This window comes from Macrotis lagotis, chromosome 6, assembly GCF_037893015.1.
Source record: "Macrotis lagotis isolate mMagLag1 chromosome 6, bilby.v1.9.chrom.fasta, whole genome shotgun sequence".
NCBI lineage: Eukaryota > Metazoa > Chordata > Mammalia > Peramelemorphia > Peramelidae > Macrotis > Macrotis lagotis.
In genome coordinates, this window is record NC_133663.1 from 67,096,690 (window position 1) to 67,168,778 (window position 72,089).

The following is a 72,089-nucleotide window of genomic DNA, read 5'->3' on the forward strand; positions in this document are numbered from 1 at the left end:
TGAATATCTAATCTTTATCCATGTTCTATGGGCCTTAGAATGTGTCATTGATGAGTTTCCAATTTCATTCTTTCGCATGGGAAGGACTATGTAGAAATAAATAAATCCTTAGCTTTACAATATATAGGAAGCATTCCCCACATCACTTATCCAATTCCCTTTTCTCACCTTTAAATGGAGTTAGTCTAGCTGTTCTATGAAATTCCCCCCAGAGCTAGAGTTATGATTCTATGAATAAATTAGATGTCAAGAGTTTTACAGAATCACTAAATCTGAGAATTGTAAAGACTCTCAGCAGCTATCTAGTCCAACTATACCCTAAAGAAATTTCCAACATAATGAATATAAATAATTCAGAGAATCATGGGAAGACTTATGTGAACTGATGCAGAGTTAAGTAAGGAGAACCGAGAAAAAATTAAAAACAAGATTCACAATGCCTAAGACAATGATAATGGAAAAAAGTCAAAACTAAACTGAAAACTACATAATTATAACATCCAACAAGCTCAGCCCTAAAGAAAAAATGAAGGAATTCACTTGTTGCCTTTTTTTCCTAGAGGTAGGGTACTATGAGAGTAGAATATTGAACATTATATATTCTTGGATGCATTGGTTGGTTTTGCAAGTTTACTTTTTTTCTTTTGTTACAAAAGATAACTCAACAGGAAAGGGAAAAGAGATACAATTGGAATCAAAGGTGATATAAAAAGATATAAATAAAAATTATTTTTAAAAAGAAGAGAAACTTGTTTTCCCAGTTTTATAGGTTATTGGCTATTTCATTGGTCTCCAACTTCCTCACATAACTGTAGCACATCTCTCTTGGGGAAGAATAAATGAGAGAATTTTGATATTTTTGCTCTCATTGTGGCCAGGGCCATAAACTGGGAGGTTTCAAAATAACACAGGCCCTTTCTTTGGGCCGCAAACCTACATTCTTAAAAGTTAAGTCTCTCATTGGCTTTAATGTGAGTTCCATGCATGTAGAGGCTGTAGGAGTGGACCCTTTGGGAGTGTAAAGTGACAATATAATAGAGAAAAATCACTTTAGCAGGCAGCTGGGACAGCTGGCCAGGCATTCACAGGAAAGGAAAGGCCTTGATTTAGACAAATCACTGGATGAATGATCACATGAAAAGCCACCCTTCCCCACCCCTCCTATTTTACAGCTAGAACTAAGAAAGCCAGAAAATATAAAACATGTGAAAAAAGTAAATAAAGATATGTTTAAAACCTTTTTTTTCCAGGAAAGGTGCTATAAAAGGTCTTAAATGCTTTTTTTTTAAAGATACTAGGAAATCTGAAGTCATGGGCATCAATGGAAAATGCATCCAATTGGTTTTTCCAAGTTCTTCATCAAGAACTAATAAAATGTAAACAATGACACACACCCAAAATCCCCCAAAAGTCACAAGTCTTTTTCCAAATTCTGACTGAAATTTGTGTCTTGGTCAAATCAGATGATTCTATTGTTACCTTTAGACATACAAAATGTTGGATTCGTTTTCTGTTGGAAATAAAGTGGTCTCATTTATCTGCAAACATATTATGATTATCTTAGCTGATGAATTTCTATTAATCATTTAAAAATTAAAGAAGGTTCCTGAATAATCTTTCCTATATTTACACAGTGGGGTCATTTGGAAATAGCAATAAACAGAAGGTCAAGAGACCTGAATTCTTGTCTCCAATCTGTTTTGTGTGACCTTGAGTTGAATAGTCATTCAAAGAAGTCACTTTGCTTCTTTAATCTCAATTTTTCCACCTGTAAAATGAGAAGGATCCCTACAGTCCCTTAGACTTATAAGGGATATGATATAATAATATTAATAATAATAATAATAATAACAATAACAATAATAATAATAATGGCAACCACTAGGATTTGCCTTTAAGATTTGCAGAGTACTTAGATTTTCTTGTTCCCACAACAACCCTGAGACATCCAAAGGTGTTTAATAGTTGAACAAACCTGACTTGGGTATCTGAGACATGAGAAGCACAGAATTTCAGAACTCTAAGTTGGAAAAGACTTCAGGCTTCCTTCCGCAGCCTAAAATAAGCCCTCTTAAAGACTATTTCATCCCATATGTTCTGTACCCCAGGAAAATCGGACTCTGCTCTATAACCTAGGTCAGCATACCAGCCCCTAACTCATTCTCTTGTCCAGGTAGTCCCCAGTCCCCAGGATATATTCCCCTCTCACCTCTGCCATTTAGAATCTTGGGTTTCTTCAGAATTCAACTCAGGTGCCACTTTCTCTTAAAAGCCTTCCTTGACTCCAAGAGCATTTTTCCTCCTGTAAAAGCATTAATTTCATTTGAATCTTTAAATGAACCCTCAACAATGCCCCTGACAAGTAAATATTCTTCCTGTTTCCACTTGAAAAATCCCCAATGAAATAGGTTAATAGAATCGTTAACCTATCAGTTAACCCATTCCATGTCTGACTTGTTCTGATCATCAGAAATTTTTTCCCCTTTTAGTATTAGGTAGATAGATAACTAGTAAACGTGGGGGTATTTTCTGTCTCTAATTCTATAGCTACATTCCATAAAACAATTATGTCAGTACAAGGCCTGAGCCTCTTCAAGATCCTTTCAGTTAGCCTGCTCCAAGAACCAGAAGAGACAAAATGGAAATGAGCAGAGGAAGGGTCAATTGTGGCCACTTTTGCCTCATTAACTTTCCCTTTCCCTTGGGTCTAGTTACTCTGATCTGTGAGGCTGGGCTCAGAGTGATGGGAGCACTTCTCACCTCATTCATCTTCACCTTCTTACTTGTGGCCTTCTCACACAACCATTCAACTAGGGCAGCTGAAGGCTGGTTACTGTTGGCTCCCTGTTGGGATACAGGACACAGGTAGGTCAAGGGCTGACTGGAGATTCTTCTGGGCTGTGGAGCAGTTATAACTCACTTTACTAAAACAGTAAAAAGAAACCACCTCAACAGTGATTATAGGATTCCTTGGATCCTTGATGAAACTCAAAGAAATAGTTTCTGGGTCACGCAAAATAAGTTACTACTTTAAGTAGTGGCGTGATGGAAGGGTTGTCAAAAAAAAAATACCCAAAATAGAATGTAAGCTCTTTGAGAACAGAAAAAAAATTCTCTCTTTGTTTATCTATTCCCATTATCTTGTTCAGTGTCTTGCACACTGATTTTAACAAACAGATGATTGTTATTGTTGTTCATCCTTCATTCTTGAAGAGGACCAATGACAGCAGAAGGGAGATGTCTTGACTTTTAAGTTAATCAGATTTAGTGAAGTAGCCTCACTTTATCCTCCAAAATCATCAGAGTACAGTGGTAAGACACAGGTTAAGATGACTGAACATGGCCCTGGAAAAGTAGTGGGAAACTGGCTTTTTTAAGTTAAGATCTTTTCCAAGTTTCAATTTATACAAGGTAACCCCCCCCCCTCATTCAAACAAAACTTTTTTGCATGAAATCAGAGTATTTTCTCAAACTGCTTGCCTGGTTCCTAGAATTCCATCATAAAAGATTCTAAGGTTGAATGACTTGAGCTCCTGGGTAATAGCAAGTGTGATGATCTCCATTCGTTTTTAGAAGATATAAGTGATATCTCAAAGCAAGGAAAGAAATAGATAACATTTTCATCTTCTTTAATTTTGATTTTCTTCCCAAAATGAAGTCAAAATTAAGACAATGGGGGGGGGGAAGAATTGGGGAAGAAAGAAAATTATATTAGAAGGAAGTAGATGAATATTCAGAGCATATGTCTTCATGTATATATATATGTATATACATATTATATATATATATATATATATATATATATATATATATATATATATATATATATATAATACCAGATGAAGGTGTGTGAGTACAGGTAGTTCCTTCACTGGCATTATCATTGACCTTACCAGATATATTTATGGAGAGATTTGGAGACAGACACAGACAGACAGAGACAGAAAAAGAAACATATTATATATGTCTGTATATGCACATATGGAGAGAGAGAGAAACATATAAATGTCTCCAATCACTTTCCAGATCTTATCATTTCTATTTCCATAGCATCTTTTCCATCTGATTCTTTATCTCTGATCACACAGCTATTATCAAATCCTCATTACATTTCACCAAGATTATTGCAATGGCCTCCTAATGAGTTTCTCAGACTCAAGTCTTTTCCCAGCCTAGTCTATGATCCACAAAACTGCCAAAGTGATTTTCCAAAAATGCAGATATAACCATGTCACCCCCTTACTCGGCAACCTCCTGTGAATATGCAATCCTATTACCTTTAGTATTAAATAAGAAAAATTCATCCTTCTCAGGAAGTCCTCTGAATTACTGGGCAAAAATAACTAAAAGAAAGTTTAAATTACTGTTTCTCTGACATCAAAACTAAATGTTTCTCTTTGCAACCTTCCAGAGACAGCTCTCTAGGCCTAAAAAAAACAGTTGAAATCTCTTCTCCACAAGTCAGACCTTCAAACACCTGAAGAGTCATCATGGCCTCCCTGAGTCTTGTCTTCCTTCAACCCAGGTGTGCATTTGGTACAAAGTCCTCCAGAGCCAACTGTTGAATTTTCAACGTGAATACATACAACTCAGAAATCTGCCAATGCTACAAAATCAGCACTTGATTTATTATTTTGTGTAATGTCTAGACCAGATCAAATATACAGTCTAGCCAGCAACATTGTAGAGTGTATTTGAAACCAAATTAAAATTTAGTTGGAAAATACTTGACAAAAGAAATAAAAATACAATAAATAATAGATAATAAGACATTGCAATGTCAATGTCTCTTGTGGGGAATCTATCAATTAATGGTTCCTATTTCTTTTTTAATTTTTGTTTAATTTTTAATTTATGAAAAGCAAGCATTTCCAAAATATAGAGTAATTTTTAAAAGATGATTTCATATGAAATTGTAAATTGATTATGTTCAACTTGCCATTCCTCTTAAGTTTATAACAAAGCTATGCTGTTAATTTCTTTTACTTTCCTACCCTTCCTACTCTAGAGACAGCTATCATTAAAACAAACTCTATGTGTATGCAAAATCATTCTATACATATTTCTATTTTGAGTTGAACAGCACTGTTCTAGACTTTGGAGGATAAAGTGAGGCTACTTCACTAAATCTGATTAATGTGAAAGTCAAGACATCTCCCTCCTGATGTCATTGGTCCTCTTCAAGAATGAAGGATGAAAGTAATGGGAAAAAATGTTTATAATGCAAATTAAACTTAAAAATGTGTGACAGGTACATGGGGTGTGGAAAGGGGAGAGTGGTTGTTAAACATTTATCAGTATATCACTATTTAAATCTCTAGCTTTATAGACTGAATGGGTGTTGCCTGAGGAAAAACCTTAGTTTTAAAAGGTCGATGTTTCCCTCTGCATCCAGGACCATCCTCAATCATCCTGATTCATATCTGGCCACTGGACTCATAGGGTTCTAGAGGAGAAAGTAAGGCTGGTGACCTTGCACAGAAACCCCCCCACACACACTCAAATCCAATTCATCTGCATTATCTCCTTGATATCATGGTCTACTTCAAGAATAAAGGACAGGCAACAAAATGAAAGAATATGAGAAGTACTTGTGGGTGTCCTGTCCAAAAGGACTGGTAAGATTTCTTGAGATTTGCACACCCCAAATCACTCTGACTTTCCAACAACTGGTCTCAGGCTAAACCTGCTTGGCCACTGCTTGGATACTGATTGATTCAGAGTGAGTGTAAATAGCAATTGTTATTTTTTAAGCTCCTATCATTGTGCTATGCAAGGGACTGGGGATATTAATTCAAAATTGAAATGGCCCTAGACCTCCAGAACCTTCTATCCCACATTCTATCAGGGAAATCTGCATGTTCACAAGTAAAAATATGAATAGGGACAGGACCTAGGATTTCTTTGGCATGGCAGTTCTGCATCTGACAACAGGGTGCCTCCTTAGGATCTGGCAGAAGATTTCTATCATTTTACCTCAATCCAACAAGCATTTATTAAGTGTCTGCTATATGCAAGATAGCGATTGATAGGAGCAAGGCTGGGGGGCAGGGGGACAGAGAGGATAAAGAGATTCCAAATATGTAATTTCATCAGTTTGAGGAGTGTCCAGGGAAGGAATTTGATGTACTGATAAAGACCTACATTTTCTCAGTAGCTTTGAGGTCACTAAAAAGTCAAGTGACTTTCCCAAAGTCCTACAACTAATAGATATCAGAGGTAAGACTTGAAAGCTGGCCTTCCCACCTCTGAGGCTAACCTGTATCATGTTCTGCTGCCTCTGTAGTTCTAGTGATAATTAGACAAAATGAAAATCCCCTATCCTTACTAACATTCAATTATAAAATTATAAATTTAAATTATCAAATCAAATTTTATAGAATTAAATTCTACTGAAGGTAGTATTCACTAGGTTACAGCAAAGACCACAATGACAAAGGAAATATTATCTTCTACTATCTTCTATTGTGTAAATGTGGCCAATGTATTTCCTATGCCATGGCCCCTATCCATGGTCCATGCCCAGAGCTAGAGTCAAATACAGATATGCAGAGTTTGTCTGACTTTCAGTCCTAGCCTTATACCCCCCCCAAAAAAAAAACCCATGTCTGTGGAGTTTCTCTGAGTAGCAGTTAGGTTTATTCATAAATATGTGTCATCCCCTTAGGACATTCCCTTAAGACAATCCTCCCTCCAAAACTTCAAATCTTAGTCGTAATAATGATTCTAAGTGGATACATATTTTTATATTCACTTTCTGTTTTGAAATTGGTTCAGAGGAGTGTGTTTGAAAAGAGAAGTCAAGGTTGTAGCTAGGGATTCACAAGATGAAAAGATACTGGGAATACTTAAACAAGGAGAGAGATTTCAAAAGTGGTTGGGCAAGTATACTATAGATGGCAGAATCTCAACTGGAGGACTAAACAGAGAAAACAAAATATTTGGTCAATCTGGCACAATCATTTAAGAATTGAAGAGTTGGTAAGAATTTCTTAGAGTTGGGATGGATACTAGAAATGATCTTGTCCAATGTGTATCTGAACAAGAATCAACATTGTCCTCATAATAATAATATAGTTATATATTATGACAACTAATAACACTCATTAAAAATATTCCAGCCAAGTGGAAATTTCAAATATTATTTTACTTTTTTCTACAAGGAACTGTTCCATCTAAGACCATTATATAGCATGCCACAGGGGATACCTGTGAATTATTGAAAAAGAGACTGTTTCTCTAATCAGAAAACCTGAATTTGAAGCTTAGTTCTGCTACTTATCAGTTAGACCCTGAGCAAGGAACTCTTGCTTGCTCTGCTTTGGTATTTTCATTTGTAAAATAGTTATAATAATACCTTTTAAAAATTTTTATTTATTTAAGGCAATGGGGTTAAGTGACTTGCCCATGCTCATACAGTTGGGCAATTATTAAGTGTCTGAGGCTGGATTTGAACTCAGGTACTCCTGACTCCCAGGCCGGTGTTCTGTCCACTGTGTCACCTAGTTGCCTCTTACAATAATACCTTAACTGCTTACCTCACACATTGCTGTGATGGTGATGGTGGTTTTCAAGTAAAGTACATTATAAATTGTATCTTTAAATAATTATGTATCCATTAATACTTTTCTGCTAACATTAGCTATTATATATTTAGCTCTGTCTACTAAGGAGCACCTGGTGGGTCAATGGATAGACCTCAGGGTTTACAGTCAGGAAGACTTGAATTCCAATTTGACCTCAGACACTTGTTCGTTGGGTAACTGAGCAATTCACTTAACCTCTGGAATCATAGAGCAGCCTCAAATCCAAAGAGCTTAGTTTATCAATGAGGAAATCTTACTGGGGAGATTTGAAGTGCTTGCCAAGAGCTTGTTAAGGTCGGAAATGGAATTTGAAACAAGTACTTCTTGATTTCAAGTATAGAACTCCATTCTCTACAGAGTTAAAATAATTGTTCCCTCCCTTCTGAGTAGCTAGGTGACTCAGTGGCTATAGACTGCTAGGCCTGTAGTCAGAAAGACTCATCTTTCTGAGTTTAAATCTGGCCTCAGACACTTCCTAATTGGAGAAGGAAATGGCAAAAACACTCCAGTATCTTTGTCAAGAAAGTCCCAGATGGGGTCACAAGGAATCAAATAAGAGTAAAGCAATAGAATAACAACCCTCCCTTCTGCTGTAATCCTCTAGATTTCACACTATTCAACTGGCCTTGCATGATACATATTTGCATATGTCTTATTTTCTCTACTAACTCTCAAGTTTTTTAAGGCAGGGACCATGTCTTTTATATCTACACTAGAAGATTTTGAATCAAAGGACCCCCATCAAAATCCTCCCTCAAACATCGCCTGTGTAATCTTGACCAAGTCACACAATCTCTTTGAATCTGTTTCCTCCTCTAAAATAAGGGTTTTGAATTTTCATGGTGCCTTCCAGCGTTGTAGATGAGATAATTGTATTCATCATAATGTCTTTCATGTAACAGGATCTTCTCAGTTATTTTGACCATTCATAAGCTCATAGGATCATTGGGTTAGACCTAGAAGGGACCTCAAAAACCATCAAGTTCAAGACTTTCATTTTACACATGAAAAAACTGAGAGGTTACCCAGAGACATACAATTAAATGTTTAAAAGGTAGGAATTGAGGTCCAGTCTTCCTGATTCCAAGTACAGGGTCTATCCATTCTAATCCCCCTGCCTCATTCTACCTCTAAAGTCATTATAAGATGAAAGGAAACTTCAAAATCAACTAATACTATCCCCTTCATTTTACAGATGAGGAAACTGAAGCCATTCAGAAATGAAATGACCTACACTAACCTGTGTATTGGATTCTGGATGCCACATTGATTCCTCTTACCATGCTATAGAGCTTCCCCACAGATATAAGGGATAGGGGAAAAAACAATGTTAACAAGCATTATTGTCTACTATGTGTGCAGACACTATGCTGAGGAATAAAGGGAAGGAAAAAACAAAAGAAAGACAAAAACAGATCTGCATTGCAAATGTTAAAATTAGGAGTCATATAAAGAACAAACCCCAAGATTGATTTTTCAGGCTCAGAATTTGTGAGTTCTTACCTTTGAGGCTTGCTGTGTTGTCCTATGACTGCCCTCTGCAGTTACATTTCTTTCATGCATGTTACTCCAAATTAGATACAAACTGTGTCTGGTTTATCTTGGTTTCCTTGACTTAGAGCTTCTCCAACGGATACAGGCCTCCCATTGCCCTCAGAGAGACTGGTCTTGCCCCCTACCACCTTGTTACCTGTCTTCATCAAAGGTCTCCAGGCTTTACCTTGCAAGTCCTACTGTCTTGATTTCTATAGAAAGGAAATAAGAGAAAGGAAAGGAACGCTCCATGGAGTACTATTTCTCCTTCCCCACTCTCCTTCTCAGGGATCATAGGAGTTAGGACCAAAGCATTTAACTGTTTTGTGAGGAAAGCCGGTCTAAGGACCCCTTCTCAGAACAGGATCTGCTGTCCACATTAAAAAGGGATAAAATGCTAAAATTCAATTAGATATTAGTGAAAATTAGGATGCAATTTTCCCTGGGATATCAGGGAGGTGATGCCATGACAAGCACATGAATTGGATTTGAGTGAAGGCCAGTGCTGTGCTAAGTCAGCCTCACTTTCTCCTCCAGAGCCATCTGGGGCCAGTGTCCAGATATGAATCAGGATGACTGGAGATAATCCTGGATGTGAGCCATCAGGGTTAAATGACTAACCCAAGGTCACACAGCTAGTAAGTGGCAAGCATCTAAGGCCAAATTCTAACTCCCATCCTCCTGACTCCAGGACCAGGGCTCTATCCACTGCACCACCTAGCTGCCCAAGAATCTTTGATTTAGAAATACAGAAGAATGTAGAAATTATTTAGTCCAGCTAAACCTTTCAATTTATAGATAAGGGTGCAATGTGTATGTATGTGCCTGTGTACACATACCATATATATGGATGTACACATACACAGATATATTTTCATATGAAATGCACATGTGTATGTATACTCACGCACACATATATGTATGATAACCCAGAAAGGTACAGTCGATTGTTCAGTGATGGAAGAAGTGAAGGGAGGGTATAGAGAGAAAGAGAAGAATGAGGAGGGATAAAGGAAAAGAGTGGGTAAGAATTTATATAATTATTTTGACCCTACCTAGAACCACTGCAGAGCTAGGGAAGAAAGGAGAAAAGAAAAGAGAAAAAAAGGCACTGGAAAAAGATTTGTGCTAGACATTCCTTTGTCATGCCAAGGCTTTCCCCAATCCTCAGGACCCTACCACTCTCTTCAGATTCTTACCCAATCCTTGGGATCTGCACTACATCTACCCCCTACTCCAAAAATTGGCTCTTAAAGCTTTAGTTGTATATTGAATTGACAGTGAATGGCTTCAGCACAGGACTTTTTCTTTCTTATCGTAGAGGTGGAAAGTGTGTCTGTGGAGCTAGGGATGGAAACTGGGGAAGGTTTGGAGTAGAGATATCAGTTCTTCATTTCATCCATAGCCTAGATTGCCTATAGGAGACAGAGTTCCCTGAATTGTGTTACCTGAGTCACAACAGACCTCTGGGTCCACTTTATGCTGTTTACTATATATATATATATATATATATATATATATATATATATATATATATATATATATATATATATATATTTACTATATATATATATAAATATATATATATAAAATATATATATATAGTCTCATAACTAGCTCTTTTTATTCCCCTGCCACCCACCACTGCTTTTCAGCTCTCTTTTGTGCATTGTTTTTGTCTATATGTGATTTACATTCACCTAGAATGTAATTTAAGGGTGGGAAATGTCAAGCTTTGGGGTGTCTTTTTTTGCTTGTCTTTGTATCTCTAATACTTTGTACCTCTAACACTGACTACCATATACTAAGCAATCAAGGTTAAGTAACTTGTCCAAGGTCACACAGCTAGTAAATGTCAGAGGCTGAATTCAAACTCCCATCCTCCTGATTCCAAGAAAAATGCTATATCCACTAGGCCATCTGGCTGCCTGAAGGAGAGTTGACTTGATACACATTCAAGTTTAATCGGCTTTATTGACATTTTCTCCATCATATTAAATCTAAGCAATCAAACCAATATATCAAACTCCACTCTGTAGCCTTGCAGATTTCAAGGTGTAGATGCGCACACTAAAAATTTAACAATTAGTTTTTCTAAGTCAGTTCAGGCTAGTGCCAGAACAACCCTAGTGCTATACTTCATCTATTTATAACTGGTTACACTTAACCTATTTATAATTCAGCTATTTGTTAACCTCATTTATCTGGAATACAGCCTAAATCCAAGGGGGGGGAAAAAGTGAGAAAATTCTTAGAGCAGCCAAAATAAATGTCATGACATTCACATTATTTGATTTTAAGTCAGAAAACATTTTTTTAAATGTCTAGCATGTATTTTTTTTAACCTACTAGAAGGCTCTGTGAATTTCAGATTTACAGATAATTCCATCAAGTCTGATTATCTTTGTATTCATCCCAACAATGCCCATCTCTGATCTCCTTGTCTTTACACTGACTACCTTCCAAGCCTGGAATCACTTCTTAGTTTCCTCAGTTTCCACTAATGCTCAAATTACAACCACCTTCTGTAGGTGACCTTTCCAGAACCTCTACTCTCCCATCTCAAACCTTCCCACTATCCTTCTCTCTGAGTTTACCTTCCATCTCTGATATACACACATACACATATGTTATATATGGCACAATCATGGTACATATATGACATGATATACAATATATGATGTATAATATATACATGTATGTATTGTTTTGCATGCATTTTGGACCATGTAGACATACAAGCTTCAATAAATCTAGAGTTCACTACTGCAAAGAATGTCGCATAATAATAGATAAATGTAGCAATAATCTTTGGTCAAGAAAAGATTAAGCTATCATAATGACAGTTTGTTCAGGAAAGCAAGACTATATGTGTGACACATTTCAGAATGATTTCTAGTCAAAGTTTTTTTAATTAAAAGTTTTTGTGGAAATCAGAGTTAAATAAGTCCAGTTTTCAATTTTAAGTAATAGAATACACAGCTGCACACTTCTCAAAATCTAAGTATCAGGTTTATTAATACAAACTATCGCTGGACCAAATACCACGGAAACAAGGATACCTGTGTCAATCAACGCTACTAACTGCTCAATTTCTCAGTTGTATTTCTGGAACCTTGGAGGCAAAGAAGCGCAAGAGTAGGTATGAGGTCATCCTAGTCCTGTATTGAATTACAGGTTATATTCACTTGGCTGAAGGGGAGAGGAGCAAATCTCAGGAGGCAAAGGGGAATCCATACCTTTATCAAACACACCAAGAAATCTTAAAACAATATTGCTGTTACTGTATACAATGTTTTCTTGGTTCTGCTCATTTCACCCTTCATTATTTTGTGCATGTTTTTCTAAGATCCCCAAGCTCATCAATACTTAAAGTACAGTGGTATTCAGTCACAATCATATACTACAACTTGTTCAGTCATTCCAAAAAACAGGCATCTTCTAAATACATCTTTTTTGAGAATCTAGATAGATAACATATAGATAAGATGACACAGTAAACAGAATGTTGGCCCAGAAGACTTGTTCAAATCCCAATTCAGGCATTTCCTAGGAATGTGACCTTGTACACATCACTTAACCTCCCTTACCCTGAGTTTCCCCTTCTGTAAAAGGGATTGGACTCTGTTCCCTAAGGTCCCTTCAATCTGAATCTCTGATTCTATGATCTCATTAGATATCCTCAAGGGCTAGTAGAGTTCTTTAGGAGCAAGGAGTTGGGGGGGGGAGTGAAAACCCTAATAATCTGAATTCTAGGGGGTTTTGTCTACCTACTAACAACTTGAGGGGGAGGGGTTCACAGTTAAATAATTCTTCAGCTTGCTAGAAAGTGAGCTTTCCAGAGGACTTTGCAACCCCACCCTCAGGATTCTAAAAGACAGCTATTTAACTACTGCATTATTGATTGGGATTACTTATACCAATTATCCCTAGTGCCACATTTTTGGGCACAGTATCTAATGCCAGCCATGGTGAATGGGCTATGTTCTCCTCCTCCTAGACTCTAACATAAGAGCTCTGCAGCAACCAGTCCAGTAAAATGCTCTCTTGATAAACAGCATAAGTTTTTCTTCCCTTCCTCCTCTCCCTTGCTCTCCCCACTAGCAAGCTTGCTGCCCTTTGGTTTCAGCTGCCCCTTTCCTTCCCCCCTCTAGGGGGTGGGAAATGGAAAAACCTCTCTGTTCACAAGATAATTTGCCACTGACCCCTGACAAATGACAGCTGAGCAAAACTTCAAGGAACTCTGTTACTTAGAGCTTGAATTTCAGGCCAACATTTTCCTGCATTTCTAATGAAAAACGTGCTTAGCCCCCTGCTTTTGAAGTGCTCTTGGGGAATTGTATGAGTGGTCTATGCAATCTTTTATACACAGCCTAAGGACTCTTGCAAACCTTCTCTTTCTCTTCAAAGGCTTGTTAACTATGTGATGAATACACCTGTCACTTTCAATTCCAGCCCCACTTTCTGTTGTGAAAGCTGTAGGATTCGGTATCTATGGCAACTTTTCAGCAACTCAACATCGATTAAAAGATGATTGGCTTATCAGGGTTGTTAGGTTGATTGATGGAAGCGATTGGTTTCTTAAAATAATATCCAAGACATTGTGATATCCTCTTGATTGCCTAATTTACAGGATGAACTGCAAAAGAAGATTCTTTTTCTAGGAACAGAAAAGTTAGTATTTCATCCAAAAAGGGCCTGGAATTACATGTTATTTACATGCTTATAAATTTAGGTGCAACATCTTAAATTTTAAAAAGTCAATACAATCCATCTATCTTAAGACTTCAATAGAATTTCTGTCTAATATGCTGGTGTGTATATGATTAGTTCTAAGGTCAAAGATTAATTTATTTGAGTTTAGAAGGATTTTTTAATCAGATTTAGAACTATTACAAATTCTAGGCAGACTTAAAACATTTTCAAATTAATTATAGGACTTGTCACTCTCCTGAACCACCAAATGTATAAAACTATGCACAGATAATATATCACCAGAAAGAAATCGTGGGGGGGGGGGATAATGGATAGTGGCAAGTTTACAATGGCACATTTTTTGGAATATTATATAATTCAAATAAATTCATGACCTCTTAAACAAAGGTACCACAGTCAATAGCAAGAAGGAATTGTGATAATGAGAAAGATTTACATGCTGGGGAAGGGGGGTGAGAGAGGAAAGCAATTACTTTCCATCAGTCTTGTAGAAAAAGGACAGAACTAAGAATCAAAATACTATGCTTCTGATCCTGTTTTGGTCACTAACTCCCCCTGTGATCTCAAGCAAATCACTTTATATCTCTGGGCCCCATATTCCTCATTTGTGAAAAGAAGGGGATGAGCTAAATGAGGTCTAAGATGCCCTTAACATTAAAATATTCGGAGTCTATGTATGTATATAAATTCAATTATCCTGTGAACATTTGCAATGCTAAAAGGAAATTATTTTTCTCAAAAAGTTAGATATCCCACATGGAAACTGAACAGGCAAAATTATACAATGATCATCTCCCTCACAATCTCTTCTAGTTACCAATTAATATATTAATAAAGGAGGAATAAATAGTGGCAATTTGTCCTTTGTTTTCTTTAGAGATCATTTCTTCCTCCCCCACACCTCCCATGAAGCTACTCTAGGGATGGGGAATGCCAGAAATGTAGATGTAGTTACTAAAGAGACAACCACAAAACGAGAGCTTGAGGTATTGCTAGTAATGAAAGAAGTTAGGGGTAGCTAGAGAAAGTATCCTAAAGCTATCTTCCTCTCCCCCCTCACTGCCTCCTACGAAATTATTATGCAATAAGAAAGACAGCATCCATCTGTCCCCCATGACTCTGAAAAATCCTTTAACTCTCCCCCAAGGTTACTGAAAAGTCTAGGGGTTCTCCCCAATTCTCCTGCAGACATTCTCTAATCAGTTTAATTGCAGTAGAATTGAGGATAATGATAATCAGTCTCCTTTTTGGTTCATCCTTCCTTTCACTTTTCAGCTTTTCAAAGTTTGTTCACCAGTGTTACTAGAACGGAACTGAAACATCCATTCTGTGTGTGTGTGTGAGTGTATATGTGTGTGTGAGTGCGAGTGTGTGTGTGTGAGAGTGTGACAGTGTGTGTGAGAGTGTGACAGTGTGTGTGAGAGTGTGACAGTGTGTGTGAGAGTGTGACAGTGTGTGAGAGTGTGACAGTGTGTGTGAGAGTGTGACTGTGTGTGTGAGAGCGTGACTGTGTGTGTGAGAGTGTGACAGTGTGTGTGAGAGTGTGACAGTGTGTGTGAGAGTGTGACTGTGTGTGTGAGAGTGTGACTGTGTGTGAGAGTGTGACAGTGTGTGTGGGAGTGTGACAGTGTGTGTGGGAGTGTGACAGTGTGTGTGGGAGTGTGACAGTGTGTGTGGGAGTGTGTGTGGGAGTGTGTGTGGGAGGTGTGTATCTGTGTGTGTCTGTGTGTGTGAGTTTGTGTTAGTATACACCAGTGATCAGGAGAAAATAGATAGGAAATAAAAGACTTTATCCCTAAATTAGAAAAGGGGATTTTAATAGTAATGGTAGCTACATAGCTCAAATCACAGAGAAATTTTGGAGTTATGTGGTCTTTGACAGTTATGTGACTCATGTAATATAATCAGAGGGCAGATAGGTTGGTACAGATACTAGAGATCTTGGGCCTAGAGTCAAAAAACAATAGTTCAAATCTGGCCTCAGATTTTACTAACTTTGTGATCTTGGGCAAATCACTTAACCCAGTTTTCCTCAGTTTCCTCATCTGTAAAATGAGTTAGAGAATGAAATGGTAAACTATTCCAGTATCTTTGCCAAGAAAATCACAAATTGGGTCATAAAGGGTGAGACTGTTTTGAAAAATGACTTAACAACAACAAATAATCAAACAGGATGATTAGGATCCAAATAACATATCTGGAGGTTCAGTTATTCTATTTGGCTGTTTTTCATTAGTCAAATTAAATGAAACTATAATTGAATCATCTCATTCTATTTTGAGTTTTTCGAGAAATGATATAAAAAAACACCATACATCCAATTTTAGTTTTATATTTACTTCTGTTCCAGATAGTTTTCTAAAGCCCTGGAATTCTAAATACAAATCACTTGACATCATTAAAACCTTGAAAAGGTAACTGTCATATTGCCAAAGATGTATCCCAATTATGATGCCAATAAAACAGTCCTCAATAAATTCCTTGTGGTTTTATGGGTAGCTAAAGAGCTAAAAATGCATTAAAGATGAAAAATCATAAATAGTTGAAAGATGCAGACTAATTCTTTAATCATTCTTCATCACTGATCTGACTATTGGATAAATCATACATTTTTTCCAATATAAATGTAATATAAACTAAATTGAGTCAGAAATAAAATTTTCACAGCACACGCTGATCCATGCTTCAGAAAGTCATGAAAACCCTAATAAGTCCAATTAAAGACAGAATTTGATATTTTTCAGTAGACCAAATCTTACTTTAGAAAGTCTTTTCAGTTGGAAAATAGTTAGTTTTTAATAGGTTCTCTCTCTCTCTCTCTCTCTTTTTTTTTTTTTTTTTTTTTTTTTTTAGTTTGAGCCTAGGAAGGTATATTAGCTAAGAGCTCTCTTGGGTAGAGGAAAAAAGAAAAGAAAAGCCACCTACACTTCATAAGATTCTCCTCTCTCCTACAGACTCCTTTTCCTCAAAACAGTCATCCACAGAATAGATAGTAGAGTGTAGGCACAGCTACTTCCAAAATCAGACTTACACACAAACAAAGGGGATAGTCACTTCTCTAATATGGTTTAAGAAATGCAACTCAACATCCTCCTCTTGTCCTTCTTCAATTCAGGCTGCTTGAAATTGAAGGATTAGTGCTTTATTTCTTAGGTTAAATCTGGGTCCCAAAGATCCCTGTGTTAAAGGGCAAATAGCCCAGCAGGGATAACTAATTAAGCCATTAACACCTCAGCTGAATTGGTTTATCAGAGTTTAGTTGAATAAGTAGCCAAGCTTAATAGAAAGAACCTTGGATCTGCAGCCACAAGAGTTGGGTTGGAATCCTGACTCTGTCATTTCCCTCTGTATTTGCCTGACCTTGGGTAAATGATGTTACCTAATCCCCAATTTCCTCTTGGGTAGAATTTAGGGATAGAATAACATTATTTGTAAGGTTCCCTCCAGTTTTAAATCACATGCTCCACATCTGTGGAATGTGAATAATAATACTTTTATTAACTACTTCTCTAAACTTTGTGAATATTACTTAAGAACATGTTTGTAAAACACTTTACAAGCCTTAAAAGATTATAAAATGTCATCCCATTTGATGATGATCATGACAATCACACTGGTGGTGGTAGAGATAGTGTTGGTGATTATTATGAAAACTGAAATTTGCAAAGTTTTGTATTTATTTCTTTGTATATTTGGTATCCCTTAGTTACCTGGAAAACCTCAAAGATGGAGACATAGGACAGGTCAGGAAGGAAAGAAGGAAGAAGTTAGGTCTTGAGTTTTGGGGGAACAAGAGATCTAAGAACATCAAAGTCACAGTTATCCTTACCTTCAAATTTTACCATGGAGTCCTGAAAACTATGAAGCTATTATTTAATAAAATTTAGTAGACTTTTCATGACTCTCTGAAGCATGGATCAACATAATCTGTGACCTTTTTTAATTTTTAACTTGACTTAGTTATGGTGGCAAAATGTATAATTTATCCAATAGCAAATTTTGTCTAAACTAGCTAAACAGAAAATCTTGGTTATGATAAAAAGAAAACAATTTCGATTTGCAAGATCTGAGTTTGAATCTCAGCTCTTTTATTTATTCCCTGTGCAAAGTCTCTGCATTTAGTTTCAGGGGGTTGAGCAAAAGACTTTATAAGACCTATTCCAGATCTTGATACTATAAAAGGTCTGTGAGTTTGAGTAAACTGGAAGTTCAATAACAGTAAAGAATATGGTATGATAGGAAAAAATCTGGAATTATGTCCAAAGCATTATTAAACATCCTCAGCACCCTTTGGCCCAGCAATACCACTACAAGATCTTCTTCCAAAGATGATTGGGGAGAAAATACCTATATGTTCTAAAATATCTATAGCAGCACTTTTTGTGATAGCAAAGACCTGGATTTTGTGAAGATACCCATCAATTGGGGAATGGTGAAACAAGTTGCTGTATAAAAATGTGATGGAATACCACTATGCTATAAGAAATGATTAGCTTAATGATCTTAGAAAAACATGAAGAGATTTGAATTAAATAATGAGGAGTAAGATGAACACAACTAAGAAACTATTGAATTCAGTAATAAGGTCAACTTTGAGCAAATAAGTCATTTTGACATTATAAATACCCAAATTAACCGCAAAGAACATATAAAAGAACACAATATCTGAATCCAGAGAAAAGAACTGATAAATATATATAAAATGATATAATGTATTTGTACTTAGATATCTATTTATAGATATATTTATACTTGCTCATATATGTATGAGTATATGTGTATTTATATGTATAAATACTTGTGTGTCTGTGACTAATGGCAGCCATATTGAAGGGGAGGGAGAAAAAAGGTTAAAAAGAAATTTACATGATAACTTTATTATATATTCAAAAGGAATAGCAAGTTGTACATAATAGATATGTAATTTCATGTGTATTAATTTTTTAAATTATATTGTTATTAAATTGCTTATTTTATTCCATAAATTAAAAAGAAAATAATTACAAAATTGTAAAAGTTAATGCATTCTCAGACCGCTTTATAAAGGCACAACTTCCAAAAAGAAAGAAGTAATGGTGACACTTTACTCTGTCTTTCTTAGCTTCCTTATGGTAGAAGGTGTTCAGTTCTAGGAACCACAGTTAAAGGGCAGTGAGTAATCAGAATGGTAAAAGCCCTGAGGTCATTTCAAACAAAAACATTTGTAGTGACTGAGAATATTTAGTCAAAAAGAAGATACAACTCAGGGGTATATTATTTCTGCCTTTTAATATTTGAAGAATTCTTTTGTGGAAAAACTTTGGACTTGTTCTGATATGACTCAGAAGACAGAACCAAGAATAGTGGCTAGAAGTTGCAAAGAAGCAAATTTAGATATGAGATCAGGAAAAATTCCCAATGGCTAGAATTTTCCCAAAGAAGGATGGGATGTGTCAAGAGATGATACAGCTAACTTCCTTGTGGCGTTCATGTAGAAGCTAGTGACCACTTGTGTAATTTGTTGCCTGGTTTTGGGGTGGGGGGTGTTATTCTCTGATATATGATGGACTAGATGGCCACTGAAGTCTCTTTTAGAACTCAGATCCTTTGATTCTATGATAAAAAGCCAATGGAGCTTCCTTGTTTTAATGCATAGGATAATCTGTATTACTTGATCCAGCAGCACACAGAACCAGACTCTACTTCATAAAGGCATGTATCCTGTGTGATTACCTCTCTCTGATCTCTAATATCACTTGATCATCCTTTCCTCAGATAAAGAAAATTCAATATCCCTTTTCATTTATACATTTTAAAACTCAAGAATGTTATTCATGGCCAGAAAATGAACAAAATAAGTTACATCTGTATTACCATTGATCTAATTTGAGTTCCACTTCTCTGCCTGTATTTTGAAAGGATTCTGTTTACTGAGTCCCTTGTCTCTACAGTTTCTGAATAAATACAACATTGTCACAGAATAGAGAAGATATAGGTTAGAGAGGAGAGGAGAGTTCCATGGTGAAAAGAAGGAGAGGAGGAAGGTCCAGAGGATTAGAACTAGACCAGTGGTACCTAAATGAATTTTAAAAAGCCAAAGGTGAATACTTCAGATAATAGGATAGTGAGCCTGAACTGATTTTTTTTTAAAAAAATGAATTATTAAGGTAATGGATTGTGAGCATTTAGAAAGACAGGAAATGATCACTATGGGTTAGCAGGGGGTCATTAAGAATAAGCCATTCCATATTAACCCCATTTCCTTTTCTGATAGGATCATTGAGCCCGTAAATCTGCAGAAGGCCATAGGCACAACCTATCGAGACTTTGGGGTCTTTCAAGTTATTCTTGTGGACAAAGTGAAATGTAGGAGGTATAATAGATAATAGATGACATTTATAGAGTATGCCATTGTTTGTTTTATTTTTTTCTTTCATATTATTCCCCTCCATCCCTCTCTATCCTGCAGTCAAAATGAGCTATTTACTATTTCTGAAACTACTCATTTCACTCTGGGTGCCCCAGAGTCTTTGCATTGGCTATTACCATGCCTACAATGCATTCCTTCTCTGGTATCACCTCTTACAATTCTTCAGTTTCCTTCAAGACTGACTTTACATCCCATATCTTTTGGTTGTTTGACCCTGGACAAATCATTTAACCCTCATTGCCTCAGTTTACTCATTTGTAAAATGAGCTGGAGAAGGAAAATGGAAAATCATCATACCCTTTTTGCCAAAAATAATCCTCGAATGTAGTCATGAAGGGTTGGACACAGTTGAAATGACTGCTCAACTTCCTTTGAAAACTACTTTTTCATATTCTTTGATAATTCATGAATTTGAGAGTGATTCTTAGTCTTAAATTTGAATTAATTTCTTATGTAGCTTAGAAAAGAGATCTTTATCCAAAAAAATTGTCAATTTTTTATCCTTAGGTACCTATTTCCCTTCTAATTTTTACTTCATTCCATCCACCAGTTTATCTACTAGTCACTTATTAGACAATAAAGCACTAATAAATGCACATAATGCATTAAACAATGCTTGCAGATTTTCTAATACCTGGCTTTTAGTTTTATCTTCCTTTTTTTGTCCTGGTTCATGCAGAAGCAAAAGGGGTTATTTTGTTTTGTCTCATTTCTGGATCCCTATTTTCAGCAAAACCAAAAATAAAAATCTTTAGGTTCTTCAGCTTTGTGGAGATGTTCCTCCCTACCAAGTGGTAAAATGGGAAAATTGGTGAACTTCAGCAACAGGACCTGACTACCACATATTAGCTCTATCAGCCTGGATGAGTCTCTTAACCAAATGGGGTTTCACTTTCATTATCTCTAAAAATGGGAGTTAAATTAGAAAGTCTTTGAATTTCCTTTCGAACTGTTATTCTGTGAACTTCAGTTTTAGAGTGTTGCAGTAAACACCAAAAGAATTGGGAATGAGAACAGTAAAGGAAGAAGCATCTTGCCAAGATGTTGCAGTGACCTTCCCTTAGCCATCTACTCTAAACAGATCTAGAAAATGCAGCAAAATGTCTCCTGATGGGTAAATCCAGAAACCGCCCAAGTGGAAATTAATTTGTCCAGTCCAGCTCAGCTTAGGGAGATAGGAAGAAAGGTGTGGGGACACAGTGGGAGGGTTTCAACTAGGAGAAGGCTTCAGCTGAAGTATTCCAGCCTCCAGGTACAGGCTGTGGACCAGGGCAAATAGTAATCCCAATTGGGGGCCTATCATGAAATCCTGAGTCACGGATCTGGGTAGACTGAGAAGGGGGATCTACATTCTCCAACAGTGATACTTTGGATGGTAGACTGAGAAAGTAGGGCATCCAAAAGCAGCAGCAGAGACAATGGTATGTCTCGGACTTCAGACACAGAACAGGATCCCACTTCCAGCATCTAGCCCAAGATACAGAATAACCAAGGTGAGAATCCCAAACTAAATAAGTCTACAATTCTGCTATTCTGAATTTTTAAAAAATGCTCTCCAGTTGGCTGAGAGAGGTACGGTTTAGCCACAATCTATTCTGGCACAAACTCAAAGCCAGGTTGGGAGCTTATAGAGCTCAGACCAAGGCACAATAAGAAGACTTCATCCTGGAACAGACCACTTTAGGAGTGCTAAAAGTCTGCAGGTACTTGAAATCCTAAAATAAAACAAAACTCAATACCTCAAAAGAGTAGCAATAAGACCAACCCAGCCCTTTCCTCCAGAAGTGTCACAGAACCCAGTCAACCCTGACATCATTTCCAGTCAGAAAATAGAAGAATGAACAAATAAAAAAAAGAACACTTCCATGATGTGTTATTATGGAAGCATGATGGTGGCAGCAATGTTCAAGAAAACATAGAGAAGAAATTCAAAACAACTTAAGCAACACCTCAGAGAAAAACACAACTTGGACATAAACTTAATTAGAATTCTTGGAAAAAGATGAAGTAAAAAAATTTTAAAGAGATACTTAAAAAAAATTAAAGTACTTCAGGAAAAAATGGAAAAGAAAAGAGAGCAATGGAACACTTAAAAGGGATTTAAATTAGAATGAGGTACAAAACTTTGCTCAAGCAACAAACAAAAAAAAATGGAATGGACCAAATAGAAGTCAATGACTCCATGAGGTGACAATAATTATTTTTTAAAAACTCACTTATCTCTTCACTTGTATCTATGCAAAGTCAAAAGGCTGGAAAATAGAAGAAAATGTATAAAAATATATGAATAATTTGCCAGAAATTACTGACCTAGAAAACAGATCTAGGGGGTCAAATTTAAGAATCTTTAGACTACCTGCATATCATGAGCAAAAAGAAGCCTAGATTTATCATATTTCAAGAAATCCTAAAAGAAAATTGCCCAGATTTCTTCAAATCAGAAAGTAAAGTGAAAATATAATTCATCAGACATCTCAGAGAAACTTCAAAATGAAAACTCCCAAGAGAATTATAGCCAAAATCCAGGGTATTCAGGTGAAAGAAAAAAAAAATACTGCAAGAGGCCAGAAAAAAAGAATTTAAGTACAGAGGATTCTCGGTCAGGATCACTTGTGATTTAGCAGCCACCACTATAAAAGAGCAGAGAACTTGGAATATGATATTCCAGGAGGGAAAGAATATAAGCTTCAGCCAAGCAAAATTTGGTATAATTGTATAATGCAATGGAGGGGAAATGGACCTTTTATGAAAGAAAGGACTTCTAGGCATTCCTGATGAAAAAACCAGAGCTGTGGAGAAACTTTGAATTTCAAAGATGAGTGAAAAGAAACATAGAAGGGTAAACAGGAATGGAAAATGATAAATTAAGATGAAATTTAAATATATAGAAATGATACATGTGTCCCAATTGAATCCTATCTTTGTTAGAATTAATAAAGGGAATATAGAACCTGGCATTGATTCTTTTATGTCTTGGTAATCTTTAGAAAAGAATGGAAAGTGAGGTGAAGAGGATGACACTGAAGGAATGGAGGAAAGGAAAGGAAGATTAATGAAAATTATCTCACATAATTAAGCATGTAAATAAGAATATATGCAAACAAGTAGACATATGGGGATCTGACAATACTTGTACTTCACTCTCATCTGAACCTCTTCTGCCATCTGAATTTGCTAAAAGAAAGAAGAATACACATATACGAACATGAATGAGCTCAGAAATAATTTCATTCAGAGAAATAGAAATTAAAGGGGAGAAGGAAGGAAGGGGAATTATAGGGAGGATAATTTGAAGGAGTTTTTAATTATAATTAAAGCAAACTCTAAGAATATCAAAAATTTTAACTCTTTAAGGAGCAAAAATAGGAATTTCCAAGAATACCCCTGATTGGGAGAATAGATGAACAAATGATGTTATATAAAGACATCATAAAGACCAGGTGTACTATTTTGAGGAACTCTTTTTAACATAATGACCAACCATGATTCCAGAGGAGTAATGATGAAACACATTTCCTATCTCCTAATAGAAAGATGAAGGATTCAGACTGCAGAATGAGACGTATTTTTGTAACATAGCCAATTTGGAAAATTATTTTCATTGAATATATATGTTTTTAAAGTATTTTGTTTTTCCCTTGTACTCAAGTAGAGAAGAGGGGCTGGAAAGGTTAAAAATGTGAATCGTGTCTTAAAATACATTTTTATATATCTGTGTATAGATATAGAAATAAAGAATCTAAGCGCTTCTATCTGTAGTTTGAAAGGTGATTTCCACCTCAATTAGTTAGAATTGTCTATTTCCTTAAAAACTTAGTGAAAGTGGAAACTCCAAGAGACAGGAAATTCAAACTCTTCCCAAGAGATTTTCTCCTAGTTTTAAATACTCAAACATGATGGTGATCATAGAAATTACCACTTGAGCTGGACCAGAAGCACCTAGTGTACAAATGACTCCATTAGGGACCAGTTTCAGTCCCTGGGAACTAGGGACAACAGAAGATCTCTGTTCTGTAAGTAGAGGCAGTAATGCCCAGAAGGGATCAACATATCAACATATCAGCCTTCCCCTCATTAAAATCCATAATCAGGACTTTAACAGAGTATTTACAAGCTGAACTTTAGTCCCCAACCCATTCTCCAATGACTTGTAATGGTCTCTTTTATTGGCACAGGTTTCTAAACTCCCTATGTTGAATGGTGTGGCCTGAGGAATGGACCCATAAGTTGCCATCTTAAAAAGCAAGAATAATCTCAAACCATTTGGGTCAGTTTCCAGTGGCCTAGACTTCAAAACCAATAGCTAAGTGCTCTGCGTCCTTTTATGGAGTGATATTCCCCTTGCTGTTGACGAGAGTAGCTTTTCTCTATCTGTCTCAGAGGCGGTCCTTTCCTTGCCCCAATGAAACTAAGTCAACCCTTCAGATGAATGTGGAGTTGGAGCTAAATTGGGCCAAAACCTTTCCTCCTTGGCATCTGCATATCATTAAGCTTCCCAAACTCACTGAACAAAACAGAAGGACAACATTGATTATATTCAGCTATTTTGCAGAGAGAACCAAATAAACACAAACACACTCAAGCCTCTTAATGTTTCACTGCTCTCCTACCCTGCATCTGTCAGTGTAAAACAGAAAAGATGTTTATATAGCAACAGGAAGTCCAGGTCAAAGTTAGAGGCAAAAAGACTCCAGTCTTTCAGAAGAACACAGGGCAGGAAAGTAAATGACACTGACAGAAAGCCCTGTCACTGCTGTGGGTAACAGAATATTCTATCTCTTTGATTTTTATTGGTTGAATGATTTATGAATCATGACAAAACAGAAGGGGCATATCGTTAGCTAATGCCCATTTAGTTGAGGGTCTAAGGCTTTTGTGTTTACTCCCAAAACCCTTAATATTCTCCAATGAATGCTAATCGGAGTTGTTTATGGAAAATGAAAATGACGCCATTTTCTGCTGTGTCTTCCATTGTTCAATGACCTTGCATTTGAAAACTGCAGGGAAGAAATTTATTCTGTCTCAAGGAAATCATGAAAGCCTAAATTAGCTGAAACTATAGCCACCCAAGCACCACTTGAAAAAAAAAAATAAAGTATTCAGGAGAGAGCAAAAAATGGCATTGCCAGGAAAGACATTCTTTGTATGTCTACCTAGACTTTGAACTATGGAGCTGACTTATCTAACTTCTCTTAAAATAATAAGAATCACTGGAAGGGGACTTTGGTGATCTAGGTCAATCTTCATACTAAAAAGGAATCATATCTATAGTAGATGGTCATCTAAACTTTGCTTGAATATTTTTGGTGCTAGGTAGGCTCACTGCTTCATTAGTTGGCTAACTAGTTCCATCTTTGGTTTACTCTATTTCCTAAATAAATAAATTTTGAAAAATTTAAAGCATTTCTCATGCCAAATCCAAATAGGCTTTCTTATAATTTCTAGCCACTATTCCTAGTTCTGTTCTCTGGAACCACAGAGAACAAGACCCACTGGATCTCAGTTGACTCTTTTCCCATGTATGTATGTATGTATGTATGCATTTGTGTTAACATGTATATATATATATATATATATATATATATATATATATATATATATGCATGTGTGTATATGTATGTTCAATCAACTCTCCAGGGGAAAAAATGTGCTGAAGACAGTTTTTAAATTTAAGTGGCATCATTAATATTTTCTCCATCACTTTGTTGGGATAATTAACAAAATAATAAATAAAGCCCTGATTTGCAGTGTTCCCTCAGTATAAATGCTCACACTGAAATTTAACAATTTTTTTATTAAATAGGTTAAAATAGCTTGTGCACACCCCTGCATTAATCACATGATCCTGTGATATGGAATTTAAGGGGTTTTTTGAGGAGAGGATGAAAAGGCAGAACACTGGTAGATTAATGTATTTATGACAGAGCTTGGGAAAAAAATGAAAGAAAAGCCAATTTTAATGACAGAAGTAATAGCATCTACTCTAAACTTTACAAAAAAAAATCATGACGCCCTATGCTTGGATCAGGCTTTAGAATTTTCAGACTTTTTCTTTTGGAAAATTTGGATCCTGAAATTCAACTCTCCTGAATATCTCTGGCTTTGCCCCCAAACCACATATTACTACTCAATAACCTAGCTTCAATTCTTTTTCTTAAAACTCTGAAAGCTGTGAAAATGCACATGCTCCTTAAAAGGGTAACCCTTTGAACTGTCATTCAGATTTTAAAGCAAGGAAAGTATATTCTGAAGAGAGAATTAAAGGAATGATAATTGATGTTTGCATTAACTTCAAGATTTTCCAAGTGCTTTAGATACATTATTTTCTTTCAGCCTCTCAAGAATTCTGTTAGGTATGTACTAGGTTATCATTATCATTCCCATCTTATATATGAGGAAATTGAAACTTGGAGACTTCTCCAAGGTCATATTTCAACTCGTTTTGAACCCAAGTCGCCCTTACTTCCAAATGCATGGTTCTACTACACAGCTCACTTTTTGAGAGATCGTTAAGATATTGAGCTGTACAGGAGAGCTGAGATAAGTGGGTGCCACAGAAAAATAATGAGACTGGATTGAGGTGCAAAGAAACTAACTTGCACTAATTCAAATTGTTGATTAGGGTGAGCTGTACTACCAGTGTGTCTTAGGAAGGTCAGATAAACATAATCCCTCCCTACCCTTAGTAGTTAGAGCATTTCCTCCCATTTAATTACCTAACCATGGAAATGAATTCTTGCCTCCATATGGACCAAGAGACAACACCAGTTTCAAGCACCACATCTTTACAAGCAGCACAATAAAATTAATGGGGAAATTCCAAAATACTCTCTGAAATGAGACCTAGGACCAAACAGATCCTCCTGTATAACACTTTATAATTGTGGCCAGGAGCCTGATGGAATTACCTAGTAAAATAAAGCCAGAGGTGGGGAGTGGATGACAGAGGTGGAAAAGAGGGCTAGTGCACATGGTCAAGTGTTTGCTAAAGGGCAAGGTTAAGAGGATTGGAGAGATTCAGTAATCCCTTTCCAGACTTTAACCTCTCGGATGATTTTTAAAATCAGAATCTACACCCTCTCATCCTTTAACTAAACCCAACTAATCGAATAAGATAAGCATTTTAAAAATACCAATATTTTAAAGTTTATTAGTTGTTGTGTTGGGGTGGGGGAGATGGTGAAATTAAGGTATCAAAACCTCTGATTCCTACCAGTGTGACCTTGATCGAGTTATTTAACTTTGCTGGATTTCATTTTCCTTCTGTGTAAAATGAGAGATTTGGACTAGATGGTCCTGGAAATTAATTCAAATTCTAAGAGCTAAAATTTCTGTTACATTGTTCGCATACCATTTATCAAGATAAGGTCAGAATGGCTATATGACCTAGATCTAAAGAGAGATTTTACATGAAATAGAAGAACATGGAACTTATTACTTATGGATAGGAAAGCAATTTATGAATCAAGAAGAGACAGAGAGTGAGAGCAAAGCTAGGTGTAAAATGGATAATTTCAATTAAATTAAATTTTAAAAAGTTTTGTACAAATAAAACAAACATAGCCAAGATTGGAAAAAAAGCAGAAAAATTAGAAAAAAAATTTGCAGACAGTTTACCTCATATCCAAAATATATAAGCAACTTTGCCAAACCTATAAGATTACAAATCATTCCTCAATTGATAAAGGATATGAACAGGCAGATTTCCAATGAAGAAATCAAATATAGTCACATAAAAATGTTCTAAATCATTATTGATTAGAGAAATGCAGATTGAAACAACCTAGAAGTATTATTTTACACCTATCAGATTGGTTGAAATGATTGAAAGGGAAAGTAACAAATGTTTAAGGGAATGTGGAAAAATTGGGACACTAAATCATTAGTGGCGGAATTGTGAAATGATACAACCATGTTGGAGAGTAACTTGGAATAATACCCAGAGCTATTAAAATACCTCTACCAGGGCCTCAGCAATACCACTATTTGATCTTTTTTTTCCAAAGATGATTTTGGGGGAAAAAAGAAAACTCTTTGTGGTGGCTCAGAAGTAGAAATTGAGGGGATGCCTATCAATTGAGAAATAGTTAACTAAGTTGTGGTAAACGATTGTGATGAAACATTACTATTCTGTAAGAAATGACGAGCTCAATGGTTTTAGGAAAACATGGAAAGATTTAAGAGTGAAATGAGCAGAACCAAGAGAACATTGTCTACAGTAACAGCAATAGTGTTCAAAGAATGACTTGGAGTGAATAATTTATTTTGTCTATTATAAATACCCAAATTAACTGAAGAAAGAAGCTAGCTGCAACCAGAAAAAGAACTGATAAGTAGAAATAGGTATATTACATATATGTGCATACATATACATATACATATACATATACATATACATATACATATACATATACATATACATATACATATACATATACATAAACCTATTTGTGTCTATTGGTAGTCATCTCTAGGTTGTGGGGGTACTGAGGGAATAAAAAAGGAAATAAAAGAAACTTACATAATAATCATGCTATATATTTGAAGGGAATAGCAACTTGTACATAGCAGATTTGCAGTTTCATGCAAAATCATTTTTATTGTACTATATTATATAAATTCTTATTTTATTTCACAGATTAATTTTTAAGTTACATAGTTTATAGTGAACATAAAATAAATCTAATATTTGTAAAAGATCTTTGGAAATCGTAAATTCCTATGTGATAGAGGTGCTAGGGCAGTTGTTGATTTGCTGGAGAGTAAGAAACCAGAACACAGACTAATTCTTATGAAAGGTGCTTCAGTCCATGGAATCAATCAAGCTGAAGAGGAAAACATATCATTGATTTACTAGACTAGGGCACTCTCAACAAGTTAGGCAACTCTTCTAGTTTCTTATTGAGGTGCCTCAATTCAGAAAATCAAAAACATTCTTTATTCATCCCTAGATCATCAACTTAAAAGAAGCAGTTGATGTTAAAGTGAATAGAGAGGACTTAGAGCTAGGAAGACCTAAGTTCAAATCCAAACTTGGACACTTACTCTTTTATCCTGGGCAAGTCATTTAGCTTCTTCTGCCTTCATTTCCTCATCTGAAAAATGGAAATAATAGGAATGCTTACTTTGCAGGGTTATCATAAGAATCAAATGAGATAATATTTAAAGCATCACATAAATGGTGGTATTTATTATTATGTGAGCTATAGTTACTGTTATAATTTGAATTTATCTTCTGATGCATAGGAAGGGATCCTGCTCATTTGAGAGGGTTGATATGAAAAGAGGATTGGACAAAGACTCAGATGATCTAGATTCTAATCTTGATGAGCTATTTGTTTAGCATTATTAGAAATTTATTTACTTAACTTTTTCCCATTTAGTGAATTTTTTGAATTTTGAATAATGATTTTCTTAAGAAGATTGGGCAACGAATAGTTTGTGACACTATTTGGATGATGCTTTCTCAGGACAGTGAGTTGGTAGAGGAGATCCTGTTGATTGAGCACCTCAATCACTTGATCTCATTCCATTAGAATTTTTTTTGTGAGGTCAAGTCATTTTGCACCACTGGTGTAAGTTTCTATAAAGTTTAAAAGCTGACTATAATAATATATGGCCCAAAATGGTGATTATGTTGAATTTAATAAGAAACACCAGTCTTAAAATTTCTAATAATTAATCTTCAAATTTATTGTTTTTATGTTTGTTGTAATTTGAACTTCTAGTTATTAATGCTTGAAAATACACTGAGACTTTGGGTAACTATTAATGTCCACTTGAAGAACAAATAAACTTAGCTCCAGAATTAAGTTCTAGGTAGTATTGTTTAGTGTGAAAAGTGTCTTAAAGGAGTACCTAAGGGGTACAGGGGATAGAGTACTGGCCCAGGAGCCAGGAGGACCTGAGTTCAAATTTGACCTCAGATACTTAATAATTACCTAGCTTGTGACCTTGGGCAAGTCACTTAATCCCATTTCCTTAAATAAAATTAAAAAAAAGAAAAGTGTCTTAAACACCTACTACCTTTATCATTCCATTTGCCCTCTATCAAGGAGGTTGAATGTGCATAGTTAGGTCCTATTTCTCTTCCATCTCAGCTAACTGTCACAATTACCATATCAAACAGACCCACTGAGAGTAGAAGGTTAGAGAAGATGATTACTACCACCTCATCTTGTCATACATCATATGTTCCAACATGGATAAGTCATTTTGTTTTTCCTTCCTCTGGAGATTGTGCTTCTTTAAATCAAGGGAATGAATCTCAAATGATAGAATTTCAGACACTTATGATGGTTAGGGTAAAAAACTTCCCTCCTTCCCCACATACTGTGCTTCCTCCTACCACAAATGACAACATACAGGAGTCTAATTTTCCAACATTTCTTATACTTCTTCCATTGTCTCTACTCATATAGCCATCACCCTAATTCATACTTTCATCTTTTCTTGTCTATGTGTAACAACTTGTAGCCTAGTAGTCAAAATGTAGCATCTTGGAAGACTGCTGGTAAAGGATATGACATATGAGATAGATGGGGTTTAAACCTATAATTTAACTATGGCAAAGTTAGGTAAAAATTATTAACATCTTGAGAAAGTCATAGAGATTATGGGTTGACTTGAAAGCATCATCTGTACAATTCCTTCCTTTCTTGAATTAGGATTTAATATAGACTGAGTGTTCAAATATTTGACTACTGAGTATTTTGGGGGTTTTTTTTTACTTATTTTAAGGCAATGGGGTTAAGTGACTTGCCTAAAGTCACACATATAGGCATTTATTAAGTGTCTAAGGTCAGATTTGAACTCAGGTCCTCCTGACTCCAGGGCTGGTGCTCTATCCACTGCACCACCTACTTGCCCCCAAATATTAATTATTGACAATGATTCTTCTCATTGGGTTTCCTGGCTCCATGACAGCTCATATCTTCAAGATGATAAACTGAAAGTTAGGATCTGACTGAGTCCCATGTTTCTTAATAAGCTCCAATGACTTCTCCTAACCTCTAATATCAAATACATACTTCCCTTACTATTCTTCAGTCTCTTCAGCTATATCATACTGCATCCTCTGTTTGCTATTTGTAAGTGCCTGCAAACCCTTCTTTTTTCTCACTGCACACTGTTATTTCTGGGGATCATGTCAGTTATCATCTAAATGCAGTTGATTCTCAGAACTCTAGAACTACTACCCATGCCATTTTTACTTCAATTAAGCTCTTGGTGGGGATATCATTGACTTCTTTACTCATGATGCTTTGACCCCTTTTCTCTAGGTCACATAGTCTCTTGAAACAGGTCTTTTTCCTGGGTCTCTGCAATTGCTCTTTTCCATTTTAGATGTATGATAAGGATTTACCAACCTCTGATCTTGTGGGTGTCAAAAGGTAAAGAAATAAAGGTCCCAGTTGGGTGTCCCCAAAAAAAGCCCTCAAAACCTTGGAAGTGCTGTAAATTAGTCTTGGGCTGAGGAAATGAGTAAACAAAAGAAAAATTAGAATATGACCATAGAAAATTATTTAGTCCCATGGAAGATCAAAACACATACTTAGATGATGATAAAATTGAAACTTCCATATCTAAAACCTCTAAGAGAAATAGAAAATGAGCTCAGATTATGGATGAGCTCAAAAAGACTTTGAAAAGCCATTAAGGGAGGTGGAAGAAAAATTGGGAGGAGAAATGAGAGCTATGCAGAAAAATCATGAAAACCAAATCAATAGCTGGGTGAAAAAAAAAATACAAAAGAATACAGAAGAAAATAATATGTAAAAAACCAGTTTAGGCCAAATGGAAAAAGCAAAACAAAAGGGAAATGAGAAGAATGCCTTAAAAAACAGAATTGGCCAGCTGGAAAAGGAGATTAAAAAGATCTCTGAAGAAAATAACTCCTTCGAATGCAAAATGGAACTAAAGGAAGCTGTGACTCTGCAAGAAATCAGGAAGAAATAAAACTCTTCCCAAAAAAGCCAAAAATTAGAAGAATGTGTGAAATATCTCATTGGAAAAACAACTGACTTTGAAAACAGATCCAAAAGAAATAATTTTAAAATTATTGGGCTACCTGAAAGTCATAATCAGGAGAAGAACCTAGACTTCAGTTTTCAAGAAATAATACAGCAAAATTTCCCTGAGATCCTAGAAGCAGTGGGTAAAATAGAAATTGAAGAAATTCACCAGTCACCTCCTGAAAGAGATACCAAAAGAAAAACTTCCAGGAATATTTTAGCCAAATTCAAAAACTCCCAAATGAAAGAGAAAATTCTAAAAGCTGCCAGAAACAATTCAACTACTGAGGCTCCATAGTCAGGATCACACAGGATCTGGCAGCATCTACATTAAGGGCTGGTAGGACTTGGAATATAATATTCCAGAAGGCAAAAGATATTGGTTTACAACCGAGAATCAATGACCCAGAAAAACTGAACATCCTCTCTCAGGGGAAAAGATTGAATTTCAATGAAATGGGATTTTCAACCTTTCCTATTGAAACAAGCAGAGTTGAACAGAAAGTTTGATCTCCAAATATAGGACTCTGGTGAACCATAGAGGGGGTGGATGCAAAGGACTAACTATGAGGAACTTAATGATGTTGAACTGTTTCTATTCCTGAATGGGAAGAAGATATTGATACCTCATATGAACTTTCTCTTTTATAAGAGCTGCTGGAAGGAGCATATATATACAGGGTACTGGAAGGAGCAGATTATAATGGTATAATATAGGAAAAAGAGGGAGTCACTGGATGATAAAGGAAAGTAGTGGGAGGAAGGGAAAGGACATGAAGAAGAAGCTAAGAAATTACACATAAGAGTCAAGAAAAAGCTTTTTCAAATAGAGTGTAACTGGGAAGGCAAGGGGGAATGAGTGAGCCTTCATTCTCATCAGAAATGAATCAGAGAGGAAATAGCATACACACTTAATAGGGTGAGGAAATCTATCTTACCCTAGAGCAAAATGAGAAGAAAGGGATAGGATAAGATGGGGGGAGGGAAGGGAGGGAGTAGGTGATAGAAGACAGGGAAGATTGTGAGAGAGGGTACTCAGATACAACACACTTTTGGACAGGGTCAGAATGAAAGGAGAGAGAGAACAGAATAAATGAGATTGGGGAGGAATAGAGTGGAGGGAAATACAAATGGTAATAGCAACTGTGGGAAAAATTTTGAAGCAACTTCTCTGGTGGACTTATGATAAAGAAAGCAACTAACCCCAGAGACAGAGCCATTGGAATCTTAACACAGACTTAAGTACATCTTTTTTTCCCTCTCTCTCTCACTTCTTGAGGTTTCTCATCTTCTTGGGGGGAAGGGGGTTTATTTTTACTCTCATAACAAAAGTATTGTAATAAGATGAAATAAATCTAGATCCTTCACTGAAAAAAAAAGAAAAAGTGACTATTAAGAGTGACCTTCAGGACACAGCCCAAGTATAGCTAAGATGAAGATTCACATGGCAATTATATCGCCTCTGAATGTGAACTCAATGAGACTAATGATTTATATAGACTATCCTGAATATTGTCCTGAGGCATTGGGGGAAAATGTTTATATTTTCTTGTTACATCTTCAAAGTAAATGTCCCTTTGTAAAGCTAAAAAACAAAACAAAAAACAAAATCCACAACCCTAGATGTTCAGTCCTAGTCTTCATCCTGAATGTGAGTTCTCTACCTCTAATTATCTATTAGGAATTTAAAAACACAGGTCCTAAAGGCATCTCAAATAAAGAATGCTAAAACCAGAACTCATCCTAATTTCAGTCCAACCTCTTCCCTCTTCCTAACTTTCCTATTTTAGTTAAGGGCATCACTGTCTTTACAGATTTACAACCTTAGCTCAAGTGCTACCTGCTAAAAGAGTTCATTTTTGATTCCCCCATTTGCTGGATCCCTCTCCCATAAACCTAGAAATCAGTTTCAATCTATTTTGCAAAACATCTTACATTTATTTACTTATGCACATGTAGTTTCCTCTCAGCAAGACACAAGCTGCTTGAGGGAAGAGAATATTTTACTTTGTCTTCATTAGAACAATGCTAAGTATATAGTAGAAACTTCATAAATGCTAATTGAAATGAACTCAATATAAAGACCAGTCCTGCTCTCACCTAGCTGTCAAATAAAGGATCAGATCATTAGCTATACTGGAAATAAGTTATGACTTAGACAATCTCATCTATTTGTCATTTGAAGTCCTTCACAACCTGGCCTCTCACTCCCTTTCAAGTCTTATTATAGTTTACTCCTCTACATCCTTAATAATCCAATAAAATTGGCCTTGTTGTTCCTTACCCACAATGCTACACTTCCTATTGCCATGTCTTTATATATCAATTAGTCACCATCCCAGGAATGTACTCCTGTATCTCTAATTTTAGGTGTCTCCTTTTTCCCATAGAACACAGATGAATTTTTTAATCTGAAGTCCATAAATTTGTTTATGGCTATGTGTAATCACACATATATGCATATATATAAACACATATATATATATGTGCATATACATACAAATATATGTGTGTAATATATCTATGTATATTGGCTACATTTCAGTGTAATTGTTTTACTTTGTAGCTCAATGTATTTTTTTAATTTTTAAATTTTTCTTTAATTTATTTACATATTACTAAAATATTCTCATTTAAGAGTAAACATAATACTCCTCACCCACAAAGATACAAAGCCTCATGAGAAATAAAGAGAAAAAAAAATGTGTTTCAATCTGTGTTCTGATACTTTTGATACCATCAGCTCTGTCTCAGGTGGATCACATTCCTTATCATAAGTCCATCATAGAAGTTACTTCCATATTTTTCCACAGTTGCTGATTAGTAATTCCCTCCATCCATTTCTCCCCACTACCATCTATTATATTTTCTTTCTACTTTCATTCTGTCCCTCTTTAAAAATGTGCTGTGGGGCAGCCGGTCCTGGGACCAGGAATCCCCAAGCCCACATCTCTCTCCAGAGACCCAACAATCACTCAATGTATTTTTAATGCATTTAAAATTCAAAATTTTTTAAAAATGTTATTCTTTATACTACATCTCTCTCTGACCTAGAGCAATGTCTGATGAATAATAGGTACCTAATTACATACCTTTTGATTAATTGATTGATTGAATTACACAATATTAAATTTCTCCAAATATATCGTGATTTACATCTCCAAAAGAACATAGGAACAATTTTGCCTAGTTGGACAAATTCCACCATTTATTCACAATCTGGAAATAAAGAAAAGAAAGAAAAATAACATAAAGAAAAGTATCAAGAGAATGTCATTTTATTAACTACCCATGTTTATATTCATAAAGGAAACAAGAAATAAAGAAAACCCCAACTTGTTTTTCTTAGGCTGAGACAAAGCCCACAATTGGCTAAGTGGAAAATATTGCATGATGGGGTTGGAAGAATGATAAATGACATAGTTCTTGCCCTCAGGAAGCTTACAGTTCCATGGCTTAATAAGGTAGGTTTACCATTTTCACAAATATGATACAGGGAAAGAGTTGAATTATTATTATAAATTTGAAAAGGATGAGGAGCATCCAGTTTTATGAAGGATGGAGGCAACTAAGTTTCCAGTTCATTTCAATAGAAAAAGATGTGACAGGGAAATACATTCCAGACATGAGGGATAAACATGCCCAGAGTGGGGAAGAGATCAAAATAATATTAGAGAACACTGAACCATTCAATTTGGAGTTTAGAACAAGGGAAGTTAAGAGTCCCACTGTACTCTATATTGATCAGAAGAGGGTGGAATGGAACAAGAAAGAATTTCAATTATTAAGAATAATAAGATAGACACTGGAAAATAATTGAAACATCAGTAGACAAGAAACTCCTAGAAGGAGGATATGTATGAATGTAGGTAGGAAAAGGTTGGAGGTAGATTATCAAAGACACAAAATAACAGGTATTGAAGTTTATGCTTTGTTCTATGGGCAATTAGATATGAATTGAGGAGAGGACTCTGAAGGTTTTTGTTAGATCTGGGCAATAAAAAAGTTATTTTGGCAGTGGCTAAGACTTAAGATAGAGGCAGAGAAACTATCTGGAATATCAATACAATAGCCCAGGGGAGAGATGAAGAAGACTTGAATTGCCAGTAGTAGCAAAGAGGAAAGATCATGAGAGATACTGAGAAAGTAGAATAGCAGTACACAGTATATTAGTGGATTGTGGAGTAAGGGAGAAGTGAGTCAAATATTATCCCAATTTTTCAAGCCTGAGTGATTGAAAGAAGTCTGTTGCCATCCACAAAAATGGGGAAATTTGAAAGCACAAGAAAAGCAGTGAACACATTGTCATTTTATTTGTTCAATAAATATTTATTGTGTCTACTCTGTACCAAACTGTAACTACTGAGGTACAATACAAACACAAAATTAGTCCATCTTATTATGTTCTTTTGGTTCATTTGTGAGTATATTGTATTTGAGATTCTATTGAGATAGCTCAGTATCATGAAATAAAGGTCAGCAACTTTAGAAACAAGTCTCAGCTGGACATGTGCATTTGGATATTATCTGAATAGAGATGGTAACTTAAGCCATAAAAGTAACTGAAATCATTGAGAGAGAAAAGAGAAATAAAGGAAGAGACTTAATGAAAGGGCCTTGGGAGACACTCACATTTAGTGAGTGGGAGGAAGGAAAAGAATCAGTGAAAGAGACAGATTTGGGGAAAAGTATTTGCAAGTCAAACTCCAAATCTACAAGGCTTGGAATCTGACAGAATCTTCCTTTCCAAGATACAGGACAGGTCCAAAATAGCAAGCAGCCTGATTTTTTTATATATGTTCTGGAAATTTTTCAGTCACAACAGGATTTTTTTCTTACAAAAAATTTTACAATTATGTGCAGAATTAGGAAAAAAGTGAAATGAGGATAGATAAAAGTTTTCAAAGAGATGTACTTTTGTACTTTGGAAGAGCATGCTTTTCAAGTCAAGCCCATATTTATAAGCTCAAAATCTGATAAAAATTGATTTTGGTAAATGAGCAGGGGAAAGGTGTTGAGGTCAGGTAATCATTTTCCTGATTTCATAAGGACAAATGAGTTGAAAGGAAAGAGAAAAAAGAGGAGAAGTGTATGTTTGGATGTGAATACAGAGTAAGATGTCATATATTCAGGACTTGAGGGAATGGAACCCTTTTCTCCAACTAAAACCTTATTAACTAATATTTGTTTTAATGAAATTGAATTAATTAAAAGAAATCAGCTAACTCGGTTGAAAGAGCAGCAAACTGGAAGGCAGAAGATCTTGGTTTAAGGCATGGCTCTGCTATTGAATTATGAATTATGTGATATTTAGACCAAGTCACTTAACCTTTGTGGGGCTCAATTTCCTCTGAAAAATGGGATATAGGAAATGGAAGACTGGATGATCTCAAAGACCCCTTTTAGTTTTAATATTCTGTGTTTCTTGAAGTCGGAGAAACATCATTAAAGAAACTTTCAAGATCACTGATTTAAATTTCTCATCCCTTACAGTAATTCTCTATGTAGCATCTCAGTACTTAAATATAAGACAGTGGGGCAGCTAGGTGGTACAGTGGATAAAGCACTGGCCCTGGAGTCAGGAGTACCTGGGTTCAAATCCAGTCTCAGACACTTAATAATTACCTAGCTGTGTGGCCTTGGGCAAGCCACTTAACCCCATTTGCCTTGCAAAACAAAACCTAAAAAAAAAAAAAGAATAAGACAGTGACAGGGAACTCACTTTCTAACCCATCAGCATTTTGAGTGCTAAACCTCTATAATTTATAACTAGGTCATTCCAGTTCAAGGTAACTCTAATAACTGATAAATTCTTTGATGTATTGATCCCATTGTTTTTTCTTTAACTTTTAGTCACTTAGTTTTAGTTCTTTTTTTTGGAGTTATACATTATTCAGTGGGGCTACATAGTAAGACTCAGTTTTCTTCCATGTAACAACCCTTCAAATATTTGATGACCACTATCAAGATATCCTTAAGGGGGGGCAGAGACAAGATGGCAGCAGGAGTACAGCCTTTCCTAGGAGCTCTCTACAAAATATTTCAATAACCTTAAAATTTTGACTCTGGCTAAATTTTTAAGAGACAGAACTCATAGAAAGATCCAGTGAAGCAATTCTCCAGACCCAGGTAACCTAGAAAATAGTGGGAAGGCTCTGTTCCAAGGGCATGGAGGGAGCAGTAGCATATTGGGTTGAAGGAGGTTCAGCCTTCCAGGAACATCCCCAGGGTGCCTGGGTCCCTGGGAGGCCCTACTCCTGACAGCAGAAGCAGTTTCATGACCTGCCACCCCAGGGAGCACCAAGCACCACTTGGAAGTTGAGTGGGGAAACCTCTGCCAGAGCAAGTATGAAGCCCAGGCCACCATGGCCCTCCTCAGCACAAACTCGGCCCTCAGCAAAACCTTTGCCCTCAGCACAGCCCAGATCACAGGAAATGGAAGGAGATCCACAGAGCAATAAAGCAGGGAACCGTCCAGCAGCTGCTCCTGAGCACTCATTTGATGGAAGGTAAGGAGTGGGGGGAGACTGCCAAGGTCTGTCTTCTGTCCCTGAGACAGGACTCTAGGGATTTGTTCATAGTCAGACCTTGGTTGCAGTCTGGGGACCTTCCTCACAGTCCCAGGGCAGAGGGGTGCGCTTGTGGTCATTCATGGACCAGGAGAGCAGTCAAAGATTCCCATAAGACTATGAAGGAACTGAAGTACAATAACACTCAGAAGCTAAAGAAGCAACCCAAAACCAGATACAGGTTGGGAAAATGAGTAAACAATAAAAAAGGAACCAGACCATAGACAATTGCTTTGGTTCCATGGAGCATCAAAACACAGACTCTGAAGATGAGAAAGTCCAAGCTTCTGCATCTAAAGAGTCCAAGAAATATAGGAGTTGGGCTCAGGCTATGACAGAGCTCAAAAAAGATTTTGAAAATCAGGTAAGGGAGGTAGAGGAAAAATTGTGAAGAGAAAAGAAAGAGATGCAGGAAAAACATGAAAATAATGCCAGTAGCTTAGTCAAAGAAATCCAGACAAATGCTGAAGAAAATAACATATTAAAAACCAGTTTAGGTCAAATGGATAAACCAGTTCAAAAAGTTATTGAAGAGAAGAATACTTTAAAAAGCAGAATTGGCAAGATGGAAAAGGAGATAAGAAAGCTCTCTGAGGAAATCAAATGCTTCAAATGGAGCTAAAGGAAGCTGATGACTTTGTGAGGAATCAAGACACAATAATTCAACACTAAAAGAATGAAAAACTAAAAGAAAATGTGAAATATCTCATTGAAAAAAAACAACTGATCTAGAAAACAGATTCAGGAAAGATAATTTAAAAATGTTTGGGATACCTGAAAGTCATGATCAGGAAAAGAGCCTTGACCTCATTTTTAAAGAATTTTCTACAGGAAAATTGCCCTAATATCCTAGAAGCAGAGGGTAAAATAGAAATTGAGAGAATCCATTAATCTCCCCAGAAAGAGATGCAAAAAAACAACCCCCAGGAATATTATAGCCAAGTTCCAGAACTCCCAAGTCAAAGAGAAAATATTACAAGCAGCCAGAAGGACACAATTTAAATATTGTGGAGCCATAGTCAGGATCATACAGAATTTAGCAGCATCCACATTAAGACCTTGTAGGGCTTGGAATATAAATTACAAAAGGCAAAAGAACTTGGTTTACAACCAAGAATCAACTACCCAACAAAACTGAACATCCTCTTCCAGGGGAAAAGATGGACTTTCAATGAAACAGAGGAATTTCAAATATTCCTCTTGAAATATCCAGAGCTGAATAGAATGTTTGATCTTCAAGCAGAGAACTCAATGAAGCATAGAAAGTGTGGACGAGAAGAGTAAATTATGAGGGACTTCATGATGAACTGCGTATATTCCTGCATGGGAAGATGATAATGATAATAGTCATATGAACCTTCTCAATTATTAGAGCAGGTAGAAGGAGCTTTTATAGATGAAATACAGGAGAGAACTGAATTTGAAGATATATTATAAAATTAGGGTCAATGGGTGAAAGGGAACTGTACTGGGAGTAAGAGAAAGGAATAGACTAAGATATTTCATGTAAAAGAATCAAGAAATAGCTTTTGCAATGGAGTGAAAGGGAGGAAAGTGAGGGGAAATGAGGGAGCCTTTATTCTCATTGGAAATGGCTCAGAGAGGAAACAGCAAACACCCTCAATAGAGTACAGAAATCTAGAAGAAAAAGGAGAGAAGGGGGATGGGGGAAGGAAGGGGTAATGTGGTGATAGAGGAGAGGGTAGATCATGGGAGAGGACAGTCAGTTATAACACATTTTCTTTTTTACTTTTTGCAAGGTGGTGGGATAGGGTGACCTGTCCAGGACCACCAGGCTGGGTGGTTGCTGGGTCTCTGAGGTGGGATGTAGGCTTGAGGCCTCTTGGGCCCAGGGCCAGCACTCTGTACACTGCAGTACTCGGCGGCCCTACCACACATTTTAAAAGAGGGACAGAGTGAAAGGAGAGATAAAATATAATAGATAGTAGTGGGGAGGAATAGATGGTGGGAATTAAAATCAGCAACATCAATGTGGAAAAATATGGAAGTAACTTCTATTATGGACTTATGATAAGGAATGTGATCTACCTGAGACAGAGCTGATGGTATCAGAACACAGACTGAAACAATTTTTTTTCTCTTTCTTTCACTTTATTTCTCATGAGGTTTTATACTTTTGTGGGGGGAGGGGGTATTATATTTACTCTTACAATAAGAATATTTTAGTAATGTGTAAAGAAAATTTTATAAAAGAAAAAAGAAAAAAGATATCTTTAAATTGTCTCTTGTCTTACTAGTACCATACTTTCAACCATGCTTAATTTTAAATGATTTACATGACCCTTGTTATCTTGATTCATCTCAATTCAATTCAATTCAGCATACATGTATCAAGTATCAACCACATTCAAAGCAGTGTGATAGGTACTAAAGATACAAAAATTTTTAAATCATAGTTCAAGGAGTTGTTTGGCTAGGAGGAACATACTCAATTTGCCAATGTCTCTCTTAATATGCAGTATCAAGAAACAATTTTACTGCTTGAGATTATTTTCTGTCCCATTCCATTATATCATCCTCTGACCAATGTGGAATATTTGCCTTCTCTTGCTATACTTCTGGTCATTCAAGCTATGCTTGCATTTGCATTTTGTCAATTTATATGCAACTCAAACTCTGTATTTTTTCAAATGATCTGCTGTAAAAATTAAATTCTTCTATGCTATACTTGTACATTGAACTTCAAAGATACTTCAATAATAGTGGTGTGAGGAACCATAGATAAAATGAGAAGACCTGAGATCGAATCTATTATGAAACACTTGTCAACTATGCTACCTTGGACAATCAATTTAACCTGTCAGATTCAATTTTATTATCTGAAAATTAAGGAAAGTAACTACAGCATATACCTCAAAGGATTATTTTAATGCTTTGTACAATATATTGAAAATCTTTAAGTGCCATTTGTATTTATTCTAACTTGCAAAAATCTAGGGCATGTCCTGTCTAATAATAAAGTGTTATATATTGAATATAACTCTATATATAAATATATGGAATATACATTTTATTTATAATATATGATAATACATATATACTATAGTTTGCTATTATGTGCATATGTTTTAATTATATATATAAATATCATATTAAGATTTGCAAAACCTTTTTTAAAGGAATATCCCATTTTATCCTAACAAAAACCCCTACTATTCCCATTTTGCAAATGATAAAAATCAAGTCAAATCAAGTCACTTACTACAGATAATGTGTGCAGTTCATGTGACTTCTGGTCTTTCTGGCATTCTATGCATTGTTCTGCCTAGTTACCTATAGAATTTGATAATTACATACACACATACAAACATTAGCTTTAAAAAAATTTTAAATTTATTCTTTGGAAAATATTCTAGCTCCAAATAACTATTGTCTTGCTTTCTTAAATGATCATAATTTTTTTTAAAAAAAGTCTATTCCATAATTTTTCTGGGATTGCCAATTAGCTGACTGATCTATAATTTCCATAATCTTCCCATTTCTCCTTTCTGAAATTCAATATAGCATTTCCCCATCTTCAGCTATGTATAACCACTCCTATTCTTTGCTATTTCCCAAAGATTACTCATGGTCCACAAATTCTTTCTATAAGCTCTTGTTGGTGCCCTGCCAGGAAACAAATTCATTTGTAGCTATTTTATTATCTTTTCAAGTAATGGGGGCTTTAGTCCCCTCTAACCATGTTCTACCTTTTCTTGTTTGGGGATTAATATCCTTGACAGAATAAAGTAGGAGCTCAGTACTCCTGCTTTCTCTCTGTCAATTGACCATATTATATCATCTGCTCCAAGCTCTGAGTCAAAACATTTTCTTCTTGTTCAGAATACAACTTAAGAAATCTCTTATTTCATGATGTGTGGGTCTTTTCTTTATTTATCTTTTCTTACAAATTTCAGATTTTAGTCTCTTTTTTGCAAGTTTCTTCCAAATTCTATCTTTCCTGGAATTGCCTTACAGAAATGATCCAACTTTTGGATTTATCCTTGGCTATATATATGCCTTTTTTCCTATCTTTAATCTTTAAAACTCTCAGTGCATCTAAAAAAATATCTGTGGCCACAACATTTGTTTTGCATATTCCTTTTTTTAAAAAAATTCCTTGTCTGCTCTCCCTGACCCCATTTGGGCTTTTTATTGGCAGAGATGTTGGAGTAGTTTGCCATTTCCTTCTCCAGTGCATTTTATAGATAAGGAAACTGAGGCACATAAAGTTCATTGATTTGTCCAGGTCACACTGCTGTTAAGTGTCTGAGACCAGATTTGAATTTGTGAAAAATGAGTCTTCCTTTCTCTAGGTCCAGCTCTCTATGGTGCCACCTAACTGCCTTACATCCCTTGAAATCCAGTAAAACTGATCTTCTCACTGTTCCTCATATTTGGAACTCCATTTCTTCTCTCTGTGCATTTGTCTTGACTGTACCTCATACCTGGAAGGCACTCCCTTCTTATCCTACCTCTTAGAACCTTAGTCTCCTTTGTATTTCAGCTCAAGTCTTATCTTCTTTTCAAGATTTTTCTTGAGCTCTTCCCTCTGCCAGTGTTTTCCACATCCTTTACCCTCCAGCCTTTTTGCTCCCATCTGACCCTCCAACCCCCAACTCTGCACCTGTTAACTGGTTGTCCCCCATATCCAGAATACTTTCCATCTCCCTCTGCCCTCTGTGTCCTGGCTCCTCTGGGATCTGTCAAGTCTCAGCCTAAATCCCACCATCTTCTAGAAGTCTTCACGTCCTCTTTCTTTGTCACCCGAATATTAGGCAGCTTTTATTTACTTGGCACTGGATAGTCTCAGCTGAAAGACTTTTGACCATTTTGCCATTTTGAAAGTGCCTCCTTGAGTAACTGAAGCAACTGAAGTTTTCCATTCAATGTAGAGGGGAGAGGGACCATTGCCAGGAGATTATTTGGCCTTCCCATTCTATCCAAGTTAGTGTTGATTTTGCATGACTTCTAGAGGCCAAAAGGCATGTGAAGACAAATAGGAATCTAGCCTAAGTGCTATGAGTTTATTTTCTTTTCAATTCTCCTTCAAGGCCAATGCTTCTCTCTTCCTTCTGATGAGCTTATCGCCAGTCCTGGGGCAAAATTACTGTGTGGTAACAAAAGACCTTTGTGGTGAAAGACATCTAACTGAAAGGCTCCTTGCCTGGGAAAGAAAGATGGGTTGGGGCTTTTTTTTTTCCTTCCTTCTTCCAAACCAGTTATTAAAGTACTTATACTTAAACCAGGGATATTACAGTGGCATCAGAATTCGAACCAACTAGAATGGGTTTCTGTGAAAACTTGAAGAACTGTAATTGCTGACTCAGTTGCCTTTAGATTTTTTTTAGGGTTTCCCCCCTCCTCCTTTTCTTCTAGTTTTGTCATGGCTGGCCTTAATTCAGCTAGCCAGAAGAGTGACTTACTTTGTTTTTTTAGAACTGTCTGAATTTATATTTTTAGGAACAGCAAGCCAACAGTGCCATTCTTTGAACTGTGAATGGAAGGTGGTTATTTCCACAGTGTTGAATTAGATGGCGCATTTCATCTTTTCTTAGTTTACTCATCTGATAAGGCTTTTGATGATTATCTCCTGCTTCTGGTGAGGAAGAAAAATTAAAGGCAGGTGAGGAAAGAGATCAGAAAGAAGCAAATCCAGAAAGCATTACAATGCTCTTCATATCGGCTGAGATCATAATGGGCTACATCCTATTCCTAATATTGCATAGGAATCGAGGTCCAGCTGGTTATGGACACACACAAGTCATCCCTTCATGCTTCCAACTGAGTAAAAGGAAAACAAAGCTTAGATATTGGCCTCAGCAGTAGAAGGGAAAGAGTGTATCCTTGTGGCCAAAACGAAAAGTGATGCAGGTCTAAAACCCAGGTCCACCAATTACTCCTAGTGAGACATTGGAAAAAACTACCTCTTCTTTCTGAGCCTCAATTACCTCTTGTGTAAAATGAGGAGGTTGCAGTAGATTCTTTTGCAGCTTTTACTCTATGATTATAAATCAAGATTCTGAGAAAGACTAGTCAGAGATGTTTCACAATATGTTAGAAATGACTGTAAATTTAGAGGTCATGGAATCCCATATCACTCTCTGACCAGCTGTGTCATTTTAAGGAAGATCTTATCAAGTATTATTTCCTTATCTGTAAACAAGGATAATACTTACATGGTGGGTCTCCCAGGCTCTTCCAAGGAAAGTATTTTGTTGTTTTCTTTTTGAAACGTATTTTGGAAACTGTAAAATATTAAATAAGTGACACCTACTCTTAATGTTATCACAGATAAGTAAATGAGGCAAATGACTTGTCCAAGGTCATCCTATAAATTAGCAGCATAGTTGGATCTAGAAGATAAGTAGCAAAGAATGATTGTTAAGGTCAGCAAAGATCTGGAAAAGAAAGTTTCTATTTTCCCAAATTTAGGAAGCAGGCAATCCAAGAAGCAGGCAGTCTGAGAGAGATAAATAGGTTCTAGTTTCAGCTCTACCACTGATGTTCTCTTTCACCTATCCATTCTCATTCTACCTCCTATGGTGTATTCTTTATTGCACAGACTTGAAAATTTTAGCTCAAAAGGATTTTTTCAGCCATCTGACCCAATCTCTTTTTCATATAGATGAGGAAACTGAGGAACAGGAGGAAGAAGAAACTTGACCAGATGCACATAGCTCATGTCTTCAGCAGGATCTGAATTTACATCTTCTTGACCCTGAGTCCAATGCACTATTTTCTATATCAAGTCGACTTTCCATCACTCCATCCTTGTCTTCCCTACCTTTTTCCTCCCTTCCTTCTGTCTTTCCCTGCCATTCCCTTACCTTTTGATACTTCCCTCTTTTCCTCCAGTCTACCTTTTCTTCTTTTGTTCCTTCTCTCCTTTTTTCTTCATTTTCCCTTTCCTTCTTTTTATTCCTTCCTTCCATTTCTTCCCTTCTTCCTTTCTTCCCTCCTTCCTTTCTTTCCCCATATCTTTCTTTCTCTGAACCTTACGTTCTTCCTTCTCTCATTCCTTTCTTCCCTTCTTCCTTCCTTCCTGCCTTCCTTTCTTCCTTCCTCCCTCCCTCCCTCTCTTCCTTCCACTCTCCCTCTTTTCCCCATTTACAAAACAAAATATAAGCAGCTGATGTTATTCTTTCAGGCATTAGTAAAGGCTTCTTTAAAAAGGATACGGGAGGTGCATGTGTATGTGTGTTCTGATGTGTTTCTTAGATAATCATTATATTTTTATTGGTACCATATTAGGAGATAAAATGCAGCATCTAAAGTTTTATTCCATGATCATAAGGCCACCAAAGCAGCTTTAGACATTTTGCATTTTGAATGTAATGAAACCAGAAATGATTTATGTCAAAGAAGTAGTTCCTGTCCACCAAGCCCCCAGAGAAGAGTCAGGAAAGGGTAAGGGTTGCAGGTGAAGGCAGGGGAGGAAAGTGCTAGGGAGGTTTAGAGAATCATTATTCTTCCTCCTATCAGCCACCAACTGCCAAGAGGCGTCAGCTGAAAGATTGCTTTCCTTGTCTTAAATTATGAGGCTCCCTCCACCCCCATTTCCTTGTCCTAAAGGATATGTTATTTCTCCCTCATGTTATTCCTTACTCCTTGTTCATATTTTTCTATTTTTCCAGCTTACATGAAAATTTTCATCTATCACATTAACAAATCGATGACATTGTACTCTAGTCTAATATTCTATGATATGCAAAAAAAAATACTTCAGAATTTGGTTACTCACATAAACTTGATTCCTCCTGAACTAGGGGTGAAGGTTGGCCAGGTCAGACTATGTTTTTTTGGAAGGGAAGCGATGGAAGAAAAAATTAATTCTTCCTCTTCTCTCCACACATTTTCTACTCACAGATGACAGACCAACATCCCTTGTTCCACAATCTTATGCTTAGGATTCCTGAGAAAGAGAAAGGATGTGGATCAATCCTAGGAGCAGAATGTTGACAAGGACCTATTTGCTCTCTGCTCTCTGTTACCAACAGCCTTGGTAACTTTGTTGAAATGAACCTTCCTTCAATGTTAGTGGTTGTCTGAGAGATCACATTCTAGAAAGCAACCCCTAAACTTAAAGAACTTATATTTGAATGGAAAAGACAATGATTTAGATATAGATATATATGTATGTACATATATACAAACACATATATGTGTATATACACATAAACATATATGTATCTGTGCATTGCAAATAAATACACAGATATATACATATCTAGATATATAGATTTTTAAAAATGGATCCTCAATAAATGCTTAGAGGCAGGGATCTTTGGCTCTTCTTTCCTCTTTCCTATTAATGATCATGTCAATCCTTAATGTACATTTTAACTAGATTTTACCTTGATTCAAACATTAGTTCAGAACATGCCCAACCCTCTTTTTCATTTCTACCCCATTGCTGCAGGAAGAGGCCATGATTGAAGGACGTAACTAAAGATATTACTGAAAGTTAGTCTAGTGTTTGCATAGTCACACTGATGGCAAATCATCAGGGTCCACCAGAAGCATCACTTTATTAATAGACCCTATAGGTCCCCTCCCCATCTCTGTTGACATATCCTACAGAGTCATTCAGATCCTGTTATGGAAGAAATATTGCCCATCTCAGATCCAGAAGTTTCCATGAAAATGGATGGTTGGTCTCCCAGAGACACAGACATAATGGGTTTTTTTTATCAACATTCTATTATATAAAAGAATATTTTCAGGGAAATAAAAAAAATTTAGCAAAGTAAGATTTTCAAAAATTATAGACTTAGAGCTGACAGGTAGCTAGGAGGACATTACCTCTTCATTTTATGTGAAGAAATTTGGACTGGAGGCGGTCAAGTGACTTCTCCAGAATCACACAGTTAGAAGGTTATCTGAAGCCAAATTTAAACTTGTAACCATCTTTCTAGCATGTCACAGAAGGAATTATTTTTCAGGGATGGGTTAGACTAGGTATCCTCTGGGATTTGTCCAAACTCTGAAATTCTGTGACACAAATATTCAGGCAAGCCTTGAGAACTTTCATCTCCATCTATGCCTCATGAGAATGGAAACTCCATGGTTTTTTTTTTCATCTGCATAGTCCAAACCTAACCTACATGTAGCATGCAGTTTCATAAATATTGGTTAGATTCCACCTGATGATCCTATGGGCAAGTCTTTGATGTTTCCAGGCAATTTTCCTAAATGGCCCCAATGCTTCCTGGTAGTGAATGGAACAATAATGGGGGGGGGAGGAAAAACAACTATTAGAGGTACCCTAATGGGGAAAGGCTTACATTCACCCAGGGTTAAAAAAATGCCAGGGCTGGAATGAGGCTTTGTCTTTTTTACTTGAGGATGGAATAAAGGATGGAGATGTCCCTCCACTAAGGAGATTGGGGGAAGAGAAAGCTGTGTGATGACACATAACTTTTACATATAACTACCACATTATCATCACCATCAATAACAATAGTATCATTGTATCTAACATTTATATAGTATTGTAAGATTATAAAGTATCATATATACATATATATATATATATAGTATCTTTTGATAAGTCTTTCAATACCTCAATGGAGTAGACTGCTATTATACCATTTATCAGATACGAAAACTGATATCCAGAAAGGGGAAATCACACATCTAGTAAGCCCAGACACAGATTTGGGTCTCCTCACACCATTCTAGGATTCTTTATGCTATTCCCTCTTCATTGCCTCCCTTCAAAAAAAGGTATATTTTCATCCTTACACCTTCCTTCATAATACTTTTTCTTAGAAGATTATTCCCCACTCCTCTAAGATTATTTAAGATCAATCTCATTCTGTAAGACCCATATCATATTCAGCCTCCACTGATAGTTTCCTCCCCAACAATCCCCAGGCCAAAGTGATGTTCACTTATTTGGCACTGAGCATGCCCTGCCTTATTAAAAGTACCTCTGTGGGCAGGTAGGTGGAATAGTAAATACAGCATTTGATTTGGAATCAGGAAGATCTGGATTTGAACCTTGCTTCAGAACCTTGCTTCTTAGTTGTGCAACCCTGGACAATTTATTTAACCTTTTTCTGCCTCCATTTCTTCATCTGCAAAATGGGAATGACATTAGCACCTGCCACCCAAGAATGTTGTCTAGATTGAATGAAATAATAAATGCAAAGAACTTGGAAAATCTTGAAATACAATATAAATGCTAACTGTTAGATTTGTTCTGATCTTTCCAGGTAGAAAGTTTCTTAAGATCAGAGATCATTCCTTAGTCTTTGTTTCTCTTGAATAATCTGCACACAGTAAGTTCTCAATAAATGTGTGAATGTACATTAAGAAGAGAGATCCACTACTGAAAGAGGTTAAAGAAAATGAAGAGACTTGTGATTGAACTGGAAGGGCATTAAAAAACTTATGGCTAAAAAAAGAGGGTACATGTCAACCCAATGGAATTTCACTGACTTCTCTTACTTTCAGTTTTCCAATGTGAGCAATGGGAGTAATATTTGTCCTACCTACTTTACAGGGTTTGTGTGACTACATACGCACAACTGTTATATCAATGTAAATTATTAATATCCTTCTCTGTATCTCCAAACATTCTCTACTTCCAAGACCCATTTAAACCCCACTGCTTTTATGGATTCACTAATTTATATCGAATCTCCTTCCTCTGAACTCTGTAATTCTTTCTTAATAACTTGATCTTAAACTCAAATCACTCTGCCTTTCATTGATTGGTCAACATTAGGTCCCAAGCCAAGCCGCCCACAGCCCCCCCCCCCATTGTTTGGGTCCTGGTTGATTCAGAGTGAATGTAAATAGCAATTATTCAGTTTGGGTCAGAAATGCTGAAGGTCTTTCTCCCCCAGATTGATTTTTTTTTGACTAGGAAAAGAGTTAATGTTTGCCTCCCTTCTATTTTATTAGTCTTAATCATTGAATGGGCATTGCCCAGGCAAATTGAGACCTTAGTTTAACAAAGGTCACGGTCTCCAGCTGCTTCCAAGTCCATCTCTAGTCATCTAGATACATCTCTGTTCACAGGATCTAGAAGTGATGGCTCTAAAGAAGAAACTGAGGCAGGTGAATTTGCATAGCCCTCCCTCCATTAAATCCAATTCACTTGAATGTCATGGCATCACCTTCCTGATGTCATGATGTTCTTCAAGAACAAAGACCAAACAACAACAGCCAAGCATTCAAACTGTCCTACAGAGAGCACAACTCCAATGGATTGGCCATATTGTTTAAATACCAAATGTACGCTTGACAGAAACGAGAACTCACACAAAGCATGCATGCATGCATATGGCAGTCAGAAAAAAGTGATACAAGGACACTCATGGTCTCTCAGAAATACTTTTGGATTGATTACATGACAAGGGAAACACTAGCACAGGACCACCCAACATGGTGTGCCCTCAGCAGAGAGGGCCCTGTGCTCTAAGATCAGAGTAGAATTAAAGTTGCTCAAAAAAAAAATAAACCCAAGATGCACAAATTTAGAGAGCCCATCCACAATATGCATATGAACCATATGTGTCTGACCCATAGTAAAGCATTCTGAGCTTGTATTAGTCTGATCAGCCTTAGTCAGGCATACTAATCATTTTGGCCTTCTACAAGAACAAAAAAAATAACAACCAACCAACCAAACATTTAGAATCTTATACATTCTCAGATAGTTTCCTGACAATTTGCTTTTGTCATTTAGAAATAGATATAACCCTATATCAATGTGCTTTTCCCCTGCCTTTATATTGACTCTCTTCATGCATAAGATGCTTCTTTACCCCTCTGCACCTTCAAACTTCTCTTAAGATTCAACTCAAATCCTCCCCACCCCAATCCCCCCACTGCTAAAGCTTCACCCCTAAGACCACTTTGCATCCACTCTGAATTTTCCATGCATTCCATAGTCGAATAGATGTTGACTCCTCCAGGAGAACAGGAGATTTTGAAGGCATGATCATGTTATACCTCTTCTTGGATCATTAGTACTTTAGTCAGTGCCCAACCAAAGAAAATACTTGATAAATGTTTGTTGACTGACAGACATAGTTCAGAAATGATTCCTCTTATCCTTATATTGTAATCTAGAAGGTTCCTTCAATGTTTTATAGTCCAAATTATCCCTCTGTTCTTCTGACTTGATAGACAAGTCAGCTGAGCTCTAAGTGAACCAAAACTATACAGGTCTTTAGCCAGTCAAGATTAGAACCCAAAGGCAGGTAGGTGGTGTAAGGATAGAGCACCAGCCCTGGAGTCAAGAGGACCCAAGTTCAAATCTGGTCTCAGAAAGTTGACACTTGCTAGTTGTGTGACCTTGGGCAAGTCACTTAACCATGATTGTCTCAAATCCAGAGGCCATCCCCAGTCATTTGAATCATATCTGGCCCTTGGTCCCAGTTGGCTCTGGAAGGGAAAGTGAGACTGGTGACTTAGCATAACCCCCTCCTCCCCCCATTCAAATCCAATTCACTTGCATGTCATGGCTTTCTTTAAGAACAAAATTCAAATATCATCAGAAACTCAGTCCATTGATTTGCAGATTAGAGTTTTTTTTTTTTATTTCCATCATGGTTTTTTCTCATGTGGGTCACACTTGCCTCCTCAACAAGGTTCTAAGCTCCTTGAGGGCAGAGACTAAGTATACTTTAAACACCTTGGCCAATCCCCAGATCTAAATGTAAAGTTGTTCAGATGCACTGTGAGGACTCAGGAAATTTTGACTGCTGATTTGAGTGCCTTAAGGATAAACACATACAATCATACAATTTAACCTTGTTAAATTTTTAAAAATTACCTTTTGGGTCATCTTTGGAAAGTCTTAACAAGAAAAAGCAATTACCAACATTTTCTTTTCTCTATTTCTTTTCAAAGAGAACCCTTGAGGTTTATGGCACTTGCAATCAAGTGCAGGTTAACTAAGCACATGGAGTCCCTGCCTTATGGAGAGATCAATCTGACATATGCATAGACATTATTTATATCCTCCTTTGTGTGCTGACTATTCATCCGGTGTCAATGACTTTTCAGAACACCCAGTTCTGGACTGCTTTAGCATCTGTGAACTGGAGAGATAGACAGATATAAACCATTCTGCCCTTGAACTAGTCAGAAAATCCCCAAAGTGAAGTAGAGAAGGAAAGTCTGTGGGGAAAAAAAAGAAAAAGTCAAGGCAGTTGTCCTCCTTTCCTTACTTGGAAAATTTTCAGCCAGTTATTTAAATCAAATGGATTTCAGAAGACACGTCTTCAAAAAGAAAAGGGGGAAAAAACAGATATTATAAAGTCTGAATTCAGGTTTAAGACCTTTCCCCAACTGCAGATCTTTAAGGCTTGATGAAAGAACCTTAGGGTAGTTGTGCTTCAGTTGTGTGAATGCACAGTACACATGGGACTTATTTTTCTTTTTCCCCTCTTAGAGAAATACATATATCTTGCAATGTCTCACCCTCATCTTAAGTCCTTACTTCTATAGTATAGGATTATGGGATAAGAGTCAGAAAGAGAATTTAAGAGTCATCTAAGGCAACCTCCTCATTTTACAGTCAAAACCACTGAGACCCAGTATGACTGGACTAAGGTCACATAAGGATGGTAAATGAGAAAAGTAAATTTCAAACCTAGGTCATCTAATCCCAGATCCAGCATGTATCCAATAAGACAGAAAGAACATAGGTAACATCCACCCTTGATCCCATTATTTCATCCAATTGTCTACAGCAGATGTCTCCATGATCATACTCATTCTCTCTTCAGTCTTCAATCTCTTCCTCTCTATTGGATCCTTGTATATGGCCAACAAATGTATTCATATTTCCCTCATACCTTTGAACAGACTATCTCCCATTAGATATCATCTGTCCTCCCCTTCTTGGCTAAACTTCTTGAAAGTGTTGGCTACACTTCCCTAGGTGCCACCTATTCTCTTCTTGCACCTACCTTTTGAGGACAGGAACCATTTTATGCCTCTCTTTGTATCACTAGCACTTTGGTCTTCTATAAATGCTTGTTGACTGATGGACGCTATAGAAGTGTAAGCTGTATTACTTCTTTGTTTAAGATGAGATAAGAACTTTTTTTCACCTCTTTAAAATTTCCGTCCACTCCATCTCCCTGGCCCCCATCAGACTGCCATCATCAGTAATGAAGAATTTCTGAAAACTTAGTAAGAGCAGGCTTAGATGTGAATTGTATTCAACTATAAGAGTATGCTGAAAACACATGGAAGAATGGTTGTTCCTCTTCCCATTTCTCATGGTATTACCTGCTCATAGGGTACATCTAGGGCTTTTCACAAAAAGGTAAAGAGATGTGCTCTGGGTTTCATCTGAGAAGGCATCAGCCTTCCCTTCTAGGGAACAATAACCATATGGAATCAAGTCTCTCAAGTCCATCTTTTGAAGATTTCTCTCAAGCATTCCTGCCCTCATTCATCTCCGTCTGAACTCTCATGCCATTTATCAAACATTCATTTGTTGTTCTAAATACTAAATACTAAATATTATTACTTCATGTATATACCAATCAGTCCACAGGTATTAATTAAGCATACTGTGCCAAGAGCTCAGAATACAAAGTAAAGTAAAAAACATGGTCACTGACATCAAAGAGATTATACTCTATTGGAAAATTCAACAGGCAAATAACTGTGGATGTACAAAATGTATATATAGTGTCAATGGAAGATCAATTCAGTGGGAGGGCACTAGCAGTGAGAAGTGGGGGTTAAGAAAGACCTTTTGTAGAAGATGAGATTTTGCTGAATCTTAAGAAACTCAGAAAACTAAGAAGGATGGAGAATGTTTTTAAACATACATGAAAGTCTGAAAAAAAAGGCACAGAGATGGGACATCCTTTGTTCCCCATTAGAATGTAAATGACTGGAGGACAAGGACTATATATTCTGTACTTGAAGTAACTAAACTATATATCTTCTCTTTTAGTTGGTAAAATATAAATGATATGGGATAACTAATTCCAAAACAGAAGTAATAGAAGAAAGAATTTTGATTTTAAGTTTTCATTCAATAAGAAAAGATATGGTTATGTATATTTCCTCCTCATTCCAGCTGTACCTATCTTTAGGGTCAATGTTAACAAAGTAGGTAATCTTTTAAACAGAATCATCAGTTAGATAATAAAAAGAAAAGTGTTGATCATAGAGTTAAGAAGACCTAAGTTAAAATAATTCCTAGATCCTTGCTAGCTGAGAGCCTGGGAAACTCATTCCACCTTTTTCAGACTCAGTTTCCTCATCTATAAAATGGAAATATTAATAATACCTAAACCCTAGAGTTATTGTGAGGACAAAAATGACACAATCTATGCAAAGTGCTTTGCAAAACTTCTCTACATTGCTCTTTGAAGGGTCACAGAGGGTCACAGAATTGTACTCGACACAAGATCACCACTTAAGATCTGTACTTCCTTAGTATGGTAGAATCATTTAATTAGAAGGAAAAATCTTGAAAGTTTTTCAGCAAATCACCTCCTCCCCAAAAAAATCAGTTAACATAATACAAATCTTCCATTCCATTACCCACCATAATAATTCCTTGCTTATTACTAGGTAATATTTTGGGGGGAAAATTTAACAGTTAAATGCCTTATAGAACTTGAATGGCTATTATGTGTTTATTGTATAAAAAACAGAAAAAAAACAGAAGAAAAGAGAGGACCCCAGAAAGTGAGATGGGATGGCATCAAACATTTTACCTACTTCTTGTTTTCAGTAGTTGGACCTACATGAGGTTAAGTGGTCCTTAGATGACTCAACTGACAGAGCACTGGGTCAGAAGTCAGGAGGATCTGAGCTCAAATCTAGCCTCAGACACTTACTAGTTGTGTGACCCTGGTCAAATCACTTAATCTCTGCTTGCCTGGAAAGTGTATAAGTGAATAGACTTGAGTTCAAATCTAGCCTCAGATACTCAATAACTGTGTGACCCTGGACTAGTCACTCAACCTGTTTGCCTCGATTTCTGCATCTATGAAATGACATGGAGATGGAAAAGGCAAACCACTTCAGTATCTCTAAATTGTACATGCCTAAACAACAACAAAAACGTGAGTTTATCAAGATCGGGTCAAAACTTGAGTTTTTCTGAGAATCCTACAAATTATAAAAATTTTGTTAAAATGGACTGATATTTAGATTATTTTCCATTCTTAAATCTCAATAACAACAGCAATAAGGATTTTAACAAATTTATTTGTTAAGTGTATATATGTATATATATATATATATATATATATGTGTATGTATGTCCATTTATTTGTTAAATGAATGTGTATATATTAAAACATATATGTAGGGATAAATTTGCAAATTTAAGATTTGCAAAAGACTTTAGACAAATTATAGCATTTAATTCTCACATCCACCCAGGGAAATAAGCACTATTATCATTTCCATTTTCTATATAAGAAAACTGAAGTATACAACACTGAAGACTGTGTCTTGCCCAGGATTACTCAGCTAGAATTTGAATCCAGGTCTTCCTCTTTCGACATCCAACTCTCTAACCACAGAGTCACCTACCTGTCTCAGAGAAGCAAAGGGAAATCTTTCTGAAATTCAGAATACCTAAACTGTCATACATAAACTACTGCTTTAGCAGTGACAGCTTCTTACCAAGCCTGAACATAGTCCTTTTAAAATATCAGGCTGACTATCAGAGCTTTTATCTCTCCTGCAGACAAGCACATAAGCAAGAACATGTGTGGGTAGTTAAGAGAGAGTGAATTGGTTGGGAGAAGAGTAGGTATGTAAATCCAGAGGTGGGGAAAAGGTGGGTGGGAGAGTAGGAGACAATAACTAGAAAAGTAGACAAGAGAGAAACTGAGTGGGTGGTCAGCATAATGAACATAGGATGCAGCTTGTTGACACAAGAATTCATGTTCAGACATCCCCCTGGAAGGTGTAGGAACAATAGAAAGGGCTCAAAGCAATAATAATGATACAGTAGACATGTTTTTCTTATGAGAAAAAATACTTTAGGCTAAGGCTCCCCTGTGAAAGGACTAGCAGCAAACCCTTCTGTGTCTAGCCGAGAATGACCTCCCCACCATAATTTCTGTTTTGGGCAGGTTAGGCAGAGATCCAACGGCTGTTTATAGCTCAGCAGCGACCACAGGAAGCAGAGAAGTCATGCTTCTATAGGTACTGTTCATAACTCTTTTGTCTGGAGGGGAGGGTTGTGGAATCAGAAACTAACTCATCTCCTTTAGGCTAGACCTTTCTGGAAGTTGGGGTGACTTTAGGGGACAAGGTGTCCTTAAGACTCCTTTATGCTGACCGCTCCTCATAATTAAGGGAAGACCCTGTCCCTATATTTTGAATGATAAAATAGAGGAAAAGGAAATCATAGGAAAAAGAAAAATGGAACCCAGATTGGAGAAACCTTTCCAATCAAGGTTCCTCTTAAGTTAAACCATTTTTTAGGTAGCCATGAGCAAATTCATTTGGACAGGAAAAAGCCCCCTCCAAGAGCTTTCTTCCATGTTTGTGCAAGTTGTTTTTTTTTTAATTTTAGCTTGGCTTTCCAATATTCCCAAAGAACATTTCCTTTCTTAAACACTTGTGAGTGTTTTCTCGTTTCACTTTGCAGAATTCGACATTAACAGGAACACTCTAGGATTCTGTTTCTTGAGATCACACATCCAAAGAATTCACAAGACAATGTTTTTATTTCAAGGCCAAAACATTTTGAGAAAATGAAAAAAATTAAATGTTTTCAGAATCTTAAATCTAGATATGGAAGACTGAAAATAAACTTGCACAAGAGCTTTACCTTTGAGGCTAGATAGATGTATAGCATATTTTTTGACCATAATATGACTGACCAGAAAAAAAAAGTTGAAAATGTCTTAATCTCTTCAAAGCATGATAGCATGAATAGGTTATAGTTTGAAAGAGAATCTACAATCCTTACCTAATGTGTAACCACAGAGGCATATCTTTCTGAACTCAAGGAATAGAAATAGTTAGATTAGATACTGTTCTTTTCCTCTTCTCAACAGACAAAATTAATTGACCTAAAACTCATGTTTCTCTCTAACTCGCTTAAGAGATTCCTTTTTTGTTTTCTCCATAGTAGACAGTAGATTCAAAGAGTTCAAACTGTCAATCAAAGTCTAAAGGTTAAAAGGTCATCATCTATTTATCTTAGCTGCTCATATTAACTAGTTTCATGGTTGAATAGCAGCCAATGACTGAGGAAAAAAGGTCATTTGAGAAGTAAAACACTCAATACTTGGAAAATTAAAATAAATGCATTAGTGGTGTTTATGACTCATGAATTGGTGAATAAACACAAGGGACTATGTGTTTTTCCAACTTTGATGTTTATAATTCAAGTCAAATTTATTGATCTTTTTAAATACTTGGTGTTGAAAATGAATATATCTGCATTTCAAAAACAGAGTTCTCAAAGAAACTGGTCTTTTTAATCTTTCCTTGTTTTCTTACCTATACAAATTTTCCGATACACATTATCTGCCCATTAACCTAGGGCAGAAGAATGAGAATGTAAGGGTTAGTGTGATTAGATTCAGAAACAGTAAGTCTATTCTTCATCTGGAAGGAGATTCCGGGATCAATTCAACAAATCTCTGACTAAGATCATCATTATTCCTCCAAATCCTTGAACTCCATGTCCAGGTTCCATGAATTTTCACTGACTAGAACTCTCTCCTTCCTCATTTCTGCCTCCAGACTTCCCTGATCTCCACCAATTATCAACTAAAGCCCTACCTCTGCAATAAGTCTTCCCCATTCTTCCTTAATTTTATGCTTTTCCTCTAAGATTTCCCCAATTCATCCTGTAGGCATCGTGTCTGTTCATGGCTTTTTGTATAATGTCTTTCTCATTTGATTGAGTTTTCTTGAGAGTAAGGATTGTTTTTGACATTTCTTTGTATCTCCAGGGCTTGACATATTGCCTCATATATAGCAGGCATTTAATAAATGGATGCTTATTGAAATTAAACTCAATGTCATCTCCCTAATCTCCTAATGTTTACTCCTTCAAATGTCCTTCAACTCTTTCTTTTCTTTCATAAATTATATCTAATCTATCGAGTTCTGTCATGTGTTTTCTATAAATATCTTTGAAATCACTCCCATTATTCTTGGTTACCTCATAAAATGAAATGGGACAGTAGAAGCATGAGCTGTTCATTGCTATTGTCATTTGTTACTACTCCCAATGGCATTACCATAGTTTAGGGTAAGGGCATCACTGCCTTATGATTGGACTTCTGCTGTATGAGAGCTAGTACCCTGGGCTTTCATCCTTCTTCATTACAAGTCATCCTTCTCAGAACTGTCAAATGAATCTTCCAAAACTATTTCTTCTATTGGATCTTTGCCCTCCTCAGTCCTTTGTGGCAGCTTCCATTGCCAGTTAGATAAAGGTTGAAATCCTCTGCCTGTCTTTCAAACCTGTCCTTAGTTCAACCCCACCTTTCTTATCCAAGCTTCTCATCTCAATATTTTTCTAATGAACCTACCAGGCCAGTTTCCTCACAGTTCCTGGTACCTGAAATGAAAATAAAATAAAAGTGCCATAACACGATATAATAGAAAGCAACAGTCTGACATTTACTCAGTCCTTTCACCTTGAATAATTCACTTCATTTCCCTCTACATCTCAATTCCTTATAAATAAAGTGACCTCTTATTGTTGGGTCATTTCAATCCTGTCAACTCTCTGTGGTAATATTATTCTTTGGAGGTTCTCTTTGGAGCGGCTTGCCATTTTCTTTTTGGTTCATTTTACAGATGAGGAAACTGAGGCAAACAGCATTAAGTGACTTGGCTAGGACCACACAGCTAGTAAGTGCCTAAGGTGGGTTTGAATTCAAAAAGATAAATCTTCCTGACTCCAGGCCTGTCACTCTATCCTTTGTGCCAACTAGTTTCCTGCCCTCCAAGAGGTAAGGGATTATTTTTTTCAATTTTCCTTCATTCTCAGAGAACCTACTACAATAGTGTCTGACCCATAGCAGGTACTTACTTTAATATAATCAACTTGTTTAATGAATGAATGATTCTCATCCTGATATTCAAAGTCTTCTATTATTTGACGTTATCTTACCTATTTAGCTTTTTACATTGTCCCCAATGAGAACTTCCAAAGTTTTATCCAAAGACCAAAGTTCTGACCTTTATGACCTGAGTGATCTTAGAGAAGTAGTCTCATTAGAACAAAGAAAGAATCTGCAATCACAACATAAGAATGTTAAAGAAATTCTAGATATTTTGCCTAAATAAGAGAAGCATAATGGGAAAACAGAGTAGAAGTTTTTCAGCATTTGAAGGAGGAATTTGGGGAAAAAAAGGATAAGACGTATTGGGTTCATCCCCAGAGAGCAAAACTAATTGGAATTCAATATAAGGAAATATTTCCTTATAATTAGAGCTATTCCCCAAGTAAAGAGTCTGCTTCTGCTTCTGGAGGTAGTAAGCCTTCCAAGTCTGGAGACCTTCCATTGGAGACCACATATCAGGAACTTTGTAGAAGAATCCTTATTCAAGAATAGGTCTGACTCAATTATCTCTGAGGTCATGCTCAATTCAAATGCTATGAATTTCTTCCCTCTTTCCCCTCCCAATTCCAACCCCATATAGCTTCTTAGAAGCTTGTCCCCCAAAGGAGAGGTCTATTATTGGACTAAGAGTAAAACATAAACTGAGAGAGCAAAGATAAGGACTCAAGCTCTCCCATTAGAATTCTCTCCTTCCTAACCTCTTTAGAATTGTGTTGGGTTAATTATAATGCTAAGGACATATTTTCAAGGAACAATATCATTCTCTGGTAGATCAAGGGTAATTTCCCTATTTATCTATAGACCAAAGAGGGAGATCTAGGAAAAGGGCAGAGGAAAAACATTAGGCTTTCCTCTATGTTTTTGTTATGTTAATACATTTCAGAAAATAGTTCCATATATTCAGTATTTGCAGGAAATAGTGGCCAGCTCCTGCCCTTTGAAGACAAATTGAATTAAAACTTCCCATCATAGGTACAGTTAGAAAATGGGCTTAGATTTTCCTTCATGCAATCAAGTGATACATACATATATACATACTCTGTTACCAGATAGATCTGTTCCTATTCTGTATTCAACTGATGTTAGAATTATACTGGCATGTAAGAGAATCCTCCAAAGCCCTGGTCAGATCCAAGGCTCCAGGAAAGGCAGACCAATGTCATCTGTGATGTGTCTTAATATGAGAGTTATGTCAGAATGCCTGTCTTTGATTACCTACAAGATATCGTGATTGGCCTCTGTTCCCTGAAATTATACTTTATTTTTCACAGACGACCAAAATAAATGAGTACAGCCATCCCAACATCAGAGTAATTTTTCTTTCAACTCACGAATGGAAAAAATGCTGTGCCAACCAAATCCTATGATTTATGTATCAATCATGGTTTAATTGAAGAAGGAAACATGGAATAGTAGACAGAGTTGACCTCAGAGCCAGGAAGAGCAGGGTTCAAGCCTGACTTCTGGAACATATTGGCTATGTGACCCTGTGTAAGTTATTTGACTTTTCAGTGCTCTCAGAGTTCTATAAGAATTTGTCTTCCAGAGAAGGTGCCAACTTATATTGGCAGAGGGAGTGCTCTTATGCAAGAATTTTCTGTACCAATAGAAACACAGGTTTAGTTTATTGTCTCAGTCCCTCTATTGAAGAAACCAGTGTCCTAGTCATTGCTCAACTTGAGTCTGGTCACATTTATCCTCTCCTGATCCATCCCCACTGGCCCAAAGCAACATCAGTGATCTGGCCAGACTTGTTGGTAGAGGCTCACTCATAATGGTTTCTGTGTTAGGACTCAACCCAGCTAACAGCTTTATGTGCTGGGAGAAGACAATGGAAAGAGTGATCTTGACAATTCAGACCAAATAACAAAGTATTCTTGCGTGAAATAAAATAATGAATGTCTAAAATTCATCTTTTGGTTTGGTGGAGCCAAAGGAATTTCAGTTCCCTCAGCACTTTTGTTGAGATTTACTGCCTATGGTTGTCAAACCATCACAAAATAGGCTGGAAATAATAGAACCAGTTTCTTCCTCTACTATAACCCCAACTTCCAGATAGGCTAGCCTAATACAGTTGAATATGTGTGCCCATTGTTTTTGGGGTTGGTTACATATATTAAACAAGAGAGTAGTGAAGAGGGCTGAAGTCATCAGCCCATGAGGAATGAGGAAACCCATGAAGCATTCCTCCAAGTATAGTATGGAGGCCTAAATGCGTTCCCTTTGGTGTAAACCTTCCTAGCTAAGGGGTAAGGCTCAGTATTGTAAGATTGTTCCTTCCTCCTCTTCCCTCGTAAGACATCCAAATTGATATATCTCCACGGTGCCCTATCAGACAAGCCATCTGAAGATGAAAACCCCATATTGGGTTTGTTTGCTTCTTTCCCCTTTCCATTCCCTGTGCTGTCGTGACAGGAAATGGCAAACAGATGCCCCCCTGACCCTTTGTTCCACAAAGGTGACCAATCAAAGTCAGAACACGTGGTCTCTTCATTGGCGCAGGAGCCAAAGCCTGTCCTCTTTAATTGGCAGCACCATACCTTACAGCTGCAACAGATTAGGGACAAATTCTTTTCAAATAAAGCCTCACTTTTTTTTTTCCTTGTTCTTATCGTGCCTGGAGAAATACGACGGGGGGGGGGGGGGGGGGAGTGAAGTTAATAAAAGTGTCAGGTAGGCAAATAAAATACCATTCATTATTAAAGGACAATAAAAGGCTGCATTGATGTGTAGGAAGAATGAAGCAAGCAGGGAGCAGCTCACTTGCTGGTGGAAGCCAAGGCAGGATCCCACGATCCTTTACAAAAGTTTGCTCTGATCTTTCATGCCAGACTTCAAAACCCACTTTCTTCTCAGTCACCTCCTCCCAACTTTTCTTTTCTTTCCTAAAAACTAAATGGTAGGCAGTATTGAACATATATATATATATATATATATATATATATATATATATATATATATATTCAGTTTCTGAACTTTCAATGAGTGAGATACACTGAAGTGTGACTGTAAAATAATGTGATTGATTTTTTTTAAACAAACATCATCACTTTTGACCAGAAGAGTCTTCTTCCTTCAAAGGCCTTATTCTGGGAGGTAAGACACATAAGGAGGGGTGTTAGGTTTGAAGAATCAGGAAGGCTCATCTATATCAGTTACTCACCAGTTGTGTGAACCAGGGTAAGTAATTTTCTGGGATAGCTACAGTGGTGCAGGGGATAGATTCTGGGACTGAAGTAAGGAAGACTCATCTTCATGAGTTCCAAACTGACATCAGACACTTATTAGATGTGTGACCCTGAGTAAGTCAGTTAATTTGGGTTGTCTCAGTTTCCTCATCTATAAAATGAGCTGGAGAAGGAAGTGGCAAATAATTCTAGTAGATTTGCTAAGCAACCCCAAATAGGGTCACAAAATGTCAGACATAGTTCAAGTGTCTGAACAGCAACATTATAATATTTAATTGGTGGCTTTGTAAATAATCTCTCATTTGATCTTTACAGCAATCCTGAGAGACCTGTACTCTTATTATTCTCATTTTAGAATTGTAAAAACTGAGGCAGAAAGGGGTGAAGTGAATAGGTCACACAGCTAGTTTGATTGAATCTAGATTTGAACTCATTTCTTTCTGTCTCAGGTTCAGTAGTCTATTCACTTCTGTACTACTTGAACAGATGAGGGATCTCACCAAACTATGTGGACAGAACACTACATTTGGAGTCAGACGACTTTGTACTCCTGACTCTTCTATTTACTTCTTGTGTGACTTGGTCAAGTCACCAGACCTCTGAGTCTCATTTTCTCCAAGGTCTGTCCCTGTCTTAATTTATGATATGAACTCCTTTGATCATAATACAACTTCTCATACTATTGAGCTATTGTGTCTTCCACCAAATCCAACTCAGATGATTCTATTTTTAGAGGCTTTCCTTTATCTGCCTTGATGTGATATGGAATCATTGGGGCATCTACACTTCCCATCACTTCCTTCTCTTGCTAATGACCAGCCTTGCTTCCTTTATGAGCCAGGTAGCTCATATTCTGAGTTCTTTTGTCAAAATTCTTTAATACAGTTCTTTACTAGTTATATGTTGCAGTCTACTAATGCACCAGTACTCTCAGGGAGCCTTATTTTTTCAAATATTGTGGTCTTTTGTGATTTGCAGCCATACAACCTGATGGGGGGTAAACTGGCAACACAGAGAGGTGAACTTTAGTTTTGGGAAGAAGCTTGCAATAAGTAAATTCACTTTCCCAAAGACCATCTGGGATCCTCTCTTTTACCTATTCTGAGCTGAGTTCATCATCTGCAATGCCTAATCTGCTAAAGATATAAAGAGAGATGGAGATGGAAATGGAGAGCAATATAAACATATCTATATTTACATATAGATATAAACATATCTATATTTACATATAATAACATTACATATGTGTATATTTACATATAAATGCATGTATGTGTAGATATATGTTTGGGTTTATAAGCATATAAGTTGTTATGTATTTGTATATATTGAATTCATATACATTTGTGTGTGTTTGTCTGAGTATGTAAGTATGTAAAACAGTACAGTTTACTGATAAGCCAGTTCTCCCAATTGAAGATCAAGCACCAAGTCTTATCATTTTTTTTACAACCTAGAATCCTTAAGATCATAGATTTGGAGCTGATAGAAACCTCATAAGCTTTCCTGCACCCTAATCATTTTATAAGAAAAGAAAGACTTTAAACGGTCACAAGAACTAAATAGCAGATTAGTATTTGAACCCATGTCCTCTGACTATACAAATATATAACTATTTGTAACTATACAATAAATTCCCCTTTTCCCTACACCACTCTTGGTGTACTCCAGATTCAACTTCAACTATCCTGATGTTATAGGCATTTTTCTTGATGTTCTATTATAATCTGAAAATGATTATGGGTCAATTAGACACTGTTGCTACCACATCAATGTCTGTTCCTCAAAATGAGAGTTGTTCCATCTAAAAAGTGGTCCTAATATTTATATTAACTTCTAGAAAGGATTATTATGGAAAAAATATTTTGTAATCTTTAAAGCACTCTATAAATGTGCATTATGGTCATTATTCCTGTTATTCTTAATTACATAGCTAATTTCCTTTATATGTCTTCAGTAGTTCAAGATTGGTTTTCTTAATAGCATACTTAAACACAAAAGTTTATTCCAGAATATATAACCACTTAATAAGAACTATTACCATAATCTCCAGTTGGTCTTCCTGGACCAAATGTCGTTCCTTTCTGAGTCAACCTCCACATAGCTATCAAATTAATATTTCTTAAACAGTCTAGCCATGTTACTCCCCTACTCATTAAATTCCAATGGCTCCCTATGCCAGCATCAAATGCAAACTTTGAAACCCTGGCCTACTTAGCTCCAATCTATCTTTCAAGTTGTATTACATAGTAAGTCCCTTCCCATACTTGATGATAAGTCCAACTGATCAACTTGCTAAGCCTCCCATAGGGTATCTCTTCTCTCCTCTTCATCTCTTTGCAGGGTCTATGTACTTCATGCTTGATAGGTACTACCTCTGCATCTATGCCTCCAAAAATCACACATGATTAATTATCATCTTTAATTTGATATTGTTATTTAGAGATTTTTAAATCTGTCTTTCTAAAATCAGTACAGACCCAATATTCTATGTTTTTCTTTCTTTGGGATACCTGTGATGTTACCAAAAATCCATGAACACTGTTTTAAAAAAAAAAAAACCTGTGGCTCAGACAATCAGATTTTAGTTATCCAAGTATGCTAGCAATCAGTTATATTGTCTTGGTCAAATCCTCAAGGATAAACTGGGCTTTGGTTCCCTCTTTCATGAAATGAGAAGCTGGACTAGTCCTCTAAAGTTCCTTGCAGCATTCAATAAACTTAACATTGTGCTCACTTATTTCTCACCAAGAGGTTATTGGGGAGAGAAGGTATTATTATAGACATTGTCTTCAGCATTTGATCTCTTTGGGAATAAAACTCTTAAATAAAATTCTATATGCTCCAACTCCCACATCACAAAACATAGCACTGTCCTTGTCTATGAAAAGTGAATTAAAGCATTCAGGAAATTGTCATGACAGTTAAAACAGGTGTCATTTTAGAATAGTGGGTATGAAGGAGTCATCACATGGCAAACCACTTTGGAGTTTCTACACTCTAAGTGGATGGTGATGACTTCTTGAATATAAAGAAGGTCTTGTCATATAGGAGAATAGCTGAGTGAGTTCTGAAAGCAGCAATTTTGGCATGGCCCCATGGACAATAGGAGGGATTCTACTTCATCCACATTGAAGCACTCATTGGAACAGCAGCAGGGCCAGTCTCAGTCATGGACAAATCCATGGTTTTGTGTTTGGTATGGTCTTCTTAAGATCATATCACCTGCTCACTGAATCAGAATTATCACCTTCAGAGGACCATTCATTTAACTTAAAGTTTTGAGTTCCAATCACTCTGGGGGGAAAGCATTATACTTTAGTAAGAAGAAGGAAGGAGAGTAGGTTTTCCTAGTATACAAATCAAGAGAAAACTTGAGGGCATTGGGGTCTATAGACCAGAAAGGGATTGTGATTTCCTCCATTGTGAGCTCCTAGAGAGTTTTGAATCTTCAGTATTTAGCACATAGTAGGTACTTAACAAATTGACTTATAGTCACCAATATAAAGGGGAGACAGGGGGAGACCCACAACCTTTTCTGCTAAGGCTATTCATGCATACTATTAAAATTTTTTCAATAGCACATTCATCAGTGAGTGTGTATGACTTGAAAACCCCCTCAGAGACATTTCACATATACTTCGACTTCTCTTTCCTCATACTGATTCTGAATTCCTCTGAAGTGTAACAGTTTATTACACAGGACTAAACCAAATTCCTCTAAAAGAGCCATGTGGATGTATTATACTTTCTCATCAGTTCTAACTGTGAAGGTCTTTTTTATGAAAGGATTGAAAAATGGGGGTAGAGAGGATGAATCTTAATCCAGGATCCCATCATCCTCAGATTGCTATGGTTCATCACCCTGGAAGAGAAAGTCATGAAAAAACCCAGTATGGGGTTGAAATTGTAGCTTCCCTGAGCCCAAAATGGTGATGGCTATATTGGGCAGCAGTCCAAGACCCTGCTAACACTGCTTTGCTAGACTCAATTAAACCAGCAGTATTGGAAGCAGATCAGCCCGAGAAATTCTCCAGGGACCCATCTGTTAATTGAAGCTACTGTCAGATTTTTCACCCCATGATAAATGATCAAAGATTTGTTCGTCCTCTTTTTATCACTCTCTTTTTTTCAAGGTAACATTAGGCCAAATTACAAGTAAGAAACAGTATGATCTATTTTAAAATGGAAATAAAATAGTCTAAAGGGAACAGATATGTCTAATCACTTTTATGTTTGCAAAGTTTGATACCAGAAGACCATTTATTTGCAAATAGAGTAAGATCTCATTTTAGATGATTTTTTTCAGGAGCTGTTTATATATTATTGCCCTGGTCACACCTATCCATGCAGCCATCCATCCATCTATCCATCTGTTTACTAATCTCTAAACTACATAATACAACTAACATCTATCAAGCAGCTGACATCCATCAATGGCCAGCACATTAGTAGATTGTGCCTACATTGACATTTCAGTCTTTAATGTAATAGTTTATTTATTCAGTGGCTACAGTGTGTATTAAGGGTGATAAGATATCAAAAAATGTGTTGAGCTTGATGATGAATAATTTTGCTTACTCTTTCATTCCATGATTTATTTGTGATGGTGTTCTGAACAGTGGTAATAATAGTTTTTAATATAATTATATTATTATTATAAATATAACTAGCATTCCTAAAGCATTTACTATATGAGAGCACTGTGCTAAGCATGTTGAAAATGAGAATCTTCACAAAAATCCTGAAAATCATTTCTATTATTATCTCCAGTTTAAAGATGAAGAAGTTGAAACAAAAAAAAAGAGCTTAAATAACTTGTCCAGGGTCATAAGATAGTAGGTCAAATTTGATCAAATTTGAACTCAAGTCTTCCTGACTCCAGGCCCAATACTCTATCTTTTCCAACTCGTTTTTTACAGATGAGACAATGCAATTAAGTGACCCACCCTGGGTCACCCATCTAGTAAGTATCTGAGACCAAATTTGAACTCAGGATACTGAGTCTTCCTGATTCCAAACCAAGAGTCCTATCCACTGTGCTATCTTACTGGCCCCTAGTAATGGCAAACTACTCTAAGAATAGCCCAAATGGGGTCACAAAGAGTCAGACACAATTGAAATGACTGAACTCCTCTATCCCACTACCAAATTGCCAAAAAGTAGGGGCTCCAACAGTCTCAACACAAATATATCTCTATTTCAAAATAGGACATTTAATAGGCATTTAAGTAATAGACTAAACTAATGGTTATTCCAAGGAAAGTTCCCACACTCAGCCAAACTGCCTGTGAACATCTGACTAAGTAGCACCACTGAGTAAGGACCATATTCTTTATGGGAACCAGACAGTGACTTTCCATCCTTCAACTCCATTTTTTTTTTCTTGTGGGATGGTGACCACTTCTTTTAAATTAGAAATGTGGATTTGTGAACTTCCTCAATCAAAATTAATACTGTCCCTTCCTCCTCTTTTGTGACTTTCCTGCATTTCAGAGAGTGTTAGTCTTGTGACTTGGGAACAATGGGATGGTTTTATGCAGGAACAGATACAGATATTTGAATGAAGCATCTAGCATTTATCTTTACATAGAAGACAAATAAGTATTATATAATAACTAATGTGCAATGCATAATGAAGCATTTACCAAGTGACTTTGAGCTTGCAGTTCTCTTAAATCCTACAACTCTTCCTAGAGAGGGGATCAGTTTGGACCCAAAAAGTCTACAAAACGTCCATTTGAATGTATTTAAGATTAGTGCCCTGAAGGATGGCTAGGTGGCGCAGTGGGGAGCAGCTATGTGTTGCAGTAGATAGAGCACCTGCCCTGGAGTCAGGAGGACCTGAGTTCAAATCTGAACTCAGACCCACCTAGCTGTGTGGCCTTGGGCAAGCCACTTAACCACATTTGCCTTGCAAAAATCCTAAGGAAAAAAAATATTAGTGCCCTGGGGTTTTATAATTTACACTGGGCTAAGCTTAGAAATAGATAAAATAAGACATTGGCCTTTCCTTTAAAGATTTTAAGAATTGGTTTAACTAGGTGGCACAATAAATAGACCACCAGCTCTGAAATCAGGAGTACCTGAATTCAAATGTGAACTCAGATACTTACTAGTTGAGTAACTTTGGGGAAGTCACTTAACCCCAAAATGGAAAAAAAAGTTTAAGAATTAATATGGAAAATAAAATTAACAATTAATATTTATAGATACTGTATACAGCTGGGAGGAGCAGTGGATAGAGTGCCTAGAATGAGGAAGACTTCTTTCCAAGTTCAGCCCTAACAATTACTTAACCCTTTTTGACTCAGTTTCTTCATCTGTAAAAATAGGTAGAGAAGGGAATGGTGAAACACTACAATAACTTTGTCAAGAAAACCCCAAATGGGGTCACAGAGAGTTGAACATGACTAAAAATGGCTGAGCCTGATGTGCAGAACACTGCAAAGAGGAAGGGTCAGAAATTCTAGAGAAAATTTGGATGTGGAATTTGAAAGATCAAAGTTCCCAAAAGTAGTAATATTCTCCATCTCTGCTGTTGTTAGCAGAGATATCTGACCTCTTCTACCTTCTATTAACTCTACAAATGGGATGAGCAGATATAGAAGCAGACATTACACCACTATTGTGCCCTGGCCCTCCTTCTGTCCTTCACTATAACATCTCTCTATTGTTACTAAGACACATCACTTCCCCAAAGGGGGTCATGAAAGGTTGGATGTGACTAAACAATAAATGAACAGTAACCACAGTACTATAGTGAGATTAGAATGCAGAAGCTCCAAAATTCTGGAATATCCTTATTTTTAAATATATTTATTAATACATGAAGCTGAATTCAACAAGTATTTATTAAGTGAATAATCTTTGCAAAACTTTTAATTGATGAATTTAAGTTGTCAGCTCTGAGACCAAGCACACATGTAATGACTCAACAATCTTCACCAAGAACTTACCATCAAGGAGGGAGAAATTAAAGTAATAATTCAGAACTCTTTTGCCCAACTGTATGGAAATAAATCTGACAGTAAAAGTGTAATGGGTGAATATTTACAAAAATGTAAACATCTAAGGTTGACAGAAGAGAAAATAAAATACTTAAATAAAAACCACTTCAGAGTAAAAAAATTCCCTTAGAAAAAATAAACTTTCTAAGAAAAAAAATCTCACAACAGATTTACAAGTGAATTTTGCCAAACATTTAAAGAACAATTAATTCCAATTCTATATAAATTATTTGAAAGAATAAGTAAAGGAGTTCTGCCAAATTCTGTTTATGACACCAACATGGTGCTAATACCTAAACCAGGAAGAGCCAAAACAAAGAAAATTATAGACCAATCTCTCTAATGAATATTGATGCAAAAAATTTAAATAAAATATTAGCAAAGAGATTATAGTAAATTGTCACTAGGATAATACCCTATGATCAGGTAGGATTTATATGAGATATACAAGGATGGTTCAATATTAGGAAAACAATCAGCATAATTGACCATATAAATAACAAAACTAACAGAAATCATATGATTATCTCAATAGATGCTGGAAAAGCCCTTGACAAAAAAAAAAAAGCACCAATTCCTATTCAAAGCTCCTAGGAAGCATAGGAATAAATGGGTAAAATGGTAAGTATTTAAAACTATCAGTAAGCATCATATCATCACTATTATTCAATATAGTGTTAGAAATGTTACCATTAGCAATTAAGAGAAGAAAATGAAGAAAATAGAATACGCAATAAGGAAAAGAACTCTCAGTCGTTGCAGATTATATGATGGTACACTTAGAAAATTGTGGATCATCATGGTAAAACTACTAAAACAGTTAGCAACTTTATTAAAGTATCAGGATAAAAAAATAAACCCACACAAATCATCATCATTTCCATATATTACCAAGAAAGTCCAACCACAAGAAATATAAAGAAAAATTCCATTGAAAGTTAACTATAGATAACATAAAATACTTGGGAATCTGCCTCACAAGACAAACACAGAAACTATATGAACACAATTACAAAACACTTTTCACACATAGTCAGATCCAAACAATTAGAAAAATGTCAATTGCTCTTAGGTAGACCAAGCTAATACAATAAAAATGATGATTCTATCTAAATTAAATTACTTATTCAGTGCCATTACTATTAAATTACCAAAAATTGTTTTCAGATAGAGAAAACATAGTAACAAAATTCAGGTAAAGGAACAAAAAGTCAAGAACAGCAAGGGAATTAATGAAAAAAATGCAAAGGAAGATGGCCTAGTTGTATCAGATTTATAACCATTTTATAAAGTGGCAGTCATCAAAACTGTCTGGTATTGACTAAGAAATAGAGAAGTGAATCCATGGAATAGACAAGGTACAAAAGAGATGGTAGTAAATGACTATTGTAATCAACTGTTTGAAAAACCCATAGACTTCAGTTTCTTTTTTGTTTTGTTTTTCACTTTAATTAGAATTTATTAATTATTTACTTTTATGTGTTTTATTTATTTATTTTTGTTTTTTTATTTGTTTATTTGAGTTTTGAGTTTTACAATTTTTCCCCCAATCTTGCTTCCCTCCCCCCACTCCCCACAGAAGGCAGTTTGCTAGTCTTTACATAATTTGCATAGTATGCATTGATCTAAGTTGAATATGAGAGAGAAATCATGTCCTTAAGGAAGAAACATATAATATGAGATATAGCAGAATTACATAAGACAACATGGCATTCTCCTTCACAGATACCCAAAAATTGTGTCTGATTGTTGCCTTGTTGGTATAAGCAAGTCCATTAAGATTGATCATCACTCCTATGTTGCTGTTAGGGTGTACAATGTTCTTCTGGTTCTGCTTATTTCCCTCAGCATCAGTTCATGCAAATACTTCCAGGTTTCCCTAAATTCCAATCCTTCCCGGTTTCTATAGACTTCAATTTCTGGGATAAGAATTCCTCATTTGACAAAAAATGCTAGTAAAACTGGAAAGCAGTAAGACAAAAACTAGGCATAGACCAACATGCCACACCCTATACCAAGTTAAGGTCAAAATGGGTACAAGATTTACATATAAAGGATGATGCCATAAACCAATTGGGAGAACAAGGAATAGTTTATCTGTTAAATCTACAGAGAGGAGAGGAGTTTATGATCAAAGACATGATAGAGAGCAATATAAATTGCAAAATGGATCACTTCAATTATAAAGATTTTAAATTAAATTAAAAAGATTTTGCACGAATAAAACCAATACAACCAAAATGAGAAAGAAGGCAAAAGCTAAGAAACAATTTCACAACTAGTATTTCAAGTTAAAAAAAATTCTTTTATAAAATCTGTAGTGGGAGGTGGCTAGGTGACACAGTGAATAGAGCACCGGCCCTGGAGTCAGGAGTACCTGAGTTCAAATCCGGCCTCAGACATTTAATAATTACCTAGCTGTGTGGCCTTGGGCAAGCCACTTAACCCCATTTGCCTTGCAAAAACCAAAAAATAAATATACAGAAAGAGACAGAACTGAGTCAGATTTATAAGAATCTACAGTCATATGAAAAAAGCTCCAAATCATTATTGATCAGAGAAATGTAAATTAAAAAACTCTGAGGCATCACTTTACACCTATCAGATTGGCTAAAATGACAAATAAGGAAAATTATCATTGTTAGAGAGGATGTGGGAAAACTGGGACATTAATGTCCTCTTGGTAGAGTTGTGAACTGATCCAACCAATCTGAAGAATAATTTGGAACTATGCCCAAAAGGCAATAAAACTTAGCCTGTCCAACAACACCACCACTGGATCTATAACCCAAATGGATCATCAAAAAGGAGAGATATACAAAATATATTTATAGTAACTCTTTTTGTAGTGGCAAAGAATTGGAGACTGAGAGGAAATTAATGGGCATCAATTGGGGAATGACTGAAGGAGTTTTGTTCTATGTATGAGAGGGAATACTATTATTCAGTAAGAAACTAGGAGTGGGCAAACTTCAGAAAAGCCTAGGAAGACTTTCAAGAACTGATATTGAGTGAA

General features: G+C 36.3%; 2 long non-coding RNA genes across 2 annotated transcripts; both read right to left on the minus strand.

The window, feature by feature from the left end:
• Window positions 1–1,994: 1,994 nt before the first annotated feature.
• LOC141491677 (uncharacterized) lies at window positions 1,995–9,325 on the minus strand. Its single transcript, XR_012469701.1, has 3 exons — window positions 9,090–9,325; window positions 2,761–2,844; window positions 1,995–2,302 (listed from the first exon to the last, which is right to left on the minus strand). It is a non-coding gene; the product is annotated as an uncharacterized LOC141491677 (long non-coding RNA).
• Window positions 9,326–29,288: 19,963 nt separating this feature from the next.
• LOC141491678 (uncharacterized) lies at window positions 29,289–46,731 on the minus strand. Its single transcript, XR_012469702.1, has 5 exons — window positions 46,572–46,731; window positions 45,007–45,075; window positions 44,254–44,426; window positions 35,351–35,477; window positions 29,289–29,339 (listed from the first exon to the last, which is right to left on the minus strand). It is a non-coding gene; the product is annotated as an uncharacterized LOC141491678 (long non-coding RNA).
• Window positions 46,732–72,089: the final 25,358 nt, after the last annotated feature.